General features: G+C 41.0%; 1 protein-coding gene across 1 annotated transcript; it reads left to right on the top strand.

The window, feature by feature from the left end:
* Window positions 1–32,792: 32,792 nt before the first annotated feature.
* ESX1 (ESX homeobox 1) lies at window positions 32,793–38,127 on the top strand. Its single transcript, XM_032331680.1, has 4 exons — window positions 32,793–33,061; window positions 33,250–33,568; window positions 34,433–34,478; window positions 37,678–38,127. Exons 1-4 carry the CDS (start codon window positions 32,983–32,985, stop codon window positions 38,017–38,019), a joined length of 786 nt encoding a protein of 261 aa, XP_032187571.1. The 5' UTR covers window positions 32,793–32,982; the 3' UTR covers window positions 38,020–38,127.
* The last annotated feature ends 33,962 nt before the right edge of the window (window positions 38,128–72,089 follow it).

The raw sequence follows: 72,089 nt of genomic DNA, 5'->3' as shown, positions 1-72,089 counted from the left end.
GCTTTGGTACCCAGTGGTAAGGAAAGGCTTATCCTGCTTTTCAGCCAATTTGTGGGTTCCAGTTACCTGCCTCATTTGCTGTTGGTACCACTTCCCCTAAGTTGGCCCTAATTCTGCCACTCCCTAGTCTAAGAGTGTCCCCTGGATTTACCTGATCTACATCTGAGGTTTTGCTATATTTATCCTGCATTTAAGTGGTAGAATGAAAAGGACACTCCCAGACCATATTTCCCACACCTGCCAGAACTGGATGGGACTTCTTCAAATCCAAACCATGCTTCAGTTTGGATTTCATTGCTAACTGCACAACTTCCATCAGAGCCACGTCTGCTACCCTGGTCTTCCTTCTCAGCATTCTTGCCAAGCTTCCCACTAAATTGGCCTCCTCATGCCCAGCTGATGATGACAAGACACTGAACTGGATCTTTTCCAAATAGCAGCCTACAATGCACTTCCTGAACACAGAGAATGGCAAGCCCTCATAGGAGAATGTCAGAGAAGTCTCCTTCTATACCACCTAGAAATGCAGAGGGGGGGAACGCAATACTTTTCTGCTTGAAAAAAAAATGTGTTTTTTAATTATGACTTTAAACACCTTTTCCCGGAACACCTAACAGTGTCGCATTTAGCTACAAAATCAATCCAAATTATATTCCCATTAGTGTCATATGTATTCATATGTTGTCACATATTTATGGGTGTACTTATTATTTTTATTGTGACTTTTGCATTTAATATTACTTCAAATACTAGTATCTATAAATCAATATAGTCTCCGTATTTGTTATTGTTAATATCCATGGAGTATTCCATCTCACTGACATGCATGATTTTCTTTAGCCATCCACCTCTCATTATTAGCCATCCACAACTCACTATTCAGTTGTTTCCAGCTTTTAATGGTTGTAGAATTCCCACTAACATTTGTACAAATTAATTTCATTTGTTTTAAGTTTACAAATTAATTTCTCTTTTCTTAAGATTATTTCAGTTGAAATGCTTTGAGCACATTTCAGACTTTCAATCTAATTTATACGCTACCTACATGTAAAGAAATTCTAGATGACTTACAATGAAAGCACACACACAATATATGCATAGACATTGATAGGACTATTAGAGTAGACATATAATAGAACTGAAAAGGCTTATGTGACTCGTGTTTCAAGATGGAATAATGGCATCTAAGATTTCAGACTTCAGTTTGTTCCTGTGATGGTATTTGTTTCTGCCCCACAGAGGGAATTTTCTGTTCCCTAAAATAATCCTTCCCTCCTCCATAATACTTCCCACCATCATAAAGGAAACCAAATATGTTGGTGACTTGCTACCTGTGTGATCTCAAACAAGTCACTGAACCTCAGCATTCCTCAGTTCCCACATATGCAAAACAGAGACATAGGGCTATTATCAGAAGTAAATTAGTTAATATTTTTAAGGCACTTAAAACAGTGTCTATGACATAGTAAATATTATATATGTTTGTGAATAATTGAAACAATGAGTCCTCTACAAAACAAAGAATAAATAAAAGTAAGGAAAATATTTAAGTCACAAATGCAGTTCTATTTGGAAAAGCATGCTTCATAATGCATACAGATAAATGAGCAAAAGATTGCATAAATACCTCCCATACACAAAAATGTCATTTTTAAGAGTCCTTGATGTAATGAGGCTTGAGGCTTTAGGGTAGTAGGTGTTTAGAGGTGGAAGTGGTTTGGGGATATCAACTGCAGAGTCAAGGGGAGTGACTTTTTCAGAAAACGTATGTGACCATTCTGTTCTACAATAAGTGAACTTGTTTGGTTTTGGAATATCTCAGATGCCTGCATCTCATCCAGAAACCACTTTTTCTGGGACATCTGGGTGGCTCAGTCAGTTAAGCATCTACCTTTGGCTCAGGGCATGATCCCAGGGTCCTAGAATTAAGCCCCACATCAAGTCCCTGCTTCTCCCTCTCCCACTCCTCCTGCTTGTGTTCCTTCTCTCTCTATCAAATAAATAAATAAAATCTTTTTTAAAAATCTCTTAAATCTCTATCTCATGCCACTACCAAAATAAATACCAGATTAAAATATAAAGGAAAACTGGTTTAAAATTAGCAGAAAATATGTATGTTATATAATCTCAGCATGGAGAAAGTCTTTCCAAATGTAACTTCAAGAGCAGAAAATCCAAAAGAAAAAATTGACTTATTAACTAAATAAATAAAGTAATTAACTAAATAAATAAATTAACTAAATAAATACTCATAAATTGTCCTCAAAATGCCATAAGTAAAATGGAAAGGCAAAAGTCAAGCTTGAAAAAATATTTACAATATGGATGTCAAAGAGTTAATATATCCAATATATAATGAGTTCATAAAAGATCAATAATAAAAAGTAAATATCCTAATAGAAAAATAAGCAAACTATATCAATAAGCATTTCACAAAAGAAGAAAGGTAACATTTATGGGAAATGAATATTACCCTCTCCAGTAATGACAGAAACGCTCATAAAAAGCAATGCTGATATAGCTTTTCTTGTGTAAACTGGCAAACATATGAAATGTCTAACTAGAGTGGGGGAACCAGGTATTCTCCTATATTGTTGGTCATAATAAAAATCACTTCAAGGGCAATGGAAATACAGGAAAAACAAAAGCCTTTAAAGTGCACATACCCATTGACCTAACAATTCCAATTCTAAGAAATTATTAAGAAATTAGCAACAATATGCACAAGATGTTCACTGCTTATGTACAAATAATTTCAGCATCCATATGATAAAACCATAGACACACCATTAAAGATTGTATAACTGAAGAATGGGAAAATACACAAGATGAACTGCTGAATTACAAACTGTTAAAAACCAATATGTGTTAGGACAGGCCTTTTCAAACATCAGCTTAAAAAGGTTCAGTGCTGGGGCACCTGGTTGGCTCAGTCAGTTAAGAAGCTGCCTTCAGCTCGGGTCATGATCCCAAGGTCCTGGGATGGAGACCCGCATCAGGCTCCCCATGGGGAGTACTTTCCCTTGTTCTTAGAATGAAGTTTAAAATCCTTAACCTGTAAGTTCTGTCTGGTCCTTGCCTTAGATTCAGCCTCATCATCCCCCACATTCCTCCTTTCCTGTCACTCCAGTCTTCTTTTAGATCCCAGAACAGGAGTTGGCAAACTTTTTCTGTAAAGGGACAAAGAGCAAATATTTTAGACTTTACAAGGGGCTATGCAGTATCTGTCAGAACTACTCAACTCCAAGGTTACAGCACAAAAGCGACCATAGATAATATATATGTGAATGGGCGTACTGTCTTCACATAAAACTTTGTTTCCAAAAATAGTTAGTGTTCTGGCAAGTCTAGTTTGCCAAATCCTGTCCTACAACATCCCATAGTCCCTCTAGTCACTGATATTTTGCTTTTCCCACGTGCTATCACCTCAGCTTGAAAAGATCTTCCCACCTCACCCTTCCCTTCACTCCCCTACTCCCTTACCTCTCAAACCACCTTGGTCAACTACTTCCTGATCAACTTTCAGATTTCATCTCTAATGCCACTTCCACAGGAAACCCTTCCTTGATGTCTAGACCAGGATCAGTCTTCCTCCCATACACTCTCACAACACAATGTGTATATATATATATATATATATATATATATATATACATATATATATATTCAAATGAAATCCCTCACCGAAGAGCACCAGTGATAATTAAGCTACTTTTGAATGACATTTTCCCAGAGATTTTCTGCAGGTTCCTCTTAGCCCCTTGAATTTCAGCTCTTGCTCCTTATCTGTCATAAAAGTCTCACTCTCCAGCTAGGAATGCACCAAACATTTTGACCAAGTACTTATCTGCACAACCACAAAACCAATATCATCAGTTAGGGGAAAACAATTTCCTCTGGCAAGTGGAGACAGCGTAATTGCTTAATCTGACAGGTTATTAATGGTTCAAGCCAACCAAAAGCATAATGGTTATTGATAACCACTGGCAGGTTGGACATTTGATGCATACAGTATTGCTGGAAATTACTTACATCAAGGGTTGCAACTGACCATTAGACTAAATTGTCCAGTCTCCGTGGGTTTCATTAAACAGTTCTATCAACTTGATAAAGTACCAAGCCAGAAAGTTAGCCCATTAACTATAGCTCTGAAAAAAAAAAAAAGGTTAACAGAGTGGAGGACATTTACAGTATTTATGTTCCAAATCAAAGTGAAAATAAATCTCCTCAGCAAAATTGTATTCTGGGTATTGGGGATGGTTTCGCCTGTCCCTCTCTCCATTTGGATGGTTTGGGAAACCATGCCTACACTGAGCCATTACCTGGAAATGACTGTGATTTGGGGGAATCTGACAGTGGCATTGAGTTTAGTGTTCCAGGATGTTCAGGGCCTGATTCATTACTCACTGGGCTCTTCTTGAGACAAAGCTGAGTTTCATCCACAGCAGGCATCTTTTCCTTATGTCCCATCTCCGCTTTGCAGAACAGCAGGGATAGGTAAACAAATGCACAGAAACCGAAACTGTCCTGAACCCCACCAGGGCTGAATGCAGCCCTGAGCCTCACTTCGAGGAAGAAAGGACTTTGAAGAGGCATGAGAAACCCACGAAACCCTCCTGTGCTGCTACAGGGGAAATAATTCACAGCACACTGAGAGTCCCGACCTACATGCTTCCCTCCCAATCATTAATAACCCCCTTCCATATGATCAGTAACAGCAAAAGGCAAAATTTCAGAGATTAAACTGGATTGGTGGTTTAAAAAAAGGAGGAATGGCTCTCTTGAGCACAAGAGAATAACAGAGAGAATAAGAACCCAGCCAGCAAGAATAGCAGCAATAAAAGAAGCCTTCTCTTCTCTTGGGAAGGGTGAGGCCTTAAGAGCAGTAGTGGCAAAACCCAGGAAGGCTGCTGCTATGGTCCTAGAAGGGAGAGATGAGGTGAATGTAAATGAAAACTGTGGCTAAGGCAGCGCAGCTGGACAAGAGGGGACAAGACTAAAAGATATTTAGGAAGTAGAATCAACAAGACTTAGTTACTGATCGAGAATGGGGAATCTAGGACTATGAAGTTAACACACAATCCTTCAGATAAAAGCAAGTGGGTTCATACTTGTAAAGTACTTAGAACAGTGCCTGCTACATAAGAAGACCTATATAGGGGTTTGCTATGATCATTAGTATCTTCCCAGCCAAACTGAAAGTGTGAAATGCCAGGCTAACCAGGATGCAACAGAAGCTCCACATTCAACAAGAGATTCTACAATCTGCGATGCTACCAGTTTGCACTGCGCCACTCTCCCATATACCTGCCTTCTCATACATGCAGGAAATTGGCTCAGGACTGGGCTTTTGCAGGTATGATACCAATAACCAGTATCCATATACCACTCTACCTTGAACCAAGTGCTTTTACCTGCCATTTCATCGGACTATAACAAGAACCCCACAAAGCTGGTAGAAGTGAGGTGCCAGCTCTTTCCTATGCTCCAACTCAGGCTCTGTGGAGACAAAAGCTATGTGTTTTGGGGGCACTTGGGTGGCTCAGTCAGTTGGGCGTCTGCCTTCGTCTCAGGTCATGATCCCGGGGTCCTGGGATGGAACCCCGCATTGGGCTCCCTGCTGAGCAGGAAGCCTGCTTCTCCCTCTGCCTTTGTTACTCCCCCTGCTTGTGCTCTGTGGCTCTATCTCTGTCAAATAAATAAATAAATAATAATAAAAAAAAAAAAACCTATGTGTTTTTCCCCTTATCATCCTCCATAGAACCTAGTACTTGGCAGGCAGTTTCAAGTGGTTAGTTCAATGCAACAACAGGGTTGAAGCTACTGGCTCTGGATCCCAATGACCTGGACTCGAAGCCTAACTCTTAGCACTGTGTGAGAAGTTAGTTCACCTCTCTGAGCCTCAGAGATCTCATCTATGGAATGGGAGCAATAACTGCTTTCCTCAGAGGGTTGTTGGAAGGATAAAAAGAAGTAAAGCATATAATGCCCTTAGCCTAAAAGGTCTGTCCCCATGCCCAAGAAACAAGAGTTATACTTGGTATTGCTTGAATGTATGAAAACCCAATTAACAGAAAGGAGTTTTAAGTAGTGAAGGCAAGAGTTAAGGTATAAAATCATGGGGATGCTTTTTCCATCAAAAAGATGGTAAGAACAGCATGTGCACAGAAAAGAGATTTGCACAGCCATAAGCCTAGTTCCAGGAAAGGAGCAAAGAGCTCTACGGGTGAAGAGGGAAAGGTACAAGGGAAAAACAACCCAAAATAGATTCAGGAACCGTTGCTTGGCCTGGAAACCTGAAAACTCTGAAGTCGGCTCCTCTGAATATTATTTCCCGATTCAAAAATGTGAGCTCAATTACGTTAGGATCAAAAATTCTGGCATGAGCTGCAAACAGCTGGCCTCTTGCTATAAATTCCCTGCTGTGACTGAAGCATAATGAAGTTAGGGATTTTTCATGTGAATTTTTTTTTAACCCATGAAAGGAAAATATAGCTCTCCAAAGTAAAGAAATGCAACTGCCCCTGTTAGACTCTATTTAAATCTATTTAAATCAGAAATGGCAAGCCCTTGCCAGTCAAAGCTGAATGACTTCTCAAGCATACTGGTCATGTGGAAAGGGGGCGGCACACAGGCTTAACAAAAACAAGACCATAGCTGTGAGAGGCCGGAAATGCCCACTTGTCTCCTCCAAACCCTGCGCCTGGGCCACTTACCACCACCTTTCTGTACTGCTCTGAAGAGGCCATCAATTACTGAATAGCCTGAATAGCCCCACCATTACCCCCACCCCAACCACTACCACCTTCCATCCTTACCCTAGCCTCCACCCTCCTCCCCCAACTGGTAGCTGGGCTCAGCATACAAATAAAAGCACCAAGGTAAAGGCATCTCCCCCCTGGCTCAGTGGTGTCTCTTGGCAGCTACCAAGACAGAGCTATTGAGCTCTTGGTTCATTTAACCTGGTGTCTTTTGGATCACAAAAGACAGGAAGCCATAAAGTGCTGAGGCATGACTTGGCCCTGGGAGGGGAGGGAAGGGTAAGAAATTTAATCCCAAACAGCAGTGACACAGTACTGCCATAGGCCAAAGAAAGGGCTCAAGTATATGGACCATTTAAAACCAACTTCCTGGGGTGCCTGGGTGGCTCAGTCAGTTAAGCATCTGACTCTTAATCTCAGCTCAGGTTTTGATCTCAGGGTTGTGAGTTTAAGCCCTACACTGGGCTCCATGGTGGGTGTGGAGCCTACTTTAAAAAAAAAATCTTTACTAAAACCAATTTCCTGAAGTGGAGGAATGCTTTGTCGACCCCAAATATTTTACCCAACAAGATACTGGTCATATTTTTCCTTCCTCTCACAGTGATTTGTGAAAATTGGGGGCTGTTTTCCCCAAACAAGTATTTATGGTGACAAAACAGTTTTTTCAGCCCAATATTACTGATTAGCTGGACCACATAAAAACAATCCTGTACTGGTAGCTATTTTTTCATGTATCATGCCTTAAATCTTCAATTATGCTGTAAGTTCATGAAAGTCTAAAGTTGTGTCCTTTGCTTTCTATAGAAGTCACCAAAACCTGAATGCAAACTGTTGCAGCCACTCTGGAAAACAGGATGGAGGTTCCTCAAAAGCTAAAAATGGAACTAGCCTACGACCCAGCAATTGCACTACTAGATATGTATCCAAAGGATACAAGCATAGTGATTTGAAAGGGCACAAGTGCCCCAATGTTTATAGCAGCAATGTCAACAATAGCCAAAATATGGGAAGAGCCCATATGTCCATCAACAGATGAATGGATAAAGAAGGTGTGGCACGTAGGTAAAGAGATAGAGGAATATTACTCAGCCATCAAAAGGAATGAAATCGTGCCATTTGCAACAACGTGGGTGGAACTAGAGGATGTTACGCTAAGTGAAATAAGTCAGTCAAAGAAAGAAAAATACCACATGATTTCACTCATAATTGGAATTTAAGAAACAAAACAGATGAACAAAGGGGAAGGGAGGGAAACATTTCAGAAGATAAAAACAAAGAAGGAGTTAAAGCATAAGAGACTCAACTCTAGGAAACAAACAACTAAGTGTTGCAGGAGGGGAGGCAGATAAGTGGTGGGTAGGAGGGCACTTAATGGAATGAGCACTGGGTGTTATATGCAACTCATGAATCACTACTTTCTACCCCTGAAACTAATAATACATTATATGTTAACTAAATTAAATTTAAATTTTTTTTTATTTTTTTCAAAGAATTTATTTATTTGACAGAGAGGACACAGCAAGAGAGGGAACACAAGCAGGGGGAGGGGGAGAGGGAGAAGCAGGCTTCCCGTTGAGCACAGAGCCTGATGTGGGGCTGGATCTCAGGATCCTGGGATCATGACCTGAGCCGAAGGCAGATGCTTAACAACTGAGCCACCCAGACGGCCCTAAATATTTTTTTTATATTTTATTTATTTATTTGACAGAGAGAGAGAGATCACAAGCAGGCAAGAGAGCTTGAGGCGGGGCTCGATCCCAGGACCCTGGGGTCATGACCTGAGACGAAGGCAGAGGCTTTAACCCTCTAAGCCACCCAGAGGCCCCTAAATTTTTTTTTTAAAGAAGTCTCCAAAACCTGAATGACTGTGATACATTGGAAAAAATTCTTGTGAGAGCTGAGTTCAAATCTTAGCTCAGCACATGGTAGACGTATGACACTGACTCAGTTTCTGGATATATCTGGACTCCAGGTGGCTCATCTGTGTAAGAGAGTTGATTTTACAAGGACAGGAATATTCTAGAACTTGAGGAAACAAATGGGATGCAAGAAGCATATCTCCCTGAAGTATTCATTTTATTCAAAAAGGGAGAAGAGAGGGGACAAAGTTCTTTGTGTATCAAAACACACCTGTGTGGCTCAGGTTAAGTATCTGCCTTCAGCTCAGGTTGTGATCCGGGGGTGGCAATCAAGCCCTGCATGGGGGGCGGGGAGGTTCCCTGCTCAGTGGGGAGCCTGCTTCTCCCTCTCCCTCTGCCTGCAGCTCCCCCTATTTGTGCTGTCTCTCTTTTTCTCTCTCTGGAATAAATAAAATCATTTAAAAAACAAACTCAACAATATTATAGAATAAAATGGAAAATACTCATGATTTTATTAGAGATCAAGCATAAGAATTCAAAGTAAATGTGCGCTGATTTAAGTAGCACATTAGAAAAATCCCTGGTTCTTACTAGGTACACAATAAATATTCATTAAACTGCACTATTGATTCTCACCTATCGTTAGGTCAAATAAAAACAGGAAAAAATGTACTATTCATCAAGTGCAGTCTAAATCTTACAATGCAAAACTTCCCAGGAGATAAATCTCAGATAAAACTGCCAGGAGACAGACACCACATCTGACAAAATTTACATAGGGCCTATACACTTTTGATAAGAAGGGTGAACATATTTTATAAGTGCCTATATGATCTGGCCCCTACCTACCTCTCCAGCCTCATTTCTGTCGCTTCCATTCTTCAAACTCTAAGCCCTGAGAATCATGAACTTTTGTACATCCTTTAGCTAGCTAAATTGTCTCATAACTCCAGGTAGTAAATTCTTTCCTGCTGACTTCCGTTTTTTATGGTATAAAATCATGTGCTGAAATGATGGGAGAAGTCATGGGGTTTCCTCGACAAAACCACTAAGTTTTAAAATAGCCTCTGCAGGGGGACGACAAGAAGCCCAGTGAGACTAACACCTTCAGAGGCCAGCAAAAAAGGACTTCTTAGCTTCCAGTTCAAGCGGGTCTGCTAAGGAGCCAGATCATATAGAAAAGGTAAGGATCCATGTGTGTGGGGGGGGTATCCCACCTGTATGTATCCAGGGCAGAGACCTTGGAGTCACCCAGTCTGGTGGACTTCAGAAATACCATTCAATATGACTTATAAGACTCTTTGGGTTCTGGTTGTCCCTCACCCCCTCTCCAGGAAATCGTATGTTCCGGTCATACTCTCTATCACCCATTAGCCTTTGCCCATTCTGTTTGGGAATACACTTATACACTTCCCTGTTTCCCATCCTTCTCTGTGTGACCAACACCATTCACTCCTTAGATTTCAATTTGTCATTCCTTCCTTTATTCATTCTACAAATATTTCCTGAAAGTCTGCCATGTGCTTGGTCCTGGAGATATAACAGTGGACAAGACAAACAAGGTGACTGCCTTCAGAGAGTTCATAGTCTAGGAGAGAAAGAAAATAAATAAGAAAACTTAAATAAGGAGGTACCTGGGTGGCTCAGTGGATTAAGCCTCTGCCTTCAGCTCAGGTCATGATCTCAGGGTGCTGGGATGGAGACCCGCATTGGGCTCTCTGCTCAGTGGGGAGCATGCTTGTCCCATCTCTCTGCCTACTTGTGATCTCTATCTGTCAAGTAAATAAATAAAATCTTTTAAAAAAGAAAGAAAACTAAGTAAGACCATTTAGATAATGAATCAAACAAGGTGATTTACTAGGAAGTGCCTAGATAGTTGGCTTAAATTGAAAGGTGAGGGGTGCCTGGGTGGCTCAGTGGGTTAAAGCCTCTGCCTTCAGCTCAGGTCATGACCTCAGGGTGCTGGGATGGAGACCCGCATTGGGCTCTCTGCTCAGTGGGGAGCATGCTTGTCCCATCTCTCTGCCTACTTGTGATCTCTATCTGTCAAGTAAATAAATAAAATCTTTTAAGAAAGAAAGAAAACTAAGTAAGACCATTTAGATAATGAATCAAACAAGGTGATTTACTAGGAAGTGCCTAGATAGTTGGCTTAAATTGAAAGGTGAGGGGTGCCTGGGTGGCTCAGTGGGTTAAGCCTCTGCCTTCAGCTCAGGTCATGATCTCAGGGTCCTGGGATCGAGCCCCGCATCGGGCTCTCTGCTCAGCAGGAGCCTGCTTCCCTTCCTCTCTCTGCCTGCCTCTCTGCCTACTTGTGATCTCTCTCTGTGTCAAATAAATAAATAAAAATCTTTAAAAAAAATTGAAATGTGAGTGTAGTGGATGGAATGATGACCCCCAGAAAGAGATGTCCAGTCAGAATCTCAGAATGTGACTTTATTTGGAATAAGCCTTTGCAGATATGATTTAGGTAAACACCTCAACATGAGATCATCCTGGTTTAGGGTTGGCTTTAAACACAAAGATGAGCTTCCTTAGAAGAAACAGAAAAGGAGAAGATACATACAGACCCAGAGAAAAGCCATGTGAAGACAGAGGCAGAGATTGGGGTGATGCTGCCACAAACCAAGGAACACCTGAAGCCACCAGAAACTGAAAAAAGAAAGGGAAGATTCTTCACTAGAACATTTAGGGGCACTGCCCTGCTGACACTTAGATTTTGTACTTTGAGCCCCAGTACTATGAAAATAATCTTCCCTTGTTTTTAGCCAATTGTGGTAATCTGTTATGACAGCCCTAGGAAACTAACACAGCCAGGGAAGACTTCCCTTTTAAAGCTGAACCTGAAATGATGAGAAGTAGCCAGACATGGGAAGATCCAGAGAAAATATACTCCAGACAGAAAACAAGTGCCAAGGTCCTGAGGCAGGGACAAGCTTGACAGGTTTAAAGAATAGAAATAACACCAGATGGCTAAGCAGAGAGCAGGGAGGAAGAAAAGTTGATAGAGAAGAAGATTGTGCAGGGCTGGCAGGCCACTGTGAAGAATTGGGGTTTGGTTCTATGTGTAATAAAATGGTTTCAAGCTTTCTATCCTATTTAGAATAAAATCCCAATTCTTTTTCTTAAAAGATTTTATTTATTCATTTGACAGAGAGAGATCACAAGTAGGCAGAGAGGCAGGCAGAGGGGGCGGGGGAAGCAGGCCCCCTGCTGAGCAGAGAGCCCCATGTGGGATCCCAGGACCCTGAGATCATGACCTGAGCCGAAGGTAGATGCTTAACCCTCTGAGCCACCCAGGCGCCCCATAAAATCCCAATTCTTCACCATAACTAAAAGACCCTCCAAGATTTGGCCTATGCCAACCACGGTCTTTCTTGCTTATTTTGTTTCATTCTCACATACTCTTTTCAATAAGCCAAATTATTCCTTCTTTCAGACTCTTTGTATTTTCTGTTTCCTCTATCCTGGAATGTTCCTCCAGATCTCTGCTTCTCTGGCCCCTTCAAATGATTGAGGTGTCAGCTCACATGTCTACTTTGCTTCACAGCAATTATTCTTTCAATTAACCCTGTGTTATTATTTCATGGCACTCATCACTTTTGAAAACATTTTATTAACTCTCTGTTGTTTGATGTCTATCTTCCTCATGTAATTGCAAGCTCCATGGAGGCAAGAGTATTTGCACTGTACATTTAGGATTAAAGGGAGTTTACCAGGTGCTTTGGTGGCCCAGTCTGTTAAGCATCTGCCCTCAGCTCAGCTCATCATTCCAAGGTCCTGGGATCAAGCCCCTCATCGGGCTCCCTACTCAGCAGGGAGCCTGCTTCTCCTGCTCTTCTTGCTCCCCCTGCTTGTACCCTCTCTGTGTCAAATAAATAAATAAACTCTTTAAAAAAATAAAAAATAACCTAACTGATACATGAGAAAGGGGAATGTTCCCAGGACTGAAAAACTAACTACTTCAGAACTGTTGAAGTATATAGAAAGAAGGTAAGGCAAGCGAAATGAGAAGTGATGGGGAATGAAACAACTGTACTTTTTTAAAAATACCACATTGGCTCCTGAATTGTAGTGGGGCAACAGTGTAAGTGGAGAGACCGTTTATTTGTTCAAGAATATATATTGTTCACCCACTACATGTTAGGCACTGTTTGGGATTTCTCAGCAAACAAAATAAACTAAAATTTTTATCCTCTTGGAGCTTGTGGTTTGGTGGGGACCAGCTTTGTAGCTACTGCAGGTGATGATGACTTGTACTAGAGGTGAGACGGCAGAGCTGGGGAGAAGGGGCTGGATTTTAGGATATGTTGTTTTGTTTTGTTTTGTTTTAAAATTTTATTTATTTATTTGAGAGAGAGAGAGCACATGTGAGTGAGAGAGTGAGAGAGAGCATGAGCAGCAGAGAGGAGCAGAGGGAGAAGCAGACTCCCCATCAGGCTTCATCATCCTCTATCTCAGGACCCCAGGACTGTGACCTGAGCCAAAGGCAGCTGCTTAACCAACGGAGCCACCCAGGTGCCCCTTAGAATGTGTTTTGAAGGGAGGTAGAGTTGATAGACCCAGAAAATGGATAGGATAGATTGAACATCACTTCCTCCACAAAGTCTTTCCTGAACACCCATTCCCCGTATTAGATTAGGCATCACAGTACCCCAGTTTACTCTATAGCTATACACCCTGTGTTACAAATATTCATTGACTAGTCTGTCTTACTTGTATCTTACCACATTACATCAGAACTCATGGCACAATGCTTGGAATAAAATGGGTACTCAATGAATTTATTAAAGAAATAAACTTATTTCATATTAATATTTATTATTATCAAATAAATTTACTAAATATATAAACCAGGCCTTTTATCAGGGTAGTATTCACTGTCCATCCAGCGAAAATCTCTTTTAGTTTGTTATTGGTTTATTCTGTTCTTTGATGCAAAAAGTTCCTTTCTAGATTGATATGATAAGAACCTCCATTTAAACTATGAAAACATTCGTGCAAAGACCGGAAAATTACATTGTCTCATTATGACATGACAGTCGCACCTGATTAAACATTGCACAATGTCAGAAAATTAAAAGTTCAAGATTAGAAATATAGTGCCAGAGAGCCCATTTGTAAGAAATCAAATATTTAATCAAGCTGTTACGACATTTAAAAGGTCAGTGGCCAAAAGCACTTCACATCTTTAGGTAATGGTCAATGTAGTACCATACCACCAGTCACAGCTCAGAAAATACATTAGAGATAAATTTCAATTGAATTCAAGCTTACAGGATCCCAAACAGCCAATAAAATTCAACAAGAAAGACAAAAAATTGTCACATGCAACCACACACTGGAGCCTAGAAAGTAATGACTGTTGCTGTTAGTTTAAAGGGCTTCTCTCCACATTTTTAACTGTAAATATCTAGTACTATAGAACTTCTCCAGTTACCCAGTGGAAGACTGAAGCTTGCTTATCTGTGGCTGATATTCAGGGATTGGTTTCAAATCTACATTTCCATTATAAATGACTATAATATTAATGAGGGGTTTTTTTTCCTCTCCAGTATTTGTGTGTCCCCTATCCAAAATCAAGAACTATATGGAAACATGTAAGTCTGATTGCAGAAGTCAAAAAGATCCAGAGAAACAAGGAGCTCAGTTAGGTGCCACGTGAATCTGGACTTTCCATAAAATAATTGGCTTGTACTTTCTCTAGCCAGAGCTTTCAACACACTCTCATTGCCTGTGAGTGACTATCATTTCACAGGTTAGGCAACCCAAAAAGGGATCACTTGGCTGATCCTCAGGGTGACATAGCAGCTAAACTACAGTTGAAACTAAAACCCTGTAGCCCTGGCTTTTGATTCTCAAAAGAGGATTCAAATGAAAACAAAACAAACAAACAAAAAAAACCTGGGCACTCTATAATCAAAATCCTCATGTACCAAAATATTCTGCCAGGGCACCTGGGTGGCTCAGTGGGTTAAGCCGCTGCCTTCGGCTCGGGTCATGATCTCAGGGTCCTGGGATCGAGCCCCGCATTGGGCTCTCTGCTCAGCGGGGAGCCTGCTTCTCACTCTCTCTCTGTCTGCCTCTCTGCCTGCTTGTGATCTCTCTGTCAAATAAATAAAATCTTTAAAAAAAAATATTCCCCCAGGGAAAAAAAATGCCATCTTGTCTGAACTCAAACTTCCTGAAATCCCAGCCCCTCCATAAAACATTCCTAGAGTGATAAGAGGAGAGAGGATGGTTTCTCCAGTTTCCTTGTTTTTTTTCTCACCCCATAAGTGAAATTCCCATGAGCCTGTAGGAAAACTGACCTTATCTGCATGTGTAGTTTTCAACATTAATTTCACTGACACCAGTGTGTCAAAACCCGTGGGAAAAACAAAGGAACATCATGTGCACTGAGAAGAATATAACATCATTTCTATGATATTCCTGCCGCAAATGCATAACCTGAACCTCATCATGAAGAAACATCAGACAAATTCAAATTCAGGGACATTCCATAAAATAATTGGCTTGTATTTTAAAAATGCCAAGGTCGTGAAAGACGAAGACTAAGGAACTATTTCAGATTACAGAAGACTAAATAGACACAACAACTAAATGCAATGCCATGAGTGATACTGGATTGGATCCTATATCTTCTATACAGGACATTAGTGGGACAATTTGAAAATGTGAATCAAGTCTAAAGATTAGAAAACAGTATTATATCAGTGTTAATTTCCTGGTTTTGATCATTTCATTGTGGTTATATAACCAAATGTTCTTGTTTTTAGAAAATACACACTGAAGTATTAAAGGAAAAAGGAGCATCATGTCTGTAACATTCTCAAATCGGATTAAAAAAATACATATTTATAATCAGAGAGAAAATGTGCTAAAATGATAACTTTGCGAGAAACTAGGTGACCAGCGTATGGAAATTATTTGTACTATTTTTGCAACTTCTCTATAAATCTGAAATTATTCCAAAATAAAAAATGTTTACAATATTCTTGGTCATTCATTCTTGTTGTTCCAGTCTGATTTGGACGGAAAATCCATACACAAATCATCTTCCGTGCCTCTATGGGTAGTTCCAGTTAATTTAAGGAACATATAATCATATTTAAAGCTATGAAATAGTTTAAGTTCGCTTTAATTTCAAAAATAGTCCCACGTCCCGCAGCACGTGAGGAGGAGGCGATGCAGGCAATCCAAAATAAACCTGGCAAGATTATCCTGGACTGCTACGCCAATAATCTTGAGAACTGACACCCTGGAGGGAAGAGTGCCATCGCCCCCACAGGATGCCCTGCCGGGTGCCTACCAACTTGCCAAGCACCAGTGTTTATTCCGAGCGAGACGTTTGTCCGCCCCGCCAACTTCCATTGAAAACCATTGCCGCAGTATTTCATTTGGCCACCTGAGGGCGTGCTAAAATTGCTTTTTCTAACTCGGGGATTTACAGGCATGGAGGCGGGAAGTATGTGGGAGGTGTGCGTCCCAAGTGTCTTCAGGTCCGTTTGCAGACTCCTGATGGGGCGGAAAAGAGAAGACGCGGTAGTTCTGACCTTAGCAAAACCGTTTTGTCCTCAGAGTTCAGCTTCGTTATCTTCTGCCTCCATTACCGGCTCACTTTTTACTTACTGTCAGAGTGCTTTCTAACCCCTAACCCCTTTCTCTTCTCTGGATATCCACAGCCTTCTTGGTCTCTTTCACCTTAGTCCAACATTTTTGCCCAAACCACTCATTCCCATTCAGTGTAAGACTGATAATGATGGTAATTACGATAGCCAAACGTCACTTCCTAAGAAACTGATAATGGTGATGACAATCATGATAGCAGAACCCAGCCCCTCTCAAGAGAGATTTGAATGCTGGCAGGAATCCATGGCTTAAACTAGAGCCTTAGGTTTGGATTAGAAATTCAAGCCTCAAAGCTAGTTGAAGAGAATGGTGGGCGTGGGCGGGGGGGGGGGACCACTGGAGTCTTCATTACTCACCAAAAATCATACCTTGAGTGGCGAAAAGGGAGCCTGGTTATCATCCAGCTAGGCAAGGAAACAACGTGCCTGGGGTTTGTGGGAATCGGGAGGAACATCTGAGTTTGGGGACTGAAAACTGGATTCTAGAAAGGTGCTGCAAGGCAGAAAGGCAGTTGAAGTGAAGGAGAACAGTCACCTCTAGGGAATTTGGCAAATCCCCACGGTTATCACGACCTCGAAAAAATTGTGTGATACAACTGTAAAGCAAATATTGCTGACCTTTTTGAAGTTGCCCTTCTTCTACCTCCTAAAAGCAGAAACCTCCTTTATTTTAAAGCAGAGAGGAAATCTGGGTGTGATAGAGCAATCCTGGCAGTAAAGACATCTGGAGAAATCGGTGGTGTCATGAAATGAAGAATATCAAAGGGAACATTCATTTCCTAGAATAATGTTCATCTGGGGTCTATGATCTGTTTTAAGAGATACTGATTATTGAGACTTCTCTGAAATCACCAATTTAAAAACTTGTAGACTTAGCCATTCATTCAGTAGTCATACACCTGAATTTTAGATGTCTTTTTTAAAAGTTCAGTTTAGGCAAGTCTGTTTTAACCTGTTTTCCCTGTGTAAATAAGCTTCAGAAATTATCCATCAAATTCTGTGTCCCAGGCTGATCTGTCTCTGCTCCAAATCCCACTCCGTAGCCCACTCTACCGTGATCTGTTCAGATTTCCCTCTCGTGAGGCATACCAATGCTTCTGTTCACCCCAAATGGTGAAGCTATATGGTGAAATGTTCTAGACTGCCAACTCCTGGAAAGCAGGAGGCGACCTCTTTCATTAAGGAACCTGTACCTTGCTGTCACTGGGATCCCTCTACTTCGTACCTCTCTGATGTTGTGTATTTTGAATAAGTGAATGAGTAAATACATTTTTCTGAGTTTCTGATGTTTTTTAAAGGAGCTTTGAAGTAAAACACCACCTGAAGCTGGCAAAAGCCTATCACACCCTCAGCTCTATAACATCATCTTATTATTAAAGTCCCAGTTCAAATCACTTTGCTAAAAATACAGGAAGACAAAGAGCTAAAATATCGGCGAAGTCCACCTTTAGGAACATACTTGTTTCTGTACTAAAATATTCTGTATTACACACCTCACACCTTCCAATTAACTGACAATTAACTTCAAACAACAGGTATGCCCTTACAATTCAGAGCTTGAATATTCTTTTATGCCTAATAGTATGATGTTAACAAACAAAAATGCCTACAATATGACTCAGAACTGAATGTAAATTATCACAACATTTATGGCTAAGCCAAGCTGGTGGGTACCTGTTCTTTTTCTTGCCGTCTCCTTCCTGTCTGCCAGGAGGACACCACTTGTCTTTCAGGACTGAGCTCAAGAGTCACCATCCTCTATGGAGTCTTTCCTTTTTACGTTCCCCCTCTGCCAGTGCATTTGTCTAGTCCTCCCCTCTGCCCATCCCCTGCTGTGCCACTACAGGCTTCTCACAAGTCCCTAGCACCCCCTTCACATTTGTCTGCTCACGCATCTGTCTCCTTTGCCAAAAGTCAGACTGTATTTGTCTTCGTAGCTCCTTGTCCTAGCTCAGCACCTGGTGTTCCATAAGCCCTCAGTATGTGTCCATTTATTTGTGTGTTTTCATAATTATGCATGGTATACTCCCGCTTGTAGATTCCTTTTCTTCTAACCATGTAATTGATTCTATAGTTGGGACAAACTAAGCATGAGCCCAATCTTAGGACAGAAGCTTGGCTGTCCAGCAGAGGGAGACCCAAAGCCCTGGTCAGTGCTGGGGTGGCCTGGCAAATCACCTCTTCAAAGTGCAGCCTTGGCGTCAACCTTTTCCAATGCCCCCTTCTCCCTGCACAGGAAACTTGTCTGGTGTAAAGCCCAGCACAACTCAATGCCTGACATAGATGGAAGCTGGAAGTACAGGGCCAGCTGCAGGGGTCCTTCCAATAAACGATGTGTTTGGTTTCTAAGTTAGGAAGCTAAAACAGCAGGTGGATAGCAGTGTCAGCAATGAGCCTCAATGAGGTGCAAAAATCCCAATAATAAAAATTGTTGTTTTTGTTGTTGTAGAAAACATGATGTGGGTGCTGACTATGTGCCAAGGAACTATGCTAAGTGCTTTGTTTATGATTTAATCTTCAAAAGAACCCTATGAGATAGAGACCATTATCTTTCTCATTTCACAGATAAAGAACCTAGGTCTTAAAGAGATTAATGGAACTTCCTCTTCAAGAGTAAGTGGTGGAGCCACAATTCAAAATCCAGTTTGCTTAATGCAGAGCCCCCAACCATATCTAGTGCATTCTACTGGTTTCTTCTTTTTTTATTATTATTTCATAATGTTCTGTTAGCCAGCAAATACTACATCATTAGTTTTTGATGTCGTGTTCAACGATTCATTTGTTGTGTATAACAGTGCTCATCCCAACATGTGCCCTCCTTAATACCCATCAGGCAGGTACCCTATCCCCTCCACCCCCTCCACTCTATTTCCTTCTATAGGGAAATACCAAAAGCCATAATTCAGGGAAGAAATTGAGACCAGGAAATATGCTCAACGAAGAAACAAAAACATGAGTTGGTCACTGGACAGCTGATTTTTTTTAACGCACCACCCAAAATTATTTTTCATACTACTCCTTAGGAAACACTGAGCTGAAAAAAAAAATTGCCTCCAGAAGTCCCCTGGATCCATTGCAAACACATAAGCATAGCACTCATGTCTATAACAGAGGTGAGTGTTTAGGGAATGAATAGGCTTTCATGAATGGAGCTTCAGGAGGACAGGACAAAGGGCAGGTGTCAAAGACCAAGGGAAACCCTTGAAATACCATAAGGGAGAAGTGCCCTCAGTGAACTATCACCTTATGATACTGGTCTTTTGGCTGGTCTTTAAGAGTAGCTGTATTGCTGTATGTGTCACCCCCAGGAGATCTGGTTCCCATTCACTATCAGACCCTTATGCAGGAAAAAGCCAACAAGGAGGACCCCATATGTGCCCAAGCAGAGCCCCTGTGGAGGAGAATGCGAGCTTTGCATGCCCACTCCAGCAGACATGTGGCTACCCAACAAGAGTGGAAAGTTGCCAGTTGAGACATCTGCCAACATAACTGGGGTCACAAATGTTTATGCGGATGGTATAACCTTCTGTCTCAGAGTGACTGCAGATAGATATGTTGCAGAAGCATGAACTCCTGCCAGATAAACTCTTCTGGAGTGGAGCCTGAGATAAAGTCTCCAAAGCAGACCTTGCCTAGGAACACATATTCCAGGAGCTCCTGCGTCCATCACTGTTTGTGGAAAAAGAGGGAGCTTGACTTTTGGACCCTCAGGCCAAGCCCACTGCTACTGCTTTGAAGGCCTGCCTTGGCAAGAGTATATAACTAGTACATCAAACTCAGGACCCCATGGATAATTATGGGTTAGTATAAGGCTGCAGTTAAAAGATGACTCTGTTTAAAATCAATTAAAGGAAAACATTTAGGAAATAATGGTATCGACGGTATTCAAAAATGGCAAGAGTCAGTGAAAGAGGCTCTCAGTGACTCATATTTGGGAACCGCATACTTCCAGAGAAGTACTGCAACAATGGAAATCCCAGTCACTGGGGCAGGCCTGTTAGGCAAGGGGGACTCTTAGGAGAGACTGTTATTCCTGCACCCTTCATTGCCTAGACGTCAGCCTATCCTGCCTGTAATGAAGGACAACACTACACACATACCCTGAAGCCAGGAAGAAGGGTAAAGGTGCCTCACCCTTACTGGGGGACTAGAGCCAAATTCTCCCTGCCCCATAGAAACCTCAGCAGGGCTTTGGGGTTGGGTGTCCCACAGTCCAGAGATAGTGTGATGGGTTTCACTCAAGTATTGAAACAAACCTTTATTTTTTTTCTTTTCTATTTCCCCCCATTTTATCCTTCCTATAAAATCTCCAACCTTGGGGGGCCTGGGTGGCTCAGTCAGTTAAGCATCTGCCTTTGGCTCAGGCCATGATCTCAGGGTCCTGGGATGGAGCCCCCTATTGGGCTCCTTGCTCAGCAGGGAGCCTGCTTTTCCCTCTCCCTCAATTTCTGTTACCCTTGCTTAAGTGCTATCTCTCTCTCTCTCTCACTCTCTGAGGCAAATAAATACATAACATTTTAAAAATAAAACAAAATCTCCATCCTTGCAAAGCTAACTGGATAATATATCTGAATTAGCACTAGGGGATCCCTGGATCACACAACACAAAGGCTTAAAATAAACGAGTTTCCTCGTTAGCTTAATTTGAAATGCTTTCTTTAGTGGCAGGAATGGGAAGAGGAGATGTTTCTTGCTAACCTCCCAATAAGACTACCATATTTAACACACTTGGAGTGGTACAAGGAGACCATAATAGGAGGAATTACAGCCCCAAAATGGAGGCTCACCCCTCCTATTAGTGTTGACAGGTATGATGAACTTACTCCAGGGAACACTGACAAAATGTGTGAAGCTTCCATCTGATCCTAGTATGCCAGACAGGTCCCCTTCCACGACTAGAGAAGTGCCCCGGAGTTGGCAGCATTCTAAAATGCTGAGCAAATCCAACTGAACAAATGTGCACTTGGAATATACCAGAGAACGTATTTTTTTTTAAAGATTTTATTTATTTATTTGTCAGAGAGAGAGCGAGCGAGAGCGAGCACAGGCAGACAGAGTGGCAGGCAGAGTCAGAGGGAGAAGCAGGCTCCCTGCGGAGCAAGGAGCCCGATGTGGGACTCGATCCCAGGACGCTGGGATCATGACCTGAGCCGAAGGCAGCTGCTTAACCAACTGAGCCACCCAGGCGTCCCCAGAGAACGTATTTTAGAGAAGTCTCAGACCTGTAATTCATCCTGGCTGTGACAAACCACCCATAGAGCTCAGCTCACGGTTCTGGCTCCTCCTTAGTGGAAGCCTGTCCCCAACTCACTGGAATAGGAATATAACTTCTCCATCTTTCCCTTTCGGGTAAATAAGAGTAGAGCTAAAATGAGTTACAGTTGTCATTTCCACCCTAACTTCCCCAAAACGCCACCATCACCAAAAGTGTAAACAGAACTCTGGTTCATGAATTTCTTATTCTTCTCACCAGAAGCAGAAATAAAAATTGCTCTATCTATCCATTAAGCACAAGCAATGTAATTACTTCAGTGATAGATTTGAAAAGGGGTGTATGTGCATTTTGAGTTCATCCTCTGTATGCCTTCTTCATGTTTATCTGCATCGGCCATCATATAATTACTGACCAGCCCTCAAGAAATCAGGTTACAAATCCATTTCTTCTTGCACCCCCCCTTACGACCTAAGGGATAGGGACAGTAACCTCTACAAACTGTGGGGGCCCTGGAACTTAAGCTCCTACCCATGAGTGGCAAGGTTAACCAGTTTTAATTCAATTTATAAAAAGGGCAAGTTTGAATACAAGTATCAGTATCTAGAGTACTAATTTACCCTTAGCTTCTGATTCTATATTCAGCTACCTTTTAGATATAATAAACATCTAGAAGACCTACCAACACCCCAAACTCACAACCTACACAAGTGAATCCATCCTCTTTCTCTGAAATTTGGTCTTCCCCCTATTCCTCTTAATAAGTGGTGTCATCTTTTGGCTGAAACCAGAAACCCCAGAATTATCCCTGACATCCCCTCTTTCTCAAGCTCTACATTCAGTTCATCAATAAATTCTATTACTTCCACTTCAAAAGTAGTCCCAAAGCTAGTTTCTTCTCTCCATCTCCATCCCCTGCTCCAAGCCATCATCATCTCTCACCTAACTGACTGCAACAGCCTCCTAACCGATCTCTCTGCCTGTACAGGTTCCACCTTCAAGAATTCTTTCTCCATATCTAAGCCAGAGTGATTTCAGAAAATGCTTACCAAATCATATTACAACCCTACTTCAAACTCCCTAATGAGAGACATATACTATTCATAAATTGGAAGATTCAACACAGTACAGATGCCAACTCTCCCCAGATTGATATAGTGGTTTAATACAATTCCTATCAAGATCCACACAAAAAGTTTTGTAAATATAGATGAGATTATTAAAAAAATTTATATGGAAAGGCAAAGGAACTGTGATACATTCAACAAATTTGCAAAAGAAAAATAAAGTGGGGAGAAACAGAATAAAGAATCCAGAAATAGGGACGCCTGGGTGGCTCAGTTGGTTAAGCAGCTGCCTTCGGCTCAGGTCATGATCCCAGGGTCCTGGGATCGAGTCCCACATCGGGCTCCTTGCTCGGCAGGGAGCCTGCTTCTCCCTCTGCCTCTGCCTGCCTCTCTGTCTGCCTGTGCTCGCTCGCGCTCTCTCCCTCTGTCTCTGAAAAATAAATAAAATCTTTAAAAAAAAAAAAAAGAATCCAGAAATAGACCCACACAAATATGCCTAAATGCTTTTTGACAAAGGTGCAAAAGAATTCAAATGGTGCTGAAACAACTAGATATTCATAGCAAAATGATGAACTTTGATTTAAACATCACACTTCATGTAGAAATTAACTCAAGGGGCACTTTGGTGGCTCAGTAGGTTAAGCATCTGCCTTCCGCTCAGGTCCTGATCCCAGGGTCCTGGGATCGAGCCCCTCCCTGGCTCCTTGCTCATCAGGGAGTCTCCTTCTCACTCTCCTTCTGCCCTCCCCTCACACACAAGCTTGCTTGCTCTCTCTCTCTCTCTCTTTCATACTCTCTCTCTCAAATAAATATATAAAATCTTTTAAAAATATTTTTTTTAATTTACTCAAAATGGATCACTGACTTAAATGTGTTCCATAAAACTATAAAACTTTTAGACAAAAATAGGAGAAGGTCTTCAGGATCTAGAGCTAACCAGAGCTCTTACGTATGACATGATCCACACAGGGAAATATTGATGAATTAGGTCTCATAAAAATTAAAAGCTTTAAATTGGATGAAGGTGGTCAAAAGGTAAAAACTTCCAACTATAAGATATGTAAGTATTGGAGATGTAATGTACACGTGATGACTATTTTTAACATTGTTATCTGACATTTTCAAAAGTGACTAAGAAAGTAGATCCTAAAAGTTCTCCAAGGAAAAATATTTTTGTTACTATATGAGGAGATAGATGCTAATATTTTGGTAATAATTATGCAATATATGTATGCAAGTCATTATGCAGTACACCTTAAACATATACAGGGCCGAATATCCATTATATCTCAAGAAAACTGGAAAAAATACAATAAAGTTTTAAAACAACATTTTCCCCTCCAAAGACCCAGCTAAGAGGATTAAAAGACAAACTGCAGACTAGGAGAAAATATTTGCAAACCAAATAACTGGCAAAGAATCTAGAATAAATAAAGAGCTCTCAAAACTGAACAGTAAAAACAAGCAATCCATTTACAATATGGGCAAAAGACATGCACAGATATGCACCAAAAAGGATATGTATACATATGGCAAGTAAGCACAAGAAAAGATATTCAATATCATCAGCCATTATACAAATGCAAATTTTCTTAATGAGATATCACTGCACACCTATTAGAATGGCTAAGAAAAAAATGAAATATCAAATGTTGGTAAAAATGCAAAGAAACTTTATTAATGTAAAACCACACGAAAAAATTGTTTGGCAGTTTATTTAAAAACTAAACATATATTACCGTAAGACCCAGAAATCACATAGTTGGGGATTTATAGCAAAGAAATGAAACAGACATTTACACAAAAGCTTACACATACATGTTCATAGCAGCTTTATTCATAAAAACAAAAAACCAGAAACAACCCAAATGTTCATAACAAGTGAACAGTTAAGCAACACTGCTAAGGCATAAAAGGGAACAAACTATTGATACAGGTGAAAACCTGAAATAGATCTCAAGAGAATTATGCTGAGTGAAGATAAAAAGCCAGTGTCAAATGTTACATACATATAATTCTATTCACGTAACCTTCTCAAAGTGAAAAAATTACAGAGATGGACAATAAATAAATAGATGCAAAGGGTTATGGCACAATGAAAGCATAATACCAGGGAGTTTCTTTGGGGTTGATGGAACAGTTCTGTATTGTGATTGTCACCATGGTTATGTGGATCTATACAAGCATAAAAGGTCACAGAACTACACACACACACACACACACACACACACACACACACAGAATCCAATTTAGTTCTGTACTTGAGTTAATGCAGTGGTTTTCAACTATAGGCAACCCCATCCTCGGGGGACCTTTGGCATGTCTGGAGATATTTTTGGTTGTGAAAACTGATGCAGGGAGAGGGGTTGCTATGGTCATCCAGTGGTAGAGATCAGAAATGCTTCTGAACACCCTACAATGCACAGGACAGGCCCCAACAATAAAGAATTTTTCAGTTCAAAATGATAATAGTGCCAACAGTGACAAACCCTGTGTTAATAGCATTATACCAATGTCATTTTTTAAAATTTTGACAAAGTACTATAGTTGTGGAAGTTATTATCATTGGGAAAAGCTGGATGAAAGGTACACAGAAATTCTCTGTGCTAGTATTTTTGCAAATTTTTGTGAGTCAAACTATTTCAGAACAAAAAGTTAGACTAATTAAAGACCACTACAACTACACTACTCCTAATAATAATAATAATAATAACACCCTCCAATGATTCCTCATTGTTCTTAAAACCCCAACTCCTAAACATATGTTTCTCTTTTTTAAAGATTTTATTTATTTGTGAGAGAGAGAAAGACAGAGAGTACAAGCAGGGGGAGCTGCAGACAGAGAGAGAAGCAGGCTCCCCACTGAGCCAGGAGCCAGATGCAGGACTCCCTCCCAGGACCCTCTATTATGACCTGAGCTGAAGGCAGACGCTTAACCTACTGAACCACTCAGGCGTCCCACTAAACCTATATTTCAAGACACAATTCTATCTCTACCACTTACTAGCTTGTGCAAGCTTCGGCAACTAACTCCCAGTTTTTTCACTTATAAAGTGCAAATAATAATTCTGTAAAGATTATGTAAGCTAAGTTCACAAAAACATTCTTTAAATTAGGAACTGCTATACACCTGGGAAGAATTCAGCCCTGGCTCTCAGTACCCACTAGATCATCTCCAGCCAAACTGAACTATTGGCTGGGCCATGAATACAGCCTTTCTGTGTCATCTTCATGTTGGGCTATCTGCCTAGCTCTCTCCCCCATCCCTGAACTCTACCCATTGAAATTCTACCCACAAATAATTCATGCACAAAGTTGTACTGGTTAGAAAAAGTGGGGAGGAAGGAAAATCTTAGATGTTCTACATGAGAGAAAATGGTAAAGAAAGTTGTTACAACACAAATGAGCAAAGGGGAAGAAAGAGAGATAGAGAGAGAGAGAGAGGCAGACCAAGGAAAAGAGTCTTAACTATAGAGAACAAACAGAGGGTTACCACAGGAGAGGTAGGTGGGTGAAATAGATGAATGGTGATGGAGATTATGATTACACTTATCATTATGAGCACTGAGTAATGCAGAGAACTGCTGAATCACTATATTGTACACCCAAAACTAATAGAACACTGTATATTAACTAACTAGAATTCAAATAAAACCTTAAAAAGCAAAAAATAAAAAGTTTTTACAATCTAGAAGAGTGCTGAAACCTATTCATTCATTCATTGATTTAACAAATATTTATTGAGCATCCAATAAGTGTCAGGCACTTTGCTTACCACTGAAACACAATAGTGTGCATGGCTGGCCATAAATACTGATAGAATGAGCAAGAAAACAGATGAATGAATAACAGACTTTTTCAAAGGAGTTATTTATTTATTCATGAGAGACAGAGAGAGAGAGGCAGAGGGAGAAACAGGCTCCCCACAGGGCAGGGAGCCCAATGCGGGACTCAATCCCAGGACCTCAGGATCACAACCTGAGCTGAAGGCAGACACTTAACTGACTGAGCCACTCAGGTGCCCCCTGAATAACAAAATATTATGCAATTATTATTTAAAGCTTTAAAACTTTTTAAGGTATAAGATTGTGATATAATGTTAGACAACTAAGAATATCAGATAGTTAAACGGAAAATAGGACTGGTTAAAAAAAAGTATAGAAAAAAATGAAATTTGGGGCGCCTGGGTGGCTCAGTCATTAAGCATCTACCTTGGGCTCAGGTCGTAATCTGGGTTCCTGGGACTGAACCCCGCATTGGGCTTCCTGCTGGGAGCAGGGAACCTGCTTCTGCCCCTCATTCCACCTCATTCCCCTCATACATTTCCCCCCTCACCTCCCACTTATGCTTGCTCTCTTTCTCAAAAAATAAATAAATAAAATCTTTTAAAAATGAAATTTGTCACTATAATTTCTGAATGATAGACTACACACACACACACACACACAGAGTAGGGAGGAAAAGGAGGATAACATGAAGAAAGATAAAGGGACAGGACAGAAGAGCCTTCTCAAAGAGAACAGGAGTTCCAAATGTTTCCTCAGACAGAGAAGAGAATGTAATGCTAACTAGTTTCCCAAACTACATCTAAAACCATCAAGTAAATCTCAGACCCCTCCTAGGACGTACTTTGCCACCTCAGTTTGTCTCAGGAACGTCAGCTGAGCTGGGAGGAAAATGAGAGGACAGGGGCAACTCTGGATAAGCTCAGCTAGAAAAGTTTGCAGCCTTGGCCTTGGCCTTGACCTTGACCTAGCCACCCAAATCATATTCTCCACATTTGCCAGCCAGTCCTTACTGATTACTGGTTCCTGCCTGCTATATCCTCAGCACTGCTTTGGGGACCACTAAGAAGTGTGAAGTGTAAGGAATTGACGATCTAATGGAGAAATCAAAACATACGTCGATATACATACATACCCACACATTTATGCATTCATGTCTGCATATATTTAGAGGTAACTCACGCTCAGGAGGTATGTGATAAGAATCAAATGAAGAGTTCAGACAGCAAGTGCTGTGAGACCTCATAAGACAAGAGCACTGATGGACTGCGTGGAAAGGAACGACGTCCTGCCAGAGATGAGAACTGAGCTAGAAATGGAAATAGCTAAAAAGCCATGGTAATTTGCACATCATATTTTTCTTTCACCATGAGGTAGAGTGAATGCAAATTACTCTCCCAGATCACAGCAAGGATCAAGAAGGTCATGAAAGGCTTCCCTACGAAGGATTCCTACTAAGAATGCAGCTGTTGGGAGCAGACCTTTTAAGAGGCTTGAGCCTGGGATGCCCTAGGTAAAGAAATCCTTAGGAGCAGTGACCGAATCGTGCATCAATGCTTGTAGCCACAGTCATTTCTACAAGCGTTCTGGTCACAATGGCCAAAGAAATTAGAATTTAAAGAAAAATCATGGAATTTTTATTCTTGACTCTTCGTTACATCAAAGAAGCCCAGAGTCTGGACTGGGATTTTGTGTGTAAATGATTCAGTTTCATGAAAGAAAACTGAAGGGCCTGGATGTTCCAAGACAGGATAAGAAATGCCAAAACTCAATCACTTTTACTGCCATGTAAAATCACCCACAGTAACAGATATCTCCAGGCTGTCTTTCCTTCCCTCCTGTCCTCTCTAAGGTCTAGGACTATATATGCAAATAGCCTCAGAGAGTTTTCCTCTCACTTTGTGAGTATAGACACAGTCTCAATAGTCTGAAGAAATTACAGAAAACTGTGGTTCCCCCAAAGGTATGTACAAAAAGCCTCCACATGACCCTTACATCTCAAAAGAGCAATGTCTATTTTTTTTTAAAAGCCGAAGTTCTTTTTTAATAAAAAACACTTATTAAATCTTTTTGCACTCCAGAGAAATTATATTTAATAAAAACAGACATTACTTCATCAAAGCTATCCCATTCTTCCTATCAAGTTTTTCTGGGGTAGATTATCAGGGGTGCTCAGTCTGTAGGCCTTTTGGTCAGAAACAGAAAACATTTTAAATTCCTAACTACATAGTCCCCTCGTGGGGAGAAGTAAGAATTAGAAACCACACAGTGCTATGAAAGGGCTCCTGCAGGCCTTACCAAACAGAAATACCATCCATCTATCCTGCCCTCTCGTCTAGCCACACCTGGGACAGGTGACCTCACCTACAGCAGAAACATAATCTATGAGCATGAAACTTCCATAATATTACAGCTGTCTTGACTGCAAAGGTCCTTAAAAACTATTTGGTTTACAGACCGGAATAAAAACCTCTAGTCTTTATTTAGGGATCATTAGCTCCTTCACAAAGGGATTATTGCCTGGCAGACAGACTCCTCTTGGGAGTCTAAACTTGCATCAGCCAACCACCCTTCAGCAAGGGAAAGGCAGGTAAGTATGTCACCTTGGTGTGGTAGTGCCAGAGCCACAACCAAGGCACCCAGAGCCTCTGTATGGGACTCCAGCTCCAGATTATTCTGACACTTATCTTCTGGAGGCTAGTATATGATGCCTCCAAGTAAGAAGAATAAAGACCTGATTCATGCCACCACATGAATGAATTTAGGCATTATGCAGAGTGAAAGAAGCCAGACATGAAAGGCCACATATAGTATTATTCCCTTTATATGAAATGTCCAAATAGGCAAATCTATACAGACAGACAATAGACTTAGGGTTGCCAAGGCTGGGGGAAGTGGGACTGGGGAGTGAGCACCTAATGGGTACTTTTTTCCTTTCGGAGTGATGACAGTGTTCTGGAACTAGATAGTAGTGATGACTGCACAGCACTGTAAATGTACTAAATGCCACTGAGCTGCACACTTCAAAACGGTTAAGATGGGAAATTTTACACTATGTGTATTTTGCCCCTATAAAAAAGAAAAAAATATGTTACTTTTAGTTCCTGTTCTAGAAATTCTATTTGCTTCTTTTTTATATATGGTTATTTCTCCCTTGTGTTTTTATATCCTCTCATTTATTTAAACATGATAAACATGTTTTTAAATACTTTACACATGATAATAAGTCTTTGGAGATCTACATCTTTGGTTTATTTGTGCTGATGGTAGCTTTCTAAAAAAAATGTGTGTTTGGGTTTTGTCTGTGAGAATCTTGTTAAAGCCTCAGTGAAGGGTAGACTCCTCCAGAAAAAAATTCAGTTTGCTTTTGCCACATGTCTGGATTTTCTACCAGGAATGATTTAGACAGTGCTTACAGTGTTCATTCGAATTCTAAAGCCACATGAGGACAGGCTTGTGATTGCAAAACCGAGGAAAGCTATCAAGAAACCGAAAAGAAAACTGAAAGGACCACACGATAAGGAGTCTAGTATTCATAATATATAGACTCTTACAACTCTACAATAAAAAGACAGTTAATAAATGGGTATAAGATGAACAGACATTTATTTCTCCAAAGAAAATATATAAATGGCTAATAAGCAAATTAAAAGTTGCTCAATATCAGTAGTCATTAGAAAAATGCAAACCAAACTCACAATGATGCCACGTCATACTTACAAGGATGGCTATAATTAAAAAAAAAAAAAGCAGAACATACCAAGTGTTGGCTAGGATGTGGATAAATTGGAACCCTCCTACACTACCAGTAGGAATGTACAAAGGTGCAACTGCTATCGAAAACACTTTGATGGCTCCTCAAAAATTTACACATAGAATTACCATACGACCTAGTAACTCCACTCCTACATACATATCAAAAAAACAACAACAACAACCCTGGAAACTCATATTCAAACAAAACTTGCTCACAAATGTTCAGAGCAATAGTGGCAGCACTATACATAATGACTAGAAGGTGGAAAGAACTTAAATGTTCATCAATTGATGAATAAACAAAATGTAGTCTCTCTGTAGAACAGAATATTATTCAGCCATAAAAAGGAATGAGATACTGACATGCTACAAATGCATGACCCTCAAAAACACGATGCTAACTGAAAGAAGCCAGACACAAATGGTCACATATTGCATGACTCCATTTGTATGAAATACCCAGAAAGGAAAATCCATAGAGATAGATAAACATTAGTGTTTATCAGGGGCTGCACGGAGGTAAGGACTGGGAAATGACTGCTAATGGGTACCGACTTTCTTTACAGAGTGATGAAATGTTCTGGAATTAGACAATGGTGGTAGTTGCACAGCACTGAATATACCAGAAATGACTGAATATATAATATATTATTATATAATTATATATATTATATATAATTTTATATAATACATATTATATAAAATTATATATAATATATATTTTTTTAAAAAAATAATAATAGTACCATTATTGATAGATATGTTCTCTCTATGAAACATCATTTTAAGAAATTTCAAATCCAAGTTCTAAAACCTTCCCAGCTAGGTACCTTTAGATAAGTTACTTAACCTGTGATTCAATAACATTATGCGTAAAACAAAGATAACAGCAGTATCTACCTCCATAGGGTTGCTAAGAGAATTAAATGTGTTAATATATAGAAAGCACTTTAAACAGTGCTTGCCACATAGCCACATAGCCAGAATTAGCTAAGTGTTAGCTACTGTTATCATTTCCACTAATCCTCACAACAACCCCATGAAGTAGGTATTATTAGTTATTCCCATTTTGCAGATGAGAAAGACAAAGGCACAAGAATAAGCAACTCACTAGGTTATCCAGCTAACAAATAACAATCAAACCTAGGATTCAGACACCAGCATTCTGGTTCCAGGGTTCCTGCTCTCAACTATTGTCACATTCTACCTCCCATAAATCCGGTATGTAAAACCCCTGAAGTCATAGCTATTTTTGCCTAGCACGAGGTCCAAATAGGTATTTAAGGTTTTCAAAAAGTCAATCAATTTAAGTAAACACGTTAATTAGATACTACCATGGCCGGTATCCAGGTATGGCAAAATGAGCGACGGGCACATGAATAAGGTTTAGAAAATTCTGGAGTAAACCATGGAAATGTAAGATGTAAGAAACCACACCTAAGCTGTTACCGATATACTAAGTAAGCTACTACACACCCATGACTATAACCTGTATACAGGGGATGATAATAATGGTGGTTGTAAAGGTAAAAAGTAGGATAAATTGTGTATAGTGCCAAGCAGAGGGCCCACTATTAGAAGTTATTCTTAAATATAAAGGACATTAACATGTCCTGGAGCCCCTGCAAACACTTCTTGGAGGAAGAACCATAGAGCCTTCTATAGTGGTCCTTTTTTATTTAGCACATACGTGGAGAAAACCAGCTCAGGAAGATAACTGTAGAAAAGGGAAGGGGAGAAGTAGTGGGAAAGGCGGGAACTCTTCCCAGGTTTGCAACACTGTCCCAGGAATAAGGCGCGCTTTAGGAGCCTGCTGCAATACTGTCCCTGGAATAAGACGCGTTGTCGGCTCCTTGCAGAGCAAGGCTGCATTAAGAAGCACAGAAAACTTTGCACGTGCCAGAAACTGAAGGAAGGAGCCCATGCAGCACAGCATTCTTGGATGCATTAAGCACTTGGCAGGTTTCTACACTTGCACTCCGACGTGGGTTCATTACTAAAAATCTAAAGTCCTTGGAGCTTTCTCAAGAGGCAGGCTGGGTTTCTCGCAGTGCGCATGTGACCACCCGGACTGCTCAGTAAACCTGACTACAAACCACCTCTCCCGGAATACACCGGGGATCTGATCGCAAACACCCAGTGCAAACAGCCTCCAAGCTAATTCTTCCGTCTTAATCACTAGCCCGATACTCGGACTTTGGGTACAAACAGAACAGAACTAAATAATCCTATCCATTAGTCACCAAGTTCTAGGAGGGGAGAGCAGCGCTCAGAGCCCCCACGCAGGGTAGACTAACTTCGCTTTAGCGTACGTGGGTCGCTGAGTGCTTCGCACTTTCTGCAGCCCTATCTCTCCATCTTTTTCCCCCTGAGGAAGCGAGCGACACCGCTTCATTTGCGGTCTGGGGAACATCGAACATTGCGCGGAGGAATATGTTACAAACATTCCTCCAAGAACTCCCGGTTCTAGAGTGAAGTCTTGCCCCTCCCCACCCTCCAAATCTACTTTCCCGATCCAGTACAGCCCCATCTTCCAATCAAATATTTCGTCCTAGCTGGGAGAAGTCAGTTAAACTGCGATTTGGAGTCTCAGTTTCCCACACAAGCATGCCTATTCTTGCAAACGCTCGCCCTATTTTACTTACGCGCCCCGACCGCCAGTGCGCCCCCGTCAGGTCCCACCGACACCAACCCGAGGTAATGCGAACGCTAATAGAGGGCGTCTAACAGACGCGAGCGCGTACACTTTGAACGTACCCCCTATATAAGGCGCGCAAGTCTCAGTTTCCGCGCCAGATCAACAAGTCCCGGCGTCAGAAGAGCACCCACCGGGCAGTTAGTCCAAGCTCTCGCCACCGACCGTAGCGAAGAATTTGTAGATTCGCTAGGCTTCATCGACAGTACTGCGGACATGCAGCGTGATTTCGGTTGCAGCCCCTCCGACGCCGGCTACCGCAGCCTGGGGGTCCAGGTGGAGGAGGAACAGTATGGTCAGTGCCCAGACGGGGGACAGGTGCTTTGGCAAACTGCAGGAGAGGAACTTCCCTGGGAGGGTCGGGTGGACGGGCCGTGGCGCGGCTATCGCCCTCTTTCTTCCATCTCAATCTCTTGCCTCCTCAGCCCACGCAGCGTGGGCTCCAATGCTCCGGCCTCTTTTTTCCTTTTTTTCCTTTCCCAGATGCGAAGCCAACCTTGACTTCTTTGGTTCTAATGGGAGGGGGGGAGGATACACGGTCCGAACCTGAGCGCGAAGGGGCGGCGGCACACTGCGTTGGCGCGGGTGAGCGGAGCTCCCCGAACGAGGAAAACCAGGAGGGAGGCTTTGGCGGCGGCTTGGAGCCCCCGCAACAGCAGGAGGAGCCGGCCCCCCCGGCCCTGCAGGGGCCACTGGTTGTGGAGAGGAAGCAGCGCCGCTACCGCACCGCGTTCACGCAGCTGCAGCTGCAGGAACTGGAGGGCATTTTCCATCGCACCCAGTACCCCGACGTGTACGCGAGGTAAGTGGCTTGTTCCTCATGCGCGCGCTTCTCCAGGGGCCTCAGAATCTTAGGCTTTCTCCCGGGACCCCTTCCCTCCTCTCTTGAGCCAAAAGCCACTTAGGGGGTTCGAGGGCGCCAGGGTCCGTCCTTGCCCTCAGAGGTTGGGGCACTGAGACAATAGCGGAACTAGGGCGAAGCAAGTAAGGGAGGGCGGGTTGATCCCGCTTTTACCTAAAATTTTGGTATTTTGTTCATCGTGATTTTTTTTTGCGTTAATTTTTGTATTTTTAATATTGCATTAGAATATTCATCGTGATTGCTCCGTTTCTTCGGCATTTAAAATTTTGCGCACGAGGCGAGTTCGCCTCACCTTAGTCCCGGCTCTGCCACGTGGAGCGCTATTTCCTGGCGGCAGAGTTTCGAGCGTTTAAAAAGCCGGCGGCCCAGGAACCCTTGTGGTGGGATCGAGGATCGCAGTAGTGTACGGAGGGGCAGGCCTAAACCCTGGAGGTACTCTGCCTGGTGCAGAACTCCACTTTAAAGGCTTTTGGCGTCTTATTTATTTTCACAGGAAAATAAATAAATAAATAAATAAATCTTTTCCCAAGAAAAGATTTCCAGGGTTGTTCTCTGCTGTTCCACAAACAGAAAAATTGATTGAGTCCTGGTCAACACACACACTACCAGGAACTTTCATATATGTTCCTTTTTTCTATTTTATTTAATAGAGATAAGTTGTCCGTGAGAAAACTCCTTAAAGCAAGCCTCAAGCTGTATTATACAGAAAACTGCACTGGGAGTGGGGATAGAAATAATGTACATGATATATTTCATTTTATCCACAACTCCAAATACTAAACATTTGCAATTTTCCTCCCACAGAGAAGAGATTGCTGGACGTCTGAATTTGACTGAAGCCAGAGTGCAGGTCAGTAAATCTTAAAAGAGCACTTGGTACAGGGAAGCCATTCTAAAACATACTTGAGATTTTGTCCTGGACATTCTGAAGTTGATGTGGTTTTTTTCCATGTTTCACAAATAAGTTTTGAACATTGGGTGCCTTGGGGATGGGAAATGGGATAGGTAAGCTGGGGCTTCTGGAAATTTCCTACTACCAGCGGAAATATGATTTTCTAATGGAAAAAAAAATCAAACACACTGTTTTTCCCAATAAAGTTCTCCTCCTTTTTTTAAAAAATAGAATTTTTTTTTTTGACAGAGAGAGATCACAAGTAGGCAGAGGCAGGCAGAAAGAGAGGGGGAAGCAGGCTCCCTGCTGAGCAGAGAGACAGATCCCAGGACCCCAGGATCATGACCCGAGCTGAAAGCAGAGGCCTCAACCCACTGAGCCACTCAGGCACCCCAGTTCTCCTCCTTTTAACACTGGTATCTTTCAGGAAGGATGTTAGTCCTCCCTAAAGGAATATTTCTATGTAGAATCATGTTGGGGCTCAATCACACGTGGGAAATACACAAATTAATGCACTGAACAGGTAGGTTAAAAGAAGGTTTAACAACACTAAATTACTTGAAATATTTAAAACCAGGTGTAAGCTCTTGGCTAAATGAATAAATTTATAAATATTCAGACATTGGGGTGAAGGAGTTATTCACACGGAAAACACTTGGCATGAATAACTAATATATGTTTAGTAAACTGAAACTGGGGTGGGAGGGTAGCTTTAAAGTCGCAAGTACCTGATCCTACTTCCTACTGCTATTTTTTAAGTGTTTTGTAAAGCAGCATAGAGAGTGACAGCCTTAAATTTTTAATTTTTTGGAAGACTTTGATGTCCGCCTGAAACATTGCTAAAATATTAGGATTATGGTAGTAAAGGGGAAAGGAAAATTGTCTTGAAGAATGGAACCAAAAAAGGGAACCAATTTTAATAAAGTTCCATGGACCTAAAAAGAGGTGAAATTTAGTTACGTATTGTATACATTCAAATATATGCATTGCAAATGTCACACAAATTCAACTTTATGAAGCTACCAAATGTATAAATGAATATTGTCATGAGGAATCTTTTAACACTTTAAGAATTTTTTCCCTTTTTTTGGGTAGTAATACTTTGAAAAGGTGGGTTTTCTGGAATCTGATTATGAGAGTGCTCTCATTTCAGGCCAGATTCTAACTTGCATTAATTTATTTTTTTAAGATTTTATTTATTTATTTGACAGAGGAAAAAGTGCACAAGCATGGGGAGCAGCAAGCAGAAGTAGAGGGAGAAGCAGGCTTCCCTGAAGCAGGGAGTCCAATGTGGGGCTTGATTCCAGGACCCTGGGATCATGACCTGAGCCGAAGGCAGATGCTTTTAACCAACTGAGCCACGCACGCGCCCCACTTGTGTTAATTTAAAACACTTTTCAGGAAGTGATTATTAATTTGTTGGTCATGGGATCAAATAGGTGACTATCTGAGGTCATAGAAAATCATAGTCTCATCAAAGAAATAGGATAAGTTTTCTACTTTCTCAGGCAGGCAAAGTAATCTCAGAGAAAATAAAGAGGTTTGCTGAGTTGCTTTTCCCCCTCCCTGGGTTTATGTAGTCCTCTCAGTGGATTTCTGAAGGGAAAATGAGCCAGAAAATCCAAGTAGGGAAGACTATGCTCTCACATATTTTCAAGCTTTGCAACATGAATTTTCTCCAAGAAACTTTATAAAATATGCTTCCCCCCCAACCTTTTGCAAATATAGGTGATCTCTTTTATGAAACCAGTATTGTGAATATGGACATAACACTGGCCCATAGCAAAATTTGCCAGATGTGGGCTTTATTTAGGTTTAAGGAGATTTCACCACTGATACATTAGAATCTCTCCAAAATAAGTTCTACTACACTGACTTTTTTTCAGAGTGTATTCATCCAGCAAGACCCCAAATCCTAAGATGGGAGAGAGAAAAGGTAGCTGCCCAGAGAGAGAAATGGCCCTTTGTCTCAATTAAAATACTGCGGTTTGGGAACTTCCAAAATGATTAAATACAATATAAACCTGATTAACTAGTATGCCAAGAGGACAGTAAAGTCTGACAACTTTTTCATCTGTTTGTTAATAGTTGGCAAACACTCAGGGAGGAGCCTCTTTTGTGAGCCCTACCTACTCCCACTGTTGTTGAATATCTTTCTTAAATGCATAATTGGACCTTCTGGCCTTAGGAATAAGTGATGGGATTGGAGCCCCCCTAGTTAAGGAGTGGAGCTGGCAGGACCTAAGGTGCCCCGCCCCTGTGGGTCACCGCATCTTCTGTCCAGGATCCTAGAACTAGCTAGAGCTGAATGAGTGGACCTTCTGAGCCCAGGGAGGTTTGGAGGGTAAGGTAGATGGGAGCATGCAAAATTGATAGTCACGACAATGGGGTACCCAGTCTCTTATCTGGGGAGAAAATTTTCAGTTTATTGAATTTGGATTCGGTTAGGTTAAACTTTCCTTAACACTACAGGCTAAAATGGCAAGGCAATGTGAGGGGTTTCAGGAACTCATGTCCCAGCAGTCCCTGGAACCCCATAATCAGGCCTCCTTTGACAAACTTTTTTAATTCTCAACAAGGCTTAGAAGAATGATCCCTTAAACATCACTGAAGGAAACTTTTCTGTCTAAAACTGCAATGTGCTTCTATGGATTAGTAACTTCAGACTGAAAAGGAGTTTTTCGAAAAAGGGGTGGTTCCCATCAGCATGACTTTATGTCAGGCCCACCTTTATACCATGTTCAGCCTCCCCCATAGCCAGCATGACACTTCCCCCAGTGAGGAGGGAGTGGGAGCAGCTGGGCAGCTGATGAGCCAATGTCTCTTTACCCTGTTGCCAGGCATAGGCATTAACGTCAGGGAGCCAGTGCACATTATCACTTAGACTTAACATCCAAAACCTGGGAGGGATAAACATTAAAGAATATTAAAAACAGGAAGAGAGACAAATCAATGTGCCCAAGTCTGGACTAGCCATGACTCACTAAGGATTAGCTGAAGGGAGGTATGTGGTTTGCTTTCCCAGGTTATTTTAGTAATAAGGACATAACTCACCCCCCCCCATTTAAAAGTTCAATGGCAGCATTGCATGTTGTGTATTTTCTATTGTGACATTGACTGTTCAAGTACTAAACCAATCCCTTTCCTCTGATTGAAGGTCTGGTTTCAGAACAGAAGAGCCAAGTGGAGAAGACACCAGAGGGCCCTGTTTAGAAATCTGCCCCCCATTGCTTTGGGCCCTCCTGTGGGGGTGATCTTTGAAGGACCCTATGCTATCCCTGTTCTAGACCCGGGGTGGAGATGTGTTCCTCTGGTGCCTCGGGGGCTCATGCCTCCTGGGCCTCCACCACCACCTGTGTTCCCCGGGCTACCTCTGCCCCCCGGGCCACCCATGCTGCCAATGCCACCTCCACCACTTTTGCCTCCCTTTGCTCTGGCCCCTGTAGGCATGGCATGGGCCCCTGTCATCAATGGTCATTTTGCAGGGCCCATTTTCTGAAGTGTGGTCTTTATGACAATTTTTCCAAAGGTTTTTTTTTCTGCCAGATATAAATTGTGCATAGCACATCAAGTAATTCTTCAAATAGTTGTTAAATGAATTAAATAACTGAACTAAATCAGTGCCTTTTGTTCTTGATAGGGCATGTTGTATTTTCAATAAAGTTGAAAATAAATAACCTATTGGTTTTTAGTGCCTAATGTTATAAATGGGGTATACATGCAAATAACTAAGGGAATGGCATTCCAACAGAATGTCAAAGAGGCCACCTTTCATAACATAATACCCCTGAGTCCTGAGTCACCATCAAGAGGCCATGTACACCACAGTTTTCCAAGTGCCCGTGCTGGTTTATAGGATCAAACAATCTTCCACATGCCCCATCCTCAACAATGCTTATCCCCACCCTGCCCCATTTGGAGCACATCCCTGTGCAAGTTGGGAAGGGGTGAGTCTCTGATGAGAGGGCAGTGTGTTTCCAGGGAGGGCCATGTTCCATTCATGCCAAGAAGCTCAACAGCCACAGACTGTGAGACAAACTTCCTAAGAGGTTACTCACAGGGCCGTTAAGTGAATGTGACATCCAAATTCTGAATTCTGTTTACTGCTCTCCCCATTTTGTGGAAGTGATAGGGAAATAGAATCATTCTGGTTCAGACACAAGAAGGGGCTCCAAGAAGGTCAGAAAGGGGCTCTTCTCTGTTTTCTCATCCCCACCCCCAGACCAAGAAAGCCTATTACTGTAGTTTCCTCACAGCTCAGAGGAAGACAGTCCCACCTTTAGGTATATTTTGTCCCCTTCAACATCCAAGAAATGGTCCCCTGGACAATGTTCTAGAATTAGCACTCACTGAAAAGAGGCACACCTTTGCTTTTTCATGCTGTCTGCATGCAGAGCTGCCAAGGGATGAAAACAAAACCTAAAATGGGAGGGAGAGGAGGAATCCAGGGCCACCCTTCTTAAAACATCACTTTTCAGTAAGGTTTCTGCTTTTGATCAATGTACAGTCATTTTCTGACCACAATCATGCTATGAAATAACTACAGTGACTTAAGGGTATCACAGGGGCACAAGAATTTCCTCTCACAGAAAGTGGGTTGGGGAGGGGGAAACCCCAAAGATGAGTTTCACAGAGGTTATATGTTCCTAGTTTGAAGGGAGGCTTTGTTATCTTGGGAAAGCCTATGATTTTTTGCAGTGTTTTCCAATACTTTTCAATCTTCTCTTCCAATCTGTCACATATGGATGCCAAGCATCAGCAAAACAGTTGTATCTAATTGGGCCTTCTGCAGTGAAGAGGTCATTGGGAGGGAGGAACATCCAGAAATGCCATCAGCATGCCGATTACCATCCTTACTGGCTAGTTTTGAAACAACCATTCTCTCCCATTGTTGACCATTTTCCTTCTCGTTAAACATCAGGTCCCTGAGTGCTTTAAGTCCTCTTGGAAATACAGGGTCTGTACAAATAAATCAAAGTTCCAGGACCACATCTAGCCCTGCCACGCTAAGATTCGAAGTCAAACAGTGAGGACCCAGGACACAAATTCTGCCGCTAACTCTCAAATTCAGTCTGGCACAAACATAGAACATGTTTTCCCTCAGGCTGCCTGAAAAAACCAAAAGCACAAAAGGGAACATCCTTTCCCTTAAGTAGATGGGGTCTTCAAGAATTGTATGTACTATTTTGAAAACTATATCTACTTTGAGGTGCCAGAAGGGGGGTGGGATGTGAGGAAATATGAAAAACATTTCTGTAGATAATAGGTTCCCCCAATGTCGGTTTTAAAAGGGAGAGGTTTTTAAAAATAATCCCACAAAGAGCATTCTTCTTAAGGTGCATTTCAAATATCCCTAAGGTATAGATCAAGAATGAATTTGTTCTAATATAAGGACATTATTTTGATAAAATCTCTAGAAACTAGCTATCAGCCAATATGTTTATCTGAGATAGTCTTTATAGATGGAGGTTTGGGCTGAACTGTAAAAATCACAATTTCAGGAGGAGTACAAGAGGTTTGGCACTTTACAGTAATCATTTTGGATGTGCTCCTTCTAAAGTTGTTTCTTATTGAAGAACATATGACAGGGAGCTTTCACAATAGTAAATTTCATAGTCAAATAAAACAAAATATGAAGTATTTGGTGGGGGGGAATAAAGACTTTCTGATTAAAACTAGATTTATGTGACCTGGATCTTGTTTCAAACAAATCTAGTCAGAACCATCTAAGCTGGAAGTGCCTGAGAAATCAAAATCTCAGCCATCATTGAGACAACAAGTACTTATGAGGAAAAAAAAAAAGGCAAGGAAGAAATGGACTAAAAATAGTTCTTCAGCTGAGCGTACAAGGATTCTCCCTTGAAATAGGTATGAAAAGTGACTTTTTTAAAAAGAGAAGAATTACTGTAAATGTGTAAAAAAATAAAGGAATAGAGTTGACCTGAGTTGTTTTCAAAAGAAATCAGACTTTTGCCCAAATTTTGTTTGTGGGGTGTTATACCTAAAATTGGTCATGCTCTGAACTCATATGGATATACTGTTTTACCACCCAGCCATTCAGTTCCAGTGTGACTCTATGGATTGGTGAAAACCTGAAAGTAAAATAATGGTGTACAATAATAGAGCTATTCCCCCGAAACTCCTGATGGGTAAATTCAACTTCCTCTAATTTGAATCCCAGGGCCTCCTATTGGTGGAGGTGGGGGAGTCAGTACAAAGTTGTACATAAACTAGGGTTCTCAAACCTGGAGTGGAGGGCAAATGATATCATAACATAATCCTCACCCCACACCCTTCTTTCTAAGAATGCTGATCTAGATGATTCTTCTTGGGGGCTTTTCTCATGCTTCCTCCCACTTTCAATACAATAGGATGTCCCAAGAATGAACCCTGGCCTCAGATAGCTCCTCTTCTTCAGAGGCACTGTTTCATTTTCCTTCAGAGTATTTTCACACAAGATCCCATCAGTTTGGCAAGGGAGAAAATCTCGTTTACAATTCCTGCAGTAAAAAGATGGCCATGACAGGGGAACCAGTCCCATCGTGTCACTCCACTTTTTCAAGCAAATTGTCTTTCTTCTGGGGGACACTCCGCTTAAAGGAAGACACTGGTATTCTCCCTGAACTGGAGGGGAATTTCATGGTAACCCAACCCACTCCCCCCCCATTTTACAGATGAGGGAACACAGGCCTTCAGGAGCCATGGCATTGCCTGCCCGAAGTAGCATGCCCAATTCATTCCAGAGAAGGCCAGGCTCCTTGTGGCCATGCCCTCTCCCCGGGACCCAGGATTTCCCAGCTTGCGGGGCGGGCACACACCAACCCAGGTTCAGCTCCTCTCTGCTGTTCACCTCCATCTTCCCAGAACACTTTCCTCCAAGGGGCTACAAACTCAAGGCTCCTCCCCAAGTCTCGGCACCGGGCCATTTTACCTCTAGGAAAAGTAAGCAACTCCCCCTGAAGGCATGCAGGATCCTGGTGTCCACTCTTGAACGCTGAACAGCAGGGGCTTGAGAGAGTGATGCTGTTTGTACCCTCCTCACAAAAGGCCGAGTGAGCTTCTACAACAATAACCCTCATTTCCCCCAATCCTCTTGCAAAGCGGTGCCTGCCAACTGGCAGCACCACACATAAGAAACAGCCAGCTCTGGGCTTGTGATGAATTAACTTTTTTTGTAAAGTAGGCTAATAGTTTGGAAACTGTCATTACGCAATTAGTATTCATTTTGAAATGCTGTTATTTATGCTCTCCCTTGATCAATGTCACACTCTCTCCTTCTCAGATGCCACCGCAATGCTGTGAGGCCAGGGACACAAGGTGCAATGGTATAAATCTACTTTGCAAATGCCCCCGGTGGTCTGTATGCCTCCCCATGCAAAGTGTTAGATCTTAAGGAGACTGTCTGGATTCCCAACATTTACATGCAAATATTTTTAGACCCTAAGAAGACAAAAGGCGCCTTCTGAAAGCACACTCTGTTGTGCTTCACAAACAAGGGGACACAAGTGATTGAAAAGGTGGCATACAGGCAGGGGCAACATAATTGATACACCTGGATCCTTCTGAGGCAGAGGCCCCAACAAAACTAGGAGAACTACAGACTTGGAACACAATTTCTCTCTTCTTGGCCCAAGAATCTTGGCTTGGGGAGAAAACAAGAGGCAGGGTAGGAGCCAATGAATAGTCTCTGACCAGTTCCCCTTGAACAAGGGAGACAAAAAGATGAAGCACAAGAAGTTTTAAAGTCAGGAGTGGATTAGGAACCTGTGGGGACTTGGGGGGAGAAAGAAACCCGAGTTCATGGCTGGGGCCCCAAGATGTCACTGCAGGGTAGGAAGCTGGGTAGTAAGTGGACACTGGCAACTGGGCAATGTCTCTGGGAGTAGCCAGTGGGGCCTAAGGTGGTGGCCCTGGCCAGATGGGCTTTACAAAAAAGAAGAAAGGAGAAACAGAACTCGGGTTGATACACAAATCAGTCCGTAATATCTCCTTCCATAGTCCCCATCACAAGGTAAAGCAGTGGGGCTGCTCTGTGTATTTTCCTCTCATCTCTACTTTCCTTTAACTCAACTGATCACTTTAAGGGGTCTCCCCAGGATTGAAATATTCAAGAGGAAAGAGGGAAAGGGCAGGACAGAGAGGGTGTCCTACTATGTGACCACCCCGACCCAGGTCCTCAGCCCCAGCACCTGAAAAAACACCCAGGATTCTATTTCTTCATATTAACCGGAGGGAACTTCCAAGGATGTCCAGTGAATGCCATGGGCCCACCTACTGTTTCAAAACCTCAACTCCAACAGGGAGTCAGAAAGATACTGCAGGGTGCTAAACTGATTCTTCTGTTAATTTAAGACAGAGACCTAGACTTCAGGCATCCCATGGTCAAGTCTCGCTATCCCTCAGTGAACACATTCTATAGCTTTGTAACTCTGCTTAACACTGTTCTAGAGAGTGGTCAATCCATTCATTCCAAACAGAATGTAAGGAGGCTGGTTACAAGCTGTGATTCTAGCAAGTATGTGGGATGAAAAGATGAAGTCATCTTTACAAGTCATGAGGTAACTTTCAAAGAGTAACAAGCAAAGCCAAGGGTGGAAATCAAGGATCCTTCACCTCACCCTACTCCTCCTTATCATCTCCTCCCCCAGGAAACCCTGAGAATGCTTCAATACACAGGCAAAATTCAAGTGGTATTTTTAATGACTCCATTAATAGCTTCCCCACAGCATTTCAGGGACCTCTGCACAAGTGTAGCTTGTCCTCCTATGTAATTGATAAGTTTTATAATATTATACACTAAAATCTCAATTAAACAAAACCACATCCATAGGGAATTTCAGTTTATCGGGATTGTATATTTATTGCAGGAATAAATCAACTGCCAGGAAAGTCTTTTTCTCCCTCTTTCTCCTTTTGAAAATCTTTTTTTGAATTTTGGGGTTTTTTTTTCCCTGTTGTTTTCATTGTGTCATGCTTTGCATAACCATTCAGAGAAAGTACTAGGGATCTGCACACATTCAGTATAATTGTCTACTAACGTCCTACCAAGGAATTTTGATCTCTGAAATGATGACCCTGAGTCACTACAACCTCACAGTAGAAACCCAGAACCTGTCGTGCTCACTTCTGACCCTACACTTTTGCTTTTGCTGTGCCCTTGCACCCCTTCCTCTTCTATTTTTTTAAAGATTTTATTTATTTGAAAGAGAGAGAGAGCATGGGAGGGTAGGGTGAGGCAGAGGGACAGAGAGAAGAGGACCTTGCACTGAGCAGGGAGCCAGTTTGTGGGGGGAGTGACTCGATCCCAGGACACTGAGATCATGATCTGAGCCAAAGACAGACACTTAACCGACTGAGCTACCCACGTATCCCTCACCCCCTCCTCTTCTAGCTGAGTCATTCGGTGCTTGACCACTTCTCTCTTGCCTTTTCCTCCTCCTTTCATCATTCCTCCCTTTCCCAATCCTGCTTACCCTGCTGTTACCTCCCCTCCCGAAATCCCTATGGGCCTGAGGCATGGATCACTCATTTGACAAGAACCTGCATAACTTATGGCATCCCACTAAAGCTCAGCCATTTGTAGATGAAATTCTTTTTTTTTTAAAGATTTTATTTATTTATTTGACAGAGAGAAATCACAAGTAGATGGAGAGGCAGGCAGAGAGAGAGAGAGGGAAGCAGGCTCTCCGCTGAGCAGAGAGCCTGATGCGGGACTCGAACCCAGGACTCTGAGATCATGACCTGAGCCGAAGGCAGTGGCTTAACCCACTGAGCCACCCAGGCGCCCTGTAGATGAAATTCTTGATGTCTTTACCTGCACAGTAGTACCTGAAGCTTCCCACTGGGTCTCCTCTATTTTCTTGATCCCTCATTGTACCCAGGCTAGTGCTTTATATTCAACAATAATAAAAGGTGATAATGGTAACAGCTAAAATTTTCGGGGAGAAGGGGGGCTTTACAATGTGCCAAATACTATGCTGAGCAATATGCCTGGATTGCAATTATTGCTATTCTACAGATGAGGAAACTAAGATACAAAAAGATTAAGCAACCTGCCTAAAATCAAGAAACAGACTGAACTACAGAGAACAAACTGCTGGTTACCAGAGGAGAGGTGGGTAGGGGGATGGGTAAAATAGGTGATGGGGATTAAGGAGGGCACTTGTTGGGATAAGCACTTGCTGAATCACTATATTGTTGTTGTGTTTTCCTTTAAGTAATCTCTACACCCAATAGGTTCATAGGCTCAAAATCACAATTCCAGATCAAGAGTTGCACATTCATCCAAATGAGCCAGCCTGGGGCCCCCTTAAATCTCTATATTGTACAACTGAAACTAATATTGCACAATATGTTAACTAACTGGAATTTGAATTTTAGAAGTTTTTTTTTTTAATTTAAAAAGTAAATTTAAAAACCTGCCCAAAATGACACAGCTGAAAAGTGACTATGATAGACTTCAAACCAAAAAGTTTTCTTCATTTTGATCTATACATAATCACTGAATTGAACATTGAATTCATTGAATTCCTCTTTTAAATTTGAGAAGAAAGCAGACTAATGAATGTTTTCACATTTTGTTAAACAGAAATACAGAAAAACATGGGTTTGTTAAATTTCAGCTCATCAACAAGTTCCATTAAGAAGAATAACCCCATTTCTTAGACATTCTCATGGTTTTTTTTTAAAGATTTTATTTATTTATTTGACAGAGAGAAATTACAAGTACACTGAGAGGCAGGCAGAGAGAGAGAGAGAAGGAAGCAGGCTCCCTGCTGAGCAGAGAGCCCGATACGGGACTCGATCCCAGGACCCTGAGATCATGACCTGAGCCGAAGGCAGCGGCTTAACCCACTGAGCCACCCAGGCGCCCCGACATTCTGATGTTTTAAGGATTTACTTTAATGTAACATCATGCAATATTTCTGCGTAAAAATCAGACAAATTTGTTAGGTATTGACCTGTCTTTTTAAATTTGTTCTACTTGCACCATTCAAATGGGTTCCCTTTTTTTCTCTTTTAAGCTTTCTTTTTCTCTGGATGAATGATAAACTGTCTATGAACACAGGATATCACTGGAATCTGGAAGTGTCATACTTTAAAAAGCAAGGTAAGATCAGAACATGAATATGGCCAATTCCTCCTGAGAATCTATGGTTTTAAATTGTGCTTATTTTAGTGTGTGTGTGTGTGTGTTTTTTTTTAGTTTATTAGTGTAGTTTATTTGGCAGTAGTTATAAAAATAGTTCATACATCAAATATATTTTATAATCAAATTGTTTTCAACAGGGGTGCCAAGACGAGTCAATATGGAAAGGGCAGTCTCTTCAACAAATGGTGCTGGGAAAATTGTATATCCACATGCAAAAGAATGAGAGTGGACCCTTACCCTAAATAAGCTGCAAAAATTACCTCAGAATAGATCAGAAACCTAAGTAACCTTTTCTCCTGGGGGCGTGGTGTGCAATAGAGCACTAAAATGCTTTACCCAAGTCATGCCCTGGGCTCTGCATTATTGGCTCTTTTCTCTCTCTCTCTCTCATGCACATGCACATGAGATCTTTAGACTGAAAATATCCTGGGGATGCCCGTGTGACTCAGTCGGTTAAGTGTCTCCCTTTGGTCATGGTCCCAGGGTGCTGGGATGGAGTTCCTTATTGGGCTCCCTGCTCAGTGGGGAGCCTGCTTCTCCCTCTGCCTGCTCTGCCTGGTACTCTCCCTGCTTGTGCTCTCTCTCTGACAAATAAATAAATAAAATCTTAAAAAATAAAAAAGAAAATATCCTGAGTGGTCACATCAATCCATCTCATTCAGTCCTTCTTTTGGACATTAGACTCTCCCCACTAGCTGCCGAGTTGCTCCCAGTGAGGTCAATGAGAAAGAGTTATCCACTTATGGTAGAATTTTTCCAATGTGGAATTCCAAATGGCTAGCCCAGGAGTTCTGGAACTATTTGGTAAATCTAGTGGCCTAATAATTGGACAAACTCCTCCCCATAAAAAGCAAGAACAGTTCATCACCAGAGAAGAAAGCCTGGTGAGCCAGGTGTTAGACTGACAAAGCCAGCTCCCGGGGAAGGTGTCAGGACTCAGGTCTGTGCTAAGAAGTATTCAGGAAGGAATTAATTTTTTAAAATACTTTCAAAAACAAATTAGTGATGGGTGCCTGGGTGGCTCAGTCCTTAACCATATGCCTTTGGCTCAGGTCATGATCCCTGGGTCTTCGGATGGAGCTCATATTGGGGTCCCTGCTCAACAGGCAGTCTGCTTCTCTCTCCCTCCTTCTGCCCCTCCCCCAGCTCGTGCTCCCGCGTGGGCGTGCGCGCGCTCTCTCTCTCTAAAATAAATATATTTTTTTAAAAAATTCGTGATTAAAAACTTTTTAGCCTTGCAATCTCTTAAACAATTCGTGTCATAATTGGAAAAGGCTTACAAATTCAAATGGACACAGACTATAAAAAGGTTTCCCCCCCCCACCCCATTCCAACCCTTCCTCCCCCAGTCCCACTTCCATCTCCCTAGAACCCAGCTGCGGCTCAGATGTCAGAACCTGTGGCAGAAACTAGAGGATCTCTGCTTGCGAAGAGTAGTGGGAAGGTGGATGTCCCAGTAGTCCATGACCTGCGATTTAACGCCCGCGTAAAACGGGATCCGTGTAGTGACGTATAAATGAAAATGATTCCTTCCTTCGGGTTGAGCTGAGCTGAGCTTTCACAGGAACCGCCCTCCGTAAGCGCAACACCACTGACCGCTGGCACCTGTTTAACCTTGAGCCCTGGCCTCCCCTAACTTCCCATTTGAACAGCACAAGCGGCTCCCAGGAAACCAGGTAAGAGTAGCCACTGGGAGGCCACTGGGAGGGCGGGGAAAGGGAGTGTCCTCTCGGAGATTAAAGCGTTTACCCACCAATTTTGGGGCGCCTAGACTAACCACTTCTGCAAAGTTGGCTATTATAGGCAATCAATAGAAAAATGTATAGCCTGGTTTCACAAAAGTCGAACGGTAGGGTTCCCAGCTGAAAACATTCCTCCTGCTCTTTATTTCCCCCAGTTCCCATCCCAAATCTCGTTATCTACTAATTTACCTCTTAATTTCATCCTATAACCAGTTGTTTGTTTCTACGTAGAGGATAGTCAATAGTGTGCTCTATTTTTTGTTGAACAATATTTCCTAAATATTTTTCCACATTTTATCATATTCTTCACATTGATGGTTTTAATGTTTGGGTTCATATTTTGTAACTTGTTAGTAGTTTTTTTCTAAGACATAATGAGCAATCAATGGCCATTTGTTGAAATGCTAAGCATCTTTGTGTGCAGAGATAGAGATAGAGATACAGCTTTTCTCTTTGAAACGTTTTTCTCAAGCTAAATTTTGGGGCCTGAAATACAAAAGTAGAGGGTAAGAATTTTTTCATTTCTCTGGCTACATATTGGCATGGAAAGCAGTGTACATAGAGTTTTGGTTAAGAACACAGGGTTTGCGGGCACCTGGGTGGCTCAGTCAGTTAAACGTCTGCCTTTGGCTCAGGTCACAATCCCAGGGTCCTGGAATTGAGCCCCACATTGGGCTCCCTGCTCAGCTGAGAGCCTGCTTCTCTCTCTCTCTCTCTCTCTCTCTCTCTCTCTTTCTCTCTCTGTGTGTGTGTGTGTGTGTGTGTGTGTGTGTGTGTGTGTCAAATAAGTAAAATCTTTTTAAAAAAAGAGAGAACACAGGGTTTGGACTTCAACAAAATGCTGTTAGGCTGGTTCTGCCTATACTAGCTATGTGAGGATAGACCCCACCTCCCTGAATCACAGTTGCATCTGTTATGAAATGGGAGATTTCATTCTGCACAGAAATGTTATGGGGAAGGCGGGCATAATAAATGTTGGCTACTCTTGTTACTATGATCACTACTGCCAACATATGTATTTTGCCAGAGCCTCACGAATATTGGGGTTTTGTCTCTCAAAACAATTTTTGGTTGATTAAATAGGTATAAAATGGTACTTTGTTGTAGGCTTATTTACTTGGCACATAAAGAGGTTTACATATTGTACAAGCATTGACTTATTCTAGGTGCTTTTTGTTCTGCAAATTGTCCTCTTCCCCACAGTTGGGATTATATTTTATCAAATATTGTGCTCAAGAAGAATAGTCTATTCTAGTCTTTAGATTTGATTTTACGTGATTTTAACTCTGTTATAATCCCAGTTGAGATCATTTGTGTCCCATAGTAGGAGATACACAATCCTAAGTTAATTTTTCCCTTCACTATCCAGTTGTTTCAAAGTGCTTACTAAATATAAAATATTTTAATCACTGTTTTAGGGTGCATATCTGACATCTGTCCATGTTATGTATGCTAAAATCTACTTCCAACCTCTCTCTTCTGTTCCATTGATAAATATAAATATTTCACTTTTGAGCCAGCATCACAGTCTTTTATTTTTAAATAAAGCTTTTTTAATTATTTATTTATTTATTTATTTTTACCTTGTGACAGTTTTATTGGTCATGGAGTTTTTGTTATTGTTCATTTTAAAGATTATCTAGAAATGGAGAACTAGATGGCTATCCATATTCATAAGTAATAAGGTTATTAAAATTTATAAATTACATTTGTTGCTGCATAGATTAATTGACTTAAATACAAAGCTTTTTTAAAAAAAATCTTATTTCTTTATTTGAGAGAGAGAGAGAGAACAGAAACAGAAGAAGAAGTATATTCACTGCTGAGCAGGGAGCCTGATGCAGGACTCAGTCCCAGGACCCTGAGATCTTGACCTGAGCCAAAGGCAGAGGCTTTAACCCACTGAGCCACCCAGCACCCCAAGATTTTATTTATTTATTTACAGACAGAGAGAGGGAGGAAGAGAGCACAAGGCAGGGGAGAGGCAGGCAGAGGGAGAAATGGACTCCCCACTGAGCAGGGAGCCTGATATGGACTCCATCCCAGGACCCCGGGATCGTGACCTGAGCCGAAGACAGGTGCTTAACTGACTGAACCATCCAGGGGTCCCAAACCCTTCCCATTCTTATTCCTCCCCCAAAGAAAGATAGAGGAAATCAGATGAGGTGAATGATGTGGAGAAGAATTAAAAAGTTAGCAGAGTGGATATTTGATGATAATAAAGAATTTAATATTTTGGCTGTGACAATGATACTGTGGGCTTATTTATAAAAAAAAGACTGTCTTTTAGAGATGCATATTGAAATATTTAGTGATAAAATGATATGTCTGTATTTCCTTCAAAATAATACAGGGGTGTGGGAGTAGGAGTGTTGGATAACAGGTGAGGGCATTGATGTAATAAGTTGACTATGAATGACAGTTGTTGAAACTGGGTGATATGTGCATGAGGTTCCTCTTATGACTCTCTACTTTTGTATGTGTTTGACAATAAACGTTTAAAAAATATCAAGGGTTGCAAACTCAAATGCCTACAGAACAAAGCAGATAACATAAATGAGGGGAGCAAACCAGATGAGGACCATGAAGAACCAAGAAAGAATATGTCTCGTCCACAGGGGATGGCCATACTCAGCTCCAGCTGACTGTTGCTGGATGAAAATGTGGGGCTGGGCTGCCAGATTTTCGTTTTTCAAGAGCCAAAAATAAAAAATTTTGTATGAAATCCTCCAAACCTTAAAAGTTGGCAACTGATTCAAATATGTTTAGTCAACACTCCAGTGGCCAACTAAAACAAATCTGAGAACCAGATTCAGTCTGCAACTGCCAATTTGCAACCTTTGCCTAAAAGGCTAATTTTAGGCAATTTTCACAACTCAGAAGCACTAGAAATAGATGGAAAGGCCTTCCCAAATCAACAAAATTAGAATGCCGTCATTCTGCCCTGGTCTGCCTCATTAGAAGTCCTGATTCCATATATGCTTTGTTCTCCACCTTCCATCCCTACCTGAGGTTCTCTAACTGTATTGTTTACTCTTATTACATAGTTCTGATCTCAAATCTGTGACCACTGAGGACCAAGACATCACAAGGTTCCAAGACAAGAGGCATGATAACAGATGAAGCTTTAGATTCCACCTGACCCAACCCTTCTTTCTGACACATTTTGCTGCTCTTCTCAATGATAAGCAGGTAACTTGGGAGAGTCTTAAGAAACATTATGCCTAAAGGGGCAAGGAAATAGGCTGGGAAGTGCAGGGCATTTGGTGTGCATTTCCTCTTCATGGGGTAGAGGGAAAGGGTGGGTTGTTCTGAGACCTCCACTCTCCATCATTCTCCTTTGTCTATGACTACAAGCTTTTTAAAATATTTTATTGATTTATATCTCAGAGAGAGAGAGAGAGACAGAGAGCACAAGCAGGCAGAGGGAGAAGCAGGTTCCCTGCTGAGCAAGGAGCCCAGTGATGCAGGACTCGATCCCAGGACCCCAGGATCAGGACCTGAGCCGAAGGTAAATGCTTAATGGACTGAGCCACCCAGACATCCCTGTATGACTACAAGCTTATAGGAAGTCTGACAGGGTGATAAATGTACAGTTTTTTTCTCTGGGAGGTCAGGGAAGGCTTCCTTGAGAAGTGATGTTTTAAGCTGAGGTAAGAAGGATGAGTAGGAGTTAACCAGATGAAGAATGGGTGGAAAAGCATTTCAGGCACAGAGGACAGCATGGGCAAAAGTCCCGAGGTAGGAAAGCACTTGGCACTTTTGAAGAATCAACAAAGGCAGTACACCTTTAGAAAGGAGGAATGTGGCTAGAGATACGGCTAAGGAATCAGGCAAAAGCCAAATCATGCAGAGCCTGGTCAAGCCTGAAATGGAGGGCCCAGCATTCCATGACACCATGCTGGACACGATGGAGGCAATGGACAAAATGCAGACTTAGTTCCTGCCTCTAGTAGCAGACAGTAACCAGCAAGATATTAGGCAAGTGCCCCCAGGGTTGCCAAAGAATATTATTGAAGGTACTGAGGAAGATATTACTTTGAATGGAGGGACTGGGGGAGGCTTCAGAGCAGAAGGAAGAGTTATGTGCACCTTGAAGGATAAATGGGATTTCAAGGCAGTTCAAAGCAGGTTTGGGAAAAGAGAGAAAAGTTGGGAGTGGGGACAATATTTGAGAAATAACACACAATATTTGAGAAATACAACACAACTTTGAGGAGGCCTTGAATGCCTAGCTAATACTTTTTGTCTTCATTCTGTTAGTAATAGAAAGTTACTGAAGGCTTCTGAGTAGAGGAGGTTTAGGAAACTCGGGCAGCAGTGTGTTCAGGGTGGGAAGCCACAGCCTCAGGGCTTTCCTAGCAATGTAACAATGTCTAGGGATGGCTAGCAATAGGCAACAGAAACTACCCAAAAGAGGTCTAGATCTGGTGACACCTTGGGGGGAAAGATAGTTTTTGTGACTGTTTGCAATGGTCCAGTTTAGGGAGGTGGGGTTGATGGTTCCCAAATAATTAAATATAGTGACAGAACACAGTCTGTTCAGTACAACTGACAGTAATTTGGGGGCTAGAGGAGGTCAGAGAGACTGGAGAGATAATGAGAGTCTTACTTTACCCTGTGTCACAAAAAAAAGAATAATTTGCCTGAACTTTCACAAGGACATCTGCCCTGCCTAGAAGATGGGCTCAGAGGGGCCTCTCCCAACTCTAGGATTCTTGGAATGTGAAGTGGGCAAGGTGTCCAGTGATATCAGAGTATACCAAATGCTGAAAAAAAAGTGGGGAACTGAAGCCAGACTCTTCCAATAATTGAGCTGAGCCAACATGGTCCTTCTGGAGGAGGAAAGGAAATTGATAGTGAGGAAACTAGCTCCCAAAGGAACCAAAGATAGGAGTACCCTCCCCAGCACACCTGAGAAGAAACCACAAGCTCACATGTGGTCAGCAGAAGGCCCAGAGGGCTCCTCCACCAGAGACATGATTGTGTGTTCTCTCAGCTCCCAGACCTGCCAAGTATGCAAGAACCACTGGCTCACCTTCCTTTCGAAGATGCCATCTTATAGCACAGAACTTGACTATTTACAAGTTTGAGCCTAAACCTATCAAGCTCACCTAAGTGTTGGGGGTCTAGATTTGAAAACCCCCTATAATTTGCTAGTTTCTTGAGAGACAATAATGACTCCTACAATAAAGCAGTTGTTGACTCCTGTAATGAGTCAATGGCTGGTATAAAAGGTGATCATTCCTCCAGGGCCCTGCCCAACCACCTCAATGTTAAGAAGCTGGCAGAATAAATTAACCTGGAGGGTAGTACAGTCTCACCTGGAGCTCCATAAACACACAGTACAATATCCCCAGATTCCCGTTAGCTGTAGGTTTCTGAAAGGTCACTTACGGCTTTCCTTATTGGCAATTTCTTGATGGTACTGGCAGATATCAAGACAATATGTACCTATTTAGGTGTCAGGTTGTTATTTCATTCATGTTTATGTTGCAGCCATAACACATTAAATCCACCTGTTGGTTTGTAAAGGATAAGTCCATCTGCAAATGATTGACTTGGTTCTGCCCAAAAGCAGACAGAAAAACATTTAGGGCCCCCAAATCTAATAGAGCTAGTAGTTCTAATGTGAGATATGAAGAATAAACACACTTCAGGTTAAACAGAAGCTAATTCTACTTTCTTTGTCTAGCAAAGTGATCAAAGCAAGTTTATAAAGATTCAATGCCTCAGAAGTACACTCTAACTATAATGGGCTCTTTATTTTACTTATCCTGCTAATCAAAAATCAGAAGTAACCTTGTATTTCCATTACTTATAGGATTCTTTCTGAGTATATTGACATTTAAGTTGGTTTTGAATGGTCCTAAAGTATTCTCCACCTTGTCATGATATGTGTATTTATACAACATATACACATAAACATGATATACACATATGTGTATATATACACACATGCATGAACATACATCTACATACAATCATACACATATGTATGCATGCACACAAATCTACAGAAACATATAGGCAGATAGATCTAAATGTAGATACTTACACACATATAAAATACAGATTTATATACACACATATACACACAGACATATGTACCTAAATACAATACTGTGATAAATACTGATTATATAGGAAGAATTAACAAATGTTTTTATTTTCTTGTTTACATTGACAAACATTTTCTCTATGAACAAAAATTTGTTACATGTCATTAGTGATAATAATGAATTCATTTTTTATTTTTTAGGTCTTGAATTTCACAAGTCAAATTCACGTCAAAATGTATTAAAGCGGGTGTTGGTGGTATAGTGATGAGTATAACTGCCTTCCAAAATGAATTAAGATCAATGTCGAAACAATTTAATAAATATTTTTCTTTTGAAATTAAAGCATAGAGGCACTGAGGTGGCTCAGTCATGAAGTGTCTACCTTTGGATCAGGTCATGATCCCAGGATCCTTGGATGGAGCCCCACACTGGGCTCCCTCCTCAGCAGAAAGCCTGCTTCTCCCTCTCCCACTTCCCCTGCTTGTATTCCCCATCTCGCTATCTCTCTTTTTGTCAAATAAATAAGTAAAATCTTTAAAAAAAAATTAAAGCACACCTCAAAGCCTAATTAATATGTTTTAAAATATTTTTTCTATTGTGATATTATCCAAAATAATATTATATTCATTAGAGAAAAAAAAAGCCTTGCCCTTTTTAGTTCCACTTGTATGGGTTGATGTAAATATAAACATATAAGAGTTCCTAATAGGAAAGTTAGCTTCTCTCTTTAATTTTTTAAAGATTTATGTATTTAATTGAAAGAGAGAGCAGGGAGAAGGGCAGAGGGAGAGAATCCTCCAACAGACTCCCTATTGAGCACGGAGCCTGACACAGGGCTTAATCCCGGGACTCTGGGATCACAACACATGCCAAATCAAGAGTTGGACACCCAACCTACTGAGTCACCCAGGCATCCCTTGTTCTCTTTAAATATGGGGGAGGGGTTTGAGTGTGTATATGGGTAGTAAATGGAAGGGCTGTGTTCAGAAGGTTTTAGGTTATTTATTGGATCAATTACCTATATGTTGTATTTCCCCCCAAATGGAATACACTGTGAATGAATTGCTCTCTAATCTTTATGCCATAATGAAACAGTTGTAAAAATAATAGCAAATATATTTTCACCAGATCAAGCAAAGGAACTCAGGGATACCTCATAAAATCTTTATGTGTACCATCAACTTGTTTTAAGTACCACAAGCTGGAAACAGGGTTTCCTAAATGCCAAATTTTTTTTATGTGCATGCTACTTTAAAATAATGGTGGGTTCAATCAAATAGTTTCCAAAATTGTTTGTGTCTTTTCCAACCATAGATGATTATGACTTCTGATTTTCTTACATAATTGATTTCTACGTAACTTAAAATTATACCCTATCATCAAAAGTTAGAAAATAACCAAGAAGTAGACTATAAAAATTAAAATAACAGTACAGTCCTACAACCAAGAGATAATGACTACGAACATGTTGGTGTATACTATTCCAGTCACTTCATCTAAATATATGTATATACATACAGACATATATAATTTTAATGAAATTAAATCATATTATAAGTTCTGTTTTGTAATCATTTTTTCTTAATGTATCCTGAACCTAATCATTTGGTGACAATAAAAATACATTTAAATCATTATAATTTTTTATTATGTTCAGTTAGTTAACATATAGTATATCATTAGTTTTTGATGTAGTGTTCAATGATCTACTGTTTGTGTATAACCCCCAGTGCTCATCACAACACGTGCCTTCCTTAATACCCATCACCCAGCTACCCCCTCTACTCCCTCCCTTCTGAAACCCTCAGTTTGTTTCCCAGAGTTTGACATAGATCCATTGTGTTGTATGAATATGTTGAATAATTTCTAGAAATAGAATTACTAGATCAGAAGCTATGCACATTTCAAGAGCTTGACCCATATTGTCAGATTCAGAATTGACCTTTATTACTTATTTCTGAAGCATCTCTTCTCTGTTATCGCAAGAGGCTCTTCATGATATTGTAGTGAGACATACAGATTAATGAGTATAAGGTGTATTCATCTAATATTTGAACAGTTGTTTACCATGACAAAAACAAAGTGTATGTGTTTTATAAAGTAAAAGAAGCTCTCATGAAAATCTTTTAAGTCTCATACACTTACTTCAAAACAGTACCATTTTCACAAAAATCTTACCGTAACCAAAGAGTTTGGGGTGCTCTGAAATCCACTCTTACTGTCAAGCAAGGACATTTACATTCTTTATTTGGAGTATCAGTTGAAAGTCTCAGTTGAATTATTACAGTGAGAAATACTGCAGTCAAGGTGTCCTGAGTATTGTATAGCAGGTAGCTTCCACCTGTTTTTATTTCTTGAAAACTGGTATTGCACTGAAGGGTATGTCTTTTTTTTTTTAAGGATATTTCTTGAGAACATGATTCTTAGCCCATTTCAGACAGATGTTGCAGAGCAAATCCAAGTATGGGAAAATAATGTCTAACTAAAAAAATTTAAAAGCACATGCATCTTTTTTTTTAAGATTTTCATTTTATTTATTTGTCAGAGAGAGAGAGAGCAAAAGCAGGGGGAGCATCAGGCAGAGGGAGAAGCAGGCTCCCCGTTGAGCAGGAAGCCCAATGCAGGGCTCTATCCCAGAACCCTGGGATCATGACCTGATCTGAAGGCAGACACTTAACCCACTGAGCCACCACCCAGGCATCCCAGGAGCATACATCTTTATGCAGTCTTTAAAAGGAAAGGGAAAAGATGTAAAGTTTTCTGTGTTATTTTCGGGTATCTGTATTGAATATTGCAATAGGTAACAGTAATGGCCAGTTATTCTAGTCTTTGAATTAACTCTAGAATATGAATAAATATAAATAAGAAGAAAAGGAGTAAAGGTTAGGGAAGTGTAGTAGATTAAATTATTGACACAAATTCTTTACTCCACGTTGCATCCATGTCCTTTGCCATATGATTTTGCAGTTCCTCCAAGTAAAGGCCAAGTGTACTTCTATACCCCTTGACCTTGGGCATATGACTTTCTTTGGCCAGTGGAATGTAGATAGAAGTGATAGTGTGTCAGTTCAGAGCCTAGACTTTAAAAGGCAATGTATGTTTCTCTGTGTGTGTATGTATGCATATACTCTTTATTGAGATGTAATACACATAATGTATAATTCACCCATGTAAAGTATACGGTTCAATTAATTTAATGATATTTGGCAAAACATAGTTGTGCAATGATTCCTATAATCAATTTTAGTATATTTTCAACACTCCAGAAAGAAACCCTGTAACCTTTAGCATTCATTCCCCATTCTCCCTATCCTTCTTCCCCAGACCCTGGCCACTGTTAGTCTACTTTCTGCCTCTATGGATTTGCCTACTCTGGACATGCTGAATAAATGGAATTATACAATATGCGGTCCTTTGCAACAGGCTTCTTAGACTTAGCATAAGTTCATCCATGTTGTAATATGAATTAGTTCTTCATTCCCATTTATGCTTAAGTAATATTTCATTGTGTGTATAGCCCATATTTATTTACCCATTCATCAGTTGACAGACATTTGGGTTGTTTCCACATTTCCACAACTATAATAAATAATGCTTCTAGGAATATTTGTGTATAAGATTGTCTGTGGACAGAGGTTTTCAAGTCTCTTGGGTGTATATCCAGTAATGGAATTTCCAGATCATGTAATAATTCTGTTTAACCCCATAAGAGACTCTTAATCTCACAAAACAAACAGGGTTGCCGGGAGGAGGGGGATAGGGAGAGGTGGTTGGGTTATGGATATTAGGGAGGGTATGTGCTATGGTGAGTGCTGTGAAGTGTGTAAGCCTGACGATTCACAGACCTGTACCCCTGGGGCTAATAATACATTATATGTTAATTTTTAAAATTACAAAAAAAAAGAAGAAATTAAAAAATAAATGTGAAAAAAAATCTGTTTAACCATTTGAGGAAATGCCAAAATGTTTTCTAAAGTGGCTGCACCATTTTACATTCTCACCATCAAAGCACCATTGTTTCATATCCTCACCTATACTTGTTTTTTTTTTCTTTTGGTTTGGTTTTTATTTCTTTTCAGTGTTCCAGAATTCATTGTTTATGAACCACACTCAGTGCTCCATGCAATACATGCCCTCCTTAATACCCACCATCAGACTCACCCAACCCCCCACCTCCCTCCCCTCCAAAATCCTCAGTTTGTTTCTCAGGGACCATAGTCTCTCATAGTTCATCTCCCCCTCTGATTTCCCCCAATTCACTTTTCCTCTCCATCTCCCAGTGTCCTCTGTGTTATTCCATATGCTCCGCAAGTAAGTGAACCCATATGATAACTGACTCTCTCTGCTTGACTTATTTCATTCAGCATAATCTCTTCCAGTCCCATCCCAAATGTTGGGTATTCATCCTTTTTGATGGAGACATAATACTCCATTGTATATATGGACCATATCTTCTTTATCCATTCGTCCATTGAAGGGCATCTTGGTTCTTTCCACAGCTTGGCAACTGTGACCATTGCTGCTATGAACATTGGGGTACAGATGCCCTTCTTTTCACTGCCTCTGTATCTTTGCAGTAGATACCCAATTGTGCATTTGCTGGGTCATGAGGTAGCTCTATTATTAATTTCTTAAGGAATCTCCACACTGTTTTCCAAAGTGGCTACACCAACTTGCATTCCCACCAAGAGTATAAGAGGGTTCCCCTTTCTCCACATCCTCTCCAACACATGTTGTTTACTGTCTTGTTAATTTTGGCCATTCTAACTGGTGTAAGATGGTATCTCAGTGTGATTTGGATTTGAATCTCCCTGATACCTAGTGATGATGAACACTTTTTCATGTGTCTGTTAGCCATTTGTATGTCTTTTTTGGAGAAGTGTCTGTTCATGTCTCAGCCTATTTTTTGAGGTGCTTATCTGTTTTGTGTGAGTTGAGTTTGAGGAGTTCTTTAGGATATCTTGGATATCAGCCCTTTGTAGTGCCATTTGCGAATTTCTTCTCCCGTTCCATGGGATGCCTCTTTGTTTTCTTGACTGTTTCCTTTGCTGTGCAGAAGCTTTTGATCTTGATGAAGTCCCAAAACTTCATTTTCACTTTTGTTTCCTTTGCCTTTGGAAACATTTCTTGAAAGAAGTTGCTGTGACCAATGTCAAAGAGGTTACTGCCCATGTTCTCCTCTAGGATTTTGATAGATTCCTGCCTCACATTAAGGTCTTTTATCCATTTCAAGTTTATCTTTGTGCATGGTGTAAGAGAATGGTCAAGTTTCATTCTTCTACACATAGCTCTCCAATTTTCTCAGCACCATTTATTGAAGAGACTTTTTTCCACTGTGTATTCTTTCCCGCTTTGTCAAAGATTATTTGACCATAGAGTTGAGGATATATATCTGGGCACTCTACTCTGTTCCACTGGTCTATGTGTTTGTTTTTGTGCCAGTAACATGCTGTCTTGGTGATCACAGCTTTGTAATAAAGCTTGAAATCAGGCAACTTGATGCCCCCAGTTTTCTTTTTCTTTTTCAACATTTCCTTAGCAATTCAGGATCTCTTCTGGTTCCAAACAAATTTTAGGATTGTTTGTTTCAGCTCTTTGAAAAATGCCAGTGGAATTTTGATCAGGATGGCATTGAAAGTATAGATAGCTCTAGGCAGTATAGACATTTTAACAATGTTTATTCTTCTGATTCATGAGTATGGAATGCTCTTCCATCTTTTTGTGTCTTCTTCAATTTCTTTCATAAGTGTTCTGTAGTTCCTCAAGTACATACCCTTTTCCTCTTTGCTTAGGTTTATTCCCAGGTATCTTATGGTTCTCGGTGCTATAGTAAATGGAATCAATTCTTTAATTTCCCTTTCTATATTTTCATTGTTAGTGTATAAGAAAGCAACTGATTTCTGTACATTGATTTTGTATCCTGAATTGCTATATGAGTTCTAGTAGTTTGGGGGTGGAGTCTTTTGGGTTTTCCATGTAAAGTATCATGTGATCTGCGAAGAGAGAGAGTTTGACTTCTTCATTGCCAATTTGAATACCTTTTATTTCTTTTTGTTGTCTGATTGCTGTTGGTAGGACTTCTAGTACTATGTTGAATAACAGTAGTGAGAGTGGCCATCCTTGTCATGTTCCTGATCTCAGAGTGTCATAGAACAGAAATTTACAGAGACAATCTATAGAAACAAGGACTTCACAGGCAACATGATGACAATAAAAACGTATCTTTCAATCATCATTCTCAACGTGAATGGCCTAAATGCTCCCATAAAATGGCACAGGGTTGCAGATTGGATAAAATGACAGGACCCATTCATATGTTATCTACAAGAGACCTATTTTGAACTGAAGGATACATCCAGACTGAAAGCGAAGGGTTGGAGAAACATCTTTCATGTCAATGGGCCTCAAAAGAAAGCTGGGGTAGTGATTCTCGTATCAGATAAATTAGATTTCAAACTAAAGACTGTAGTCAGAGATCAAGAAGGACACTACATCATTCTTAAAGGGTCTATCCACCAAGAAGATCTAACAATTGTAAATATTTATGCCCCCAGTATGGGAGCAGCCAACTATGTAAGACTGCTGTTACTCAAGATGAAGAGTCATATTGCTATGAATACATTAATTGTAGGGGATCTTAAAATACCACTCTCAGTAATAGATCACCCAAGCAGAAAATCAATAAAGAAACAAGAACATTGAATGACACATTGGACCCACACTTGTTTTTATTTAACTTGTTGATTTTGGCGATTCTAGTGTGTGTGAGGTAGCATCTCACTGTGATTTTAATTTGCATTTCCCTAATTACTATTGATGAGCAACTTTTTATGTCTTCTTTTTTTTTAGATTTTAGTTATTTATTTAACACAGAGAAGGAGACATCCAGAGAGGGAACACAAGCAGGGGGAGTGGGAGAGGGAGAAGCAGGCTTCCCGCTGAGCAGGGAGCCTGATGTGGGCCTTGATCCCCGGACCTTGGGATCATTACTGGAGCTGAAGGCAGACACTTTACAACTGAGCCACCAAGGTACCCAACTTTTTATGTCTTCATTGATGATTTGTATATTGTCTTTGGAGAAGTATTTATACAGAACCTTTGTCCACTTACTTCTTGTGCCTCTACCACAGCCAGAAGAACAGCCTGCCCTGGACAACCAGACTCCCAGAATGAACACACTTGGAGCAGATAAGGACCAACCAGCAGCAATGAGCCAACCCCAGTCAGACCTCTAGCTTGAAGCATAGTGTCCCAAATCAGCTGCCTAGATCAGACAACCCCTAAATTATATATAAGTATAAGATATAAATACTTATTAATGCACCCCACTGAGATTTTGTGCTTGGATTGTTACTCAGAAAAACTTTACTGATACAAGAAGGAAGAAAAAACAGGTGATATTATACTAATTACAGATGGCAATATCTTCCTTTGCCTCCTACCTCCCACCTGCCTCCAAAAATAAAGCAGGTACATACCCTCCACCCTTAGCGTATTTTCTGACAGTTCTCTAGGTACTTTTCAAATGATCTTGCCACACACTTATTATTGCATTGCTAGTATTTCCTTTTAAGAAGTTCCTGAAGTATAAAACTAATTCTATAATAGAAAAATTTAAGCCATCTGAATATACAGATTAATTAAAAGATTTTATTTTTTAAGTAATCTCTACACGCAACCTGGGTCTTCAAACTCACAACCCAGAGATTAAGAGTCACATGCACGGGGGTCCTGGTGGCTCAGTGGGTTAAAACCTCTGCCTTCGGCTCAGGTCATGATCTCAGGTACTGAGATCGAGCCCCATGTCAGGCTCTCTGCTCACTGGGGAGCCTTCTCCCCCCTCTCTTTTTGCCTGCCTCTCTGCCTACTTGTGATCTCCTTTCTGTGTCAAATAAATAAATAGAATCTTAAAAAAAAAAAGTCACATGCTCTACCAACTGAGCCAGCCAGGTGCCTCTGAGTATACAGTAATAATCTATCTTTTTATAATACTACTAGTATTTAATTATGTCTTCCTTCTACCTATTCACCCTTGTGACTTAGCACTCCTACCCCACCAAAAAAAAAAAAAAAGAAGAAAAGAAAAGAAAAGAAAAATCATCCCAGCTGAGGAAAAAAATGTCACTTTCCCTCTCTTTGCTCCTTACTACTAAGTGTTCTGGGATGTTTCCACCAATCAAGGAAAATAGAAATAGTTAAAGAATTTGAATACGATTTTTATAGTCAGAAATTCTGGGTATTTATCGCAATTCATTGCCAAATATCCTACCCTTGGCACATACATTAAATAAACAGGAGAGTTGAGGAGAGGGATGGAGAATAATAAGAGAAGTAAGCCAGATTAATTTAAAAAATAAGTTCTCAAAGGGAGTCTTTTTTCAGTGGGAGGAGCTACTCTGAAGCTATTTTTACAGCTACTTTTATTTCTTAGCCTAAAATTAAGGCCCCACAAAGCAGGAAAGTGAGGAGCCATTAAATAAAGTGGAAAGACAGACATCAACTACTGTATAGCCAGACACTACATAATTATAGTAAACTTTCTAAGAGCAGGCAATCTGGTATGTCTATCACTTTATCACCTCTTTGGCTAAAAGCTGGATGTCACCTACAAGCACAAGATAAAGCAAATAAATAAACTGCAATGTTATCTCCTTATATACTCAGTAAACAGGGATGGTACTTGGAGTCTAGTAATGGATTAATTTACAAAAAGATCATTTCTTTTGGTCCTAAGATCACCTGCCTCCTGCAGCACAGACAAATAAAGCTGCCTAACACAAAATGGGTATGACAATATCACTCTTTAAATAGAATTACAGAATAGAAATACAACAGGCATACATTACAAGATATATAATAAATAATTCCCCAAAGAATTTATGTTTTATATATAAAAAAATAATTTATGTTTCATGTTACCTTTTCAGTCTGTTAATATAAGAGGCGGGGGGTGGCTCCTAGGTGGCTCAGTTGGTTAAACTTCAGACTCTTGATTTGGGCTCAGGTCATGATCTTGGGGGTTGTAGGATTGAGCCCCAAGTACATTCAATCTGCTTGGGATTCTTTCCCTCTCCCTCTACACTTCCTCCTCCTTGTGCATTCTCTCTCTCTCTCTCTCTCTCTCTCAAATAAATAGATAAATCTTTAAAAATTGCAAGGAATGTTACTCATTAAAAAAATCACCACCAACAACAAAACAAATGAAAAAATCTTTAACTTTTGAGATGATCTCAGCAAAATAAGTTAGGCCCACAGCAAGGCCATTTTCTCTGGTTGAGAATATTTCATGCCAACGTTTGGAATCTTTCATGAGTTTCTAAAACACAATGTTTAAGCACTCAAAAATCTGTGTAATTACTCTATTAACATTAAAAAAGCAAAACCATTTGATCGTTTCAGTAGATGCAGAAAAAGCATTTGACAAAACTCAACTTCCATTTCTGAATTAAAAAAAAAAAACACTGGACAATCTAGGAATAGAGAGAAATTTCCTTAATCTGTGAAAGAGCAGCTATGAAAAATCTGCAGTTACTATTGCAATGGTAATAATCTGAATGTCTTCCACTTAAGAATAGGAACAAGGGAGTGCCTGGGTGGCTCACTGGATTAAGCATCTGCCTTCAGCTCAGGTCATGATCCCAGGGTCCTGAAATGGGGTCCCCCATCAGAATCCCTGCTCAGTGGAGAATCTGCTTCTCCCTCTTCCCCTCCCACGCTGCTTGTGCCCTCTCTCTCTGAAATAAATGAATAAAATCTTAAAATAAAAAAAGAATGGGAACAATGTGGAGCGCCTGGCTGGCTCAGTCAGTAGAGCATGTGACTCTTGATCTCAGGATTGTGAGTTAGAGTGCTATGTTGGATGTGGTGATTACTTAAAAATAAAATCTAGGGGTGCCTGGGTAGTTCAGTCAGTTGAGCATCTTACTCTTGGTTTAGGCTCAGGTCATGATCTCATGGGTTGTGGGATTGAGCACCATGTTAAGCTCCATGCTCAGTGTGGTGTCTGCTTAAAGATTCTTTCCCTCTGGCCCTCCCTCTACTCACTCTTTCTCTTTCAAATAAATAAATGAAATATTTTTAAAAAATAAATTTTTTAAAAATCTGAAGAAAAAAATGAGAAAAAGACAAGAAGGAAGTTGAGGGAGTTGAACCTGTTATCTCAGTTTTCTCTGTAAAGGAGGTAATGTTCTCTGTCTATGCCCAGTCTTCTCAGTCTATCATTCGGATTTTGTTCAAGAATATTGAAGAACTAACAAAGGAGGAAATGAAAACTTGGCTTTGGGCAAGTAATGTAGAGGACAATCACTTAATAGTATTGCTTATACTGCAATAATTTACTAAGCATCACTGTGCAAAGCATGACACATGACACAATATGCAACTCAAGGATTTCTGCTGTAGTAAGAATAGTTCTCAAATTCTGGTATACATGCAAGTCACCTGGGAGTTTATTAAAGTTCATATTCTTAGACCCCACCTCCAAAAATTCTAATTCAGTAGATTTGGAATGGAGTCTGGGAGTCAGAGTATCCGTGTTTTAAAAAAGTTTCCCCCAGGGCCCCTGGGTGGCTCAGTGGGTTAAAGCCTCTGTCTTTGGCTCAGGTCATGATCTCAGGGTCCTGGGATCGAGCCCCACATCAGGCTCTCTGCTCAGTGGGGAGCCTGTTTCCTCCTCTCTCTCTGCCTGCCTCTCTGCCTGGTTGTGGTCTCTTCCTGTCAAATAAATAAATAAAAATCTTTAAAAAAAAGTTTCCCTCAGCCCCTGATCCTGACACAGGTGGTTCCTAGATTCCATTGGATAAATACTGCTGTAGGCTCCCTCCCTTTGTTCTGGCTGCCCATGTGATGATTTTGATAAGGACTGGTTCCCTATTGAGAACTGTGAAATTCCCAGAGAAAGAGGCATTTTGTAAATCACTCCCTGCTGAAATCATATTTGCTTCTGCTTCTCCACCTTCTTGGCCTATACCTTCTCTCCTCAACTTCTGAAGGAGTCTGATAGAGTGGCATCTGCTGTTGGGGTCATCTTCCCTTTTTTCAGCAGAGCTATCTGTGTAGACCACATTATATATGCAATTAACACCATTTAAGTCAAAGCAATTGTATGCAGTGAAAGATACACTGGTAAATTATCCTAAATTACAACTGTTTCTATCCACATTAATTTGCTTTGTACATGCAAAGTGCAGTTGAAAGAGCAGCATGATGTCTGACAAGACCTGAAAAATGGCACTTGCTGCAAGTAATTTAAATTGAGCATTATTATCATTTACATGATAATATATCATTGCATTATTCTATTTAGGTTCAATATGAAGGAAATTCCTGAAAGCTTTAAGCTGATGCTAATCACTTTTGGTTTGGTAACTCCTTACAGTTAAGTTGTATATTTTTCCCTCTGTATCAGTCATTGGCAACTAAATATTTATATGATCTTTAAGTCTTTCACAATTTCTCTCTTGTTTCCCCTCTTTTTCATCAGATTTAGCATCTATAAATTTGTCATGATAGAAAACTTTGGAAAGAGTTGGTCATAGGCTCAAGGGGGGAAATGCAGCTAATAGAAACAGATCTCAAAAACAAAGTCGGGCTGATAACTAAGGTAAATTTATTTGCCCTATTGACATCCTCTAATATCAACATAGATCTTAGAATCAATATTGGTCTTCCAAGGACACTTAAGGATCATCTGGTTCAATCTCCCCTTTTCAGATCAGAGAATTAAAGCCAATGAGGGAAGAGGCTTCCCCAAGTCCCAAAGATTGAAGCATTTCCTTTCTTCTTCCCCCTTCACTTGTCTTTGGACCAGCATGGACCCTAAGGTTAGCCATTTAAATCACATTATGTCTAGAGCCCCAGGAGCCCCAATCCATCTGACCTGCGTTGTCAGTCCTTAAAGCTGGGGAACCCCACTTGTTTGCATTTACTGAATCATAACTTGACTCATTCACTAGGATTTGCACTAACCTACTGCTTGATCTAGTAATTCTACTTCAGTAGTATTGTCCAAATTAAACCCAGGCTTTCCTAATTCTTACAGCCAACAATCAAGTTCAGGTGCTCATCGGTTCTACCAGGAATTATTTTATTTATTTATTTATTTATTTATTTATTTATTTATTTATTTACTACTTACTTACTTACTTAAGAGAGAGAGATAGAGAAAGAGAGAGAGTGCACAAGCAGGGAGAGGGGCAGAGAGAACAGCAGACTACTCACTGAACAGGGAGCTCCTTGCAGGACCTGAACTCTGAGATCATGAGCCAAGCCGAAGGCAGTCACTTAACTGACTGAGCCACCCAGGCGTCCCTCTCCCCTGAATTATTGTCACAAGCCTCTTAACTCTTCCCCACTGCAATTTCTCTGCTCTGACCTCATCTCCACTCCAACCCTAGCTCCACTCCATATAGCTGGAAGGGTAACGTTCTTAAAACCAGGTCATTTTATGGCATTTTCCCTTGAAACTTATCAATGGCTCCCTAGAACGAACAACATAAAGTCCCAACTCCTTCGTCTGGTATTTAAGGCCTGTTAGAATTGGTCTTTGCTTAATTATGCAATCTCTTCTACTTCCTTGCTGTTACCATATTCCCCAAACTAGACCACTAGACTTTTTCTAAATGTACCAATGTTTTCCCTTTTTCTCATACCTCACTATTAATAATACCCTCACTATTAATCTAAGGACCAGGTTAAGTGTTCCCCCTGACACAGAACACACTAGAAAGTCTCTTTCATAACCTTTGATTACAATATGCTTTTAGAAGGAAATATTTGATTCTTACATCCTACCTACTCAAACTGCAAGCTTCTTGACAATTGAAACATCTGCTTAATCTCTGGTTCAAGCAAAAGTCATGGTTGACCATGCAGCCACTGGAGCAGATCTGAGCAATGAAAATATGTGAACCACATATGTGATTTTTATTTCTCCAGGAGCTGTATTTAAAAAGTAAAAAACACAAGTAAAATTAATTGTAATCATATATTTTAATTCATATCAAAATATTAGCATTTCAACATGTGGCAATATAGACATATTATTGAGATATTTTACAACCTTCTTGAAATCAGGTGTGTGTTTTAAGTTTTCAGGACCTCTTAATTTGGACTAGCTACAGTTCAAGTGCTCTATAGTCCCATATGGTTAGTAACTATTACATTGAAGAGTGAAGTTCAGGTGTCTTGTTTCCAGTGTTCAAATCCCAGCTCTGTAGCTTATAACCCTGTGATCAGAGCTAATTGCTTAACTTCTCTGTGCCTCAATGTAAGTATCTGTAAAATGGGAACAATAAAATTACCTACCTCATAGGATTGCAATGAAGACTAAATGAGAAAACGTGAGTAGAGAGCTTTGCAGCATGTAATTTAGCACACGAGAAAAAGTCCTTACTAGTATCATCATCTTCCTAGTTACTGCAGGGTCCAAAGAGCATCCAAGGTTGCCAACTAATACATATTTCTTGAATTGAACTGAATTCTGCTCAGAGTTCCTCAAATAGAAGAGCAATTAAAAAATAATGCTTGGGGCGCCTGGGTGGCTCAGTGGGTTAAAGCCTCTGCCTTTGGCTCAGATCATGATCCCAGGGTCCTAGAATAGAGCCCTGAATTGGGCTCTCTGCTTGGTGGAGAGCCTGCTTCCCCCTTTCTCTCTGCCTGCCTCTCTGCCTGCTTGTAATCTCTGTCTGTCAAATAAATAAATAAATAAATAAATCTTAGAAAAAAAAAAACACTTAAAAATTAGCCGGAATATATGTGGTGTATTAAAGACAAAATCACAGTGAGATATACTTGTCTTTTTAATGTATTTATTTTCGACCTCTCAAATTCTTTACACTTCTCCCTGGTCGCAAGGGAAAGGACCTGCTATCGCTCAGATCACAGCTTATCAACCTTGGCTACATATTTGAATCACCTGAAAAGTTTTAAAATCTGTTCCCTGGGTCCATTCCCCAGAGATTCTGATTTCAGTGGTCTTGGCTGGGGCTCGGCCATTGTTAGTTTTTAAAGTCTCACGTGATGTGCAGCCAAGGTAACCCAGATCACCTTACTTTGAGCCCTTTTCAGAGTGTTCCATAGACCACTTTCATCAGAAATATCTGAGGCCCTTCTTTAAAAGGCAGGTTCCTAGGCTCTACTGGAAGCATCAATCAACAATATCTGGGAGTTCGAATCACTAGTACACCTTTATAACAAGTTTCTGACATGATTTTGCCTTTCTGGTATTCTTGCTACCTGTCCCCAGACACACAGTTCTCCAGCTACTGTGTCATGTAACAACACTCTTTCAACTGCACATGCTCAGAGAGTGGCCTATGGTCCTTGGTCTCTAGGCGCAAAAGGCCCTTTCCTGTTCAGGGAGGTATTCTCACCTCCACTCAAATCCCCTCCTCCCAAACACGGTGGCTGTGTGGTTGAAAGTCTAAATTCACTCCTCTGACCCATCCAAAGCCTGGTTCTCCCATATTCCCCATCTCATAGCAACAGGAGGGCTGATATCTGTTAGAGATAAGGGGCATGAAATCAGGGAAGTCTTCACAGAAGGGGCTGCATTTGAAGTGGGCAGGATTTCCTCAGGCAGAGATGACAGAGCCAACAGTTTCAGCAAAGATGTGACTTACTGTGAGGGTTTCAAAGTATGAAATTTTGGGATGAGAGGGTCTTGGGTTCACACTCTAGTCCTGCCCTTTTTAGCTCCATGATCCCACCCCTCTAACCCCAGCACCCCTCCAGTCTTTTCTGTTCCATAGCCCTACTTTAGTATCTGCTCCTGCTCAGGTAGGTGCCTTTGCTCCTTTAACTCTGGGCAGGAAGAGCCCCTGTGAGACTGACAACCATCCTTGCGTACACGTCTTCCCCCGCTTTTTTTAAGGTTTATTTATTTATTTTTCAGACAGAGATCACAAGTAGGCAGACAGGCAGGCAGAGAGAGAGAGAGAGAGAGGAGGAAGCAGGCTCCCCGCGGAGCAGAGAGCCCAATGCGGGGCTCGATCCCAGGACCCTGGGATCATGACCCGAGCCGAAAGCAGAGGCTTTAACCCACTGAGCCACACAGGTGCCCCACATCTCACCTTTTTATATATGTGCCATTGTCTTTTGACAGCTGTTTTGTCTCACTTTCCTCCCAGTCTCCTGCCCTGACAGGACTGACTGTGCTCTTTCTCAAAATGGTTGCCAAGTTGTTGAAATAATTGCTCTGACCAGTGAGTACCCAATTTGGTGTATTTTGTTAGAGAAGGTTCATCCAGACTCCAGGCCTAACAGTCCCCCAGTTATTTGTATGACCTTAAATCAGGAGTTCTCAGCATGGTCTGAGGAACAAGGATCAGAGTGGCTTGGCGTGTTAGAATATAGATTCCTAGCTCCCACCTAGACCTGCTAGATAGTAATCTTCAGGGAAGGAGCCTGGGGATCTGACTTTTTTCTTTTTCTAAGTGACTCTCAATTGCACGTTTGTTGGGATGGAAGGAAGGGTAATGAGAACATGAAGGAGTCTATAGAATAAAAAGGTGGTAGTGTCAAAGAAAACAGTTGCTTATCTTGCTCTTTTTTACTTCCTACTCTTCTTCTCCCCCTCAGTCATGAAGGGCAAAGCTTAAATAGTGGCAGAAATGTTGCTGGTTTTTCTGACTCTGCATTTCAAAGCTTACTGGGAAGTCTGGTCCCATGCCCAAGTTGTATAATCTGAGCACAATTTGATCAAGTTATAGTACTGTATTAAGAGAAAGTAATAGGGGGCGCCTGGGTGGCTCGGTGGGTTAAAACCTCTGCCTTCAGCTCAGGTCATGATATCAGGGTCCTGGGATCGAGCCCCACGTCGGGCTTTCTGCTCAGGAAGGAGACTGCTTCCCCCACCGCCTGCCTGCCTCTCTGCCTACTTGTGATCTCTGTCTGTCAAATAAATAAATAAATAACATTTAAGAAAAAAAAAAAGAGAGAGAAAGTAATGGAATGCCATGCTCCTCTTCCTAGGACTATATGTTCTTTTAACAGGGATTCTAGGAAATAAATCTTTTTTTATTTTTATTTTATTTTATTATTAACATATAATGTATTATTTGTTTCAGGGGTACAGGTCTGTGAATCATCAGTCTTACACAAGTCATAGCATTCACCATATAGCACATACCATCCCCAATATCCATAACCCATCCACCCCATCGCTCCCGCCCCCCTCCACTACAGCAACCCTCAGTTTGTTTCTAGGAAATAAATCTTAAATGCAGGAATGACCCTATGATTGAATTTCAATCCTGCAGCAGACTGGTAGAAAGAAGAGAGAACTACTGAAAGGTGGAGTCATAGAGAGGATAAAAAGAATTGGAGCGATTCTGCTGACATCAAAAAAGGGACTCATTTTCTATGTCGCTCCCTGGAAACAACCCCCTTAGGAAATCACTGGGTGCCACTGGGTAGTGTTCTTGTTTAGCCTGAAACCCCTGGTCTAAATAGCCTGAAACCCCTGGTCTAAAGAGCATGTCATCCCTAGGTAATGGGAGTCCCTGTAAAATGCATTGTGCATATGATTATGCCTCTAGGAATCCAGCTGGACCTTGGCAGAGCTGTGAGACTTGGTTAGCAAAAGTGTCTGGTGGCCAGCCAGACCTACTTGGGGGTCTTAGCAGTCCTCCCTTCTCTTGTCTTGGTGGGTATTAAGTTAAATCTATTGTGATCAGTTATGGTGCTTATATGGAAAGGGTTTTTTTTTTTTTTTTTAACCATGAACTGTTTTTGCCTAAACCAAGAGTCATCAGGGCGTCAGGGTGGCTCAGTTGGTTAAGCAGCTGCTTTTGGCTCAGATTGTGATCCTGGAGTCCTGGGATCAAGCCCCGCAACTGGCTCCTTGCTCAGCGCAGAGCCTGCTTCTTCCCTGTCTACCATTTCCCCTGCTTGTGCTTGCTCTCCCCCACGCCTCTGTCAAATAAATAAATAAAATCTTTTTTTAAAAAAAGAAAAAGTCATCATTTTAGCATTCCCCATATAGCACATACCATCCCCTACATTTTAACCTAAAAATGTGATGGTAATAGGCAACTATCCTTATGTGTTCAACGGGAACCTGCAAAGCACCTATTTTGTATGCATACTGTGTTGTGCTATCTCTTTGGCTAGTGTGTCCCTTTGCCAGGAAAGCTTAAATTTTTCCTTCTTGCTCTTCCCCAGTCCTAAGTGACCCATTCACTGATCACTGTCCATCACATTGCCTGATTTTATCTTCTTCATGGTGCTTTTGAGTACCTGAAATGATCCTATTTCCTTTCTCCCTCTGTTTCTCTCTCTCTCTCCCTCCTTCCCTCCCTACTCCCTCCCTTTCTCCCTCATCCCCTAGAATGTAAGCTCCAGGAAAGAAAGCAGGTCTTGGCTGTCTCTTTTATTTCAATAACCCCAATAAGTAGCCACTTAGATCATATTTGTTGAATAAATGAGTGAGACACCTGGAAGATAGGAATCTTTGGCCAGGTCTTAAAGGGCATGGCCATGGATAAGAAAGGAAACCAGCTTTCCAGGTAAGGAAACTAGAGTAGAAGGATCAGTGGCCTGAGTTGACTGGTGGCTGGAGGGGAGCAGCCAGCTCATAGCCCAGGGACCAGGTAGGGGAACAATGAGTACTATCATTGGAAGAATGAGAAGCTTTGGAGGGAATATGAAATAGTGGTAGGCTGCAAAGCCACAGGTGCTAGGATGAGAATGTATGTGATCCAAAAAGCAGTGAGAAAAAATTGTTCGGTTACTGAGTAGGAAGAAATGATGAAAATAGTGTTCAACAGTTTATCCTAAAAGAACAAACTAGAGCAAAATCAAGTCATGTTCCACAAGTGCACTTTTTCTTCAAGTAAAATCTTATTGGAGAACATAACCTAGAACAGATAAATACCTTACCCTCTTATGCTTCTCTTTCCCTTTTTATAAATTTGGAACTTAAGCAACATCATCAATAATAATGATATAATAATAATTCTTTTGTCAGGCACTAATCCGTACAACAGCCTTATGAGGTAAGTACTATTATTAACACCATTTTAGAGATGAAGAAATAGAGTTTTGGAGAGGAGATTACATAATTAGCCCAAATTCAAACCTCCTTAAAAAAAGGAAAATGATAGAATAGGAGCTTTCTGGACACCAAATCTTGAAAGGGCAATGCTATATTTGTACTCTGCTTTGACAGGAGGCAATCTAAATGATTATGAAATACTGTGTACTCTAAATGTGTTATGAGGCACATCACAAGTGTATTATGATGTAATGTTAAAAAGCAAGGGCTTTAAGAATTGGGGACACCTAAATTTGAATCACAGTTTGACTACTTCCCAGGGGTATGATCTTGAAGAGATTACTGCACTCCTCTGAGCTTCAATTCCTTCATCTATCAAATGAGGATGGTCCTAGTACTGAGATCATGAAGATGTAGTAAAGATTAAGTAAGCTGAGGCACCTGGGTGACTCAGTCATTAGGCATCTGTCTTTAGCTCAGGTCATGATCCTGGCATCCTGGGATCGAACACCACATCCACAGGGAGCCTGCTTCTCCCTCTCCAGTTCCCCCATGATTGTGTTTCCTCTCTCGCTGTCTCTGTCATAAATAAATATAATCTTTAAAAAAAAGATTAAG

The sequence above is a fragment of the Mustela erminea genome, chromosome X, assembly GCF_009829155.1.
Source record: "Mustela erminea isolate mMusErm1 chromosome X, mMusErm1.Pri, whole genome shotgun sequence".
NCBI lineage: Eukaryota > Metazoa > Chordata > Mammalia > Carnivora > Mustelidae > Mustela > Mustela erminea.
Note: the sequence above shows the minus strand (reverse complement) of the source record. Positions and strands in the feature narration are given on the sequence as shown.

Excerpts from the sequence above, each read along its gene's own strand:
- ESX1 (XM_032331680.1), top strand. The coding sequence starts at position 32,983 with ATGCAGCGTGATTTCGGTTGCAGCCCCTCCGACGCCGGCTACCGCAGC. Across the intron at positions 33,062-33,249 it reads GGTGGAGGAGGAACAGTATG|ATGCGAAGCCAACCTTGACT; the intron begins GTCAGTGCCCAG and ends TTCCTTTCCCAG. Across the intron at positions 33,569-34,432 it reads TACCCCGACGTGTACGCGAG|AGAAGAGATTGCTGGACGTC; the intron begins GTAAGTGGCTTG and ends TTCCTCCCACAG.